Source organism: Nuphar pumila, chromosome 4, assembly GCF_984573655.1.
Source record: "Nuphar pumila chromosome 4, dmNupPumi1.hap1.1, whole genome shotgun sequence".
In the NCBI taxonomy this organism is placed as follows: Eukaryota; Viridiplantae; Streptophyta; class Magnoliopsida; order Nymphaeales; family Nymphaeaceae; genus Nuphar; species Nuphar pumila.
Genome location: NC_143252.1, coordinates 31,158,935 through 31,222,525, shown reverse-complemented (window position 1 = coordinate 31,222,525; position 63,591 = coordinate 31,158,935). Strand labels below are relative to the sequence as shown.

At 36.5% G+C, this 63,591-nt stretch overlaps 1 protein-coding gene across 1 annotated transcript; it reads left to right on the top strand.

Moving 5' to 3' along the window:
- The first annotated feature begins 13,292 nt into the window (after nt 1-13,292).
- Nucleotides 13,293-37,396, top strand: LOC149839831 (uncharacterized). The gene is made up of 4 exons (XM_090002836.1): nt 13,293-13,334; nt 14,354-15,476; nt 36,278-36,394; nt 36,560-37,396. The coding sequence occupies exons 2-4, from the start codon at nt 14,430-14,432 to the stop codon at nt 37,148-37,150; spliced, it is 1,755 nt and encodes a 584-aa protein (XP_089858962.1). The 5' UTR covers nt 13,293-13,334; nt 14,354-14,429; the 3' UTR covers nt 37,151-37,396.
- The last annotated feature ends 26,195 nt before the right edge of the window (nt 37,397-63,591 follow it).

Sequence of the window (63,591 nt, the reverse complement as noted above, 5' to 3'; positions counted from 1 at the left end):
TGCCTTAATTCGTGACTTGTGTTGCCTGCATGGTGTTTTTCATTAATAGCTTTTTTATTTGAAATTGCTTAACATTTTTTTTTATATTTACACGGAGAAACCACCCCAAAGATCAGAGACATAGCCACGCTGATTCTATCTGCTGTACTTACGATCACTGTCCTGGCAGCATAAAACTATGTGGGCTTACCCCCTTGCCCACAGGGAGTTGTCACGCTTTGGCTTGCACAAGAGGCGAAGGTCATGGAATTTGAACCTAGACCGCCTGTCTAGCGGCCTAGGGCCCATCTCACTATGCCAACCCCCCCTTTAGTTTAAAATCACTGAACATACCAACATTTTTTTAGACATTGACTAGATGCGAGGCATGATCAGATCCAGAATTCCAAAAGCAAGAACACGCCTGAAAATGTTCCAAGTTTTACATATTTTACTTTTAAGCATTTTGGATGTGAATCAGATATCTGTTGGGGTAGGGTCTGGTTTATAAAGTTTCAAACCAAACCCAATTATATACTACTCGTTCATGTGGAACTGACCCAAGTAGCAAATTAGACCCATCTTAGCAGGTCCAGCCGGGAATGAAAACTAATTTTCTTCGTAGTGGAATACCAATAGTGGGTGCTGAATATGATAAGTAGAGTTTCACTATCTTAATTGTTATGTGGGTGTCTTGAATTCTCGACCCTCTATGATCTATGACCCAATTCGAAAATAGGTTGGAGTTCGTACATTTATAATGGGAATTTTTAACTAGTTTTGTAATTTTTTATTTTGTATCAGCTAGGGTTTTCTGGGTTTTGTTATGTATATTGTAGCCTCCTTTGGGAATTGGGTATGAGAGTTTCCAGTGTATTGAAGATTAGAGTTTTGAGAACTTTGTATCCTGCCATTGTATTTCTCAGATCTTGCTAGTGGATTTTTTGCTCCTTCTTTGCTTGTGGATTTAAGCTCGAGCAACAAACCAAGTAAATCTTGTATCTTATTTAGTTTTTTACTTTTCTTTATCTTGTGGTTTACTTTATGTTTATTCATGGCTTGCATAACATTAATTGAGTATCATATTGTAACTTTATCCACCACAATCATAACTTGCTATGAGAAACTAAAAAACACTTCATCGACAATGAGATCTTATGGTATGGGTGAGATGCAAAACCAAAAGTCCACGAGTTGTTCATGAATGTTGCACATTCACATCATAGAGAACGTGAAAGATGTTGTTGCTGAAGGCATCCACTCTAACGAACTGAAAAGATGTGTTGAACGATAATGATGTAGAGTTGGCATATCTCATATGAGAAATGCCTCTAAATTACAATTATCCGGATAATACAAAAATTGAGAAAAATATTGAATATTATAGAAGATTGAAGACCTGCTAGTACACAGGTGTGTCCATAGCTTTCAGAGGTGAGCCACATAAGGCATGGTGGTCATGGGGCCCCAACAGGACTTTTCCATTGCTTCGACGATGATTCCTCATCATATTTTGACAATCAATGCTTTTATCAAAAAATATCATCGTCGATAAAGTATCACTAATCTTTTCATCGATGATGCTTTCATTGAAAAAACTTGTCATCGATGAAGTATCATTCATGCTTTTATCAAAAAAATTTATCGTCAATGAAGTGTCATTCATGCTTTCAGGATTTATCACCGCCAGTAAACCACTATTGATGGGGCTTTTTGCAAAGCCTGAATGTCATCGAAATATCGTTGGAATGTCGTCACAAGATCGTCGAAAGGATCGGGGACCAAAAGAACCCTAGGGTTGCAAAAATAGGAAATCTGGATGTAAATAAGGGGTAGAGAAATAATGTGTCATTTATATAGAACAGAATTTCGCAAGAAATATTTTTTTTATACTCGTAAAATTTTTAATAATTATTTAAATAAACAAAAATAATTTATTATCTTAAATATGACTTTTATTTATTTAAATATGCATGTAAATTATAATTTATGTAGTACATTGATTTGAAATGAAATTCCAAGTGAATTTGAATTTTATCCAAAGTTAAAATGAAATTCGAATTTAATGCAAAGTTAAAATCGTGTAAATTGGGATTTAAATAGAATTTAAATTTTAATTGGGTTTGGAATTAATTTCATTTAAATTTGGATTTGGTATGTGTGTTTAGATCTAAATTAGGTTTGAATTTAATTTGAGTGAAATTAGGATTTTATTTAATGTCAATTTGAAATTGAATTTACATGTTAAATTGAATCATAATTGTAGGGCTAAAGTTCGAGTTAGATTCAAAGTTAAATTGGGCTTAATATACATTTAGAATTTAAATACAATGTAATGTAAATTCGAGTTTTTTATTTGGATATGGATTTTTGTAATTGGGTTAGGATATGCTCATGGGTTTGATTTGGGTTTCTTAATAGGGTTTGGATCCTAATTGGATTTGAAATCCAAAAGAAGAACCTATCTTAGAAATTAATGTTAATTAAATTTTATGGAATAAAATCAAAGATTTAATCAAGTTTAATAAGAGTGTAGGAGTCTATGGGATGGATGTCCACCATAGTGGGCCTTCCTTATGTGGAATTGGACGTCCACCTTTCAAAACATAAAACAATAAAAAAATAAATAAAATAGGCTTAGATAATTATGTAGCCTAGGATATTTTGTAAGCTAGATTTGGACTTCTTTGCATAGATATGGCAATATAGCCAAAGAGGTAGGACGTTTCCCCCTTCCCCACCTTGCTATATTAAATAAATAACAACAAAAAACTTTTCAACTAGTTTCCTAATTTAAAATAAAGGCTTGATGGTTAGTATATTTTAAAGGTTTTATAATTTATAAAATAAGCATGTTAGCTGATAGACATAGAAACTTATGAAAATTCCAGAAGGGAACACATGGTATATGGGGCCCACATTCCAGCCAAGGTAGGACGTCCCCACCTTTCTTTAAAGAAGGTTATACAAAAAAATAAACAAAGATAAAGAAAGAATTCAAAAAGAAAATATAAAATAGAAAGGAAAAAACAACTTTCCTTATACTATGGAGAGGCCCAAGAGAGGCCATTTAAGTTCCTCTCACGCACCCCCCTCCCTCTCTCTCTTTTAATATAAAATGTTTTTCAGATCTGTAAATTGGAGATGTGATTTGAACACATATGGGTGTCGCCCAAAAATTTTGATTGACAGCCCGTAACAACAACATGATTTTTGCTAATTACTATTTTTAAGTAATGTTTGTGAACCGATGTGATTCAATACCTATCATGCTCACATGCACATAGTCAATGTATGCATATGTTTAGAGGCTATGAAATGTGTAAAATTGATATGTGACAACATGATAAGTGTATGCATGATGATTATGATGAATGCCATGTTATTTGATGAGATAAACCATATATGATGATAAATTGCATAAATGGTTTACGTATAGGCTTGGGCATCATGCATTGTATTGAAAGATGTATGTAAAGCATGTGGGATGGGACATGGGTCATGAAGGACCCTATGAGCACGTGGCTCGAGAGTGAGCTTGGGTTCGGTGGAACCATTGTGGTGTTTGTGTATACCCGATAATGAATAATTGTAATACACATATACTCTTAAACCTCAAGGGAGGTCTGGCATAAGGGTACTTTCAAGAAAAGTATGTTACTACGAGTCTCGTTCGAGGGTATCCTGGAATGAAGATATGTTACCGAGGGTTTGGTTCGAATGGGTTGATGTTTTTCTTGTGTTGTTGTAAGAGCATCAAGAGGAAGGCATGGGTTGGAGGCCCTTGGTGCTGAGGCACTTGAGTTGACTTGTGAGTTTAATTAATCAACACTAAGTACTCATTCAAACGAGTGTCTATCTTAGAGAGGGTAGGTGGTACACATGATTGAGAAAAGAAATGATTAATTTGGAGAGCGAGGTGTATCTTGGATTCTCCATCATCGGTGTAGAAAACCAAGACTACCTGATAAGGTCTAGGTTGGTAGATCCATGACTCTTTAGAGTAATAATCGATTCTCTGAACCACTTGAGTGTCTCTTGTATGTTGGCCGATTCAATGGGTGTTTGTAGATCTTTCTGAGTCCATAGAGTTAATAAAATACATGTCATAGTGAACCCTCTATCAAACTGGTTACATCGAAGTTAAGTCCCTGAGAGTGTACTCTTACAGGGCGAGAAAAGAGAAACAATGCATTAGAGATGAGGTTCACCTGTTTCACATGCTAAGATGTATGAAATAATTATATGCTATAGTGCATGATCTTGATTATTGACAAGTTTGAATGCTGGTATTGTGCTAAAGAGTAAGTTAATATTGTTTATTTACCTGTATGCTCAAATGTGTGTATGTAATCTGGATCAGTGATATGTGCTTGATTGATATATTAATTGCATGCTTTGTGTATTTAGAATTTATTTTCTTATTTATATGGTAGAGTGTTACCTAATGGGGCACGGTTTGACCCCTAGCTTTTACCAGTTTTTAGGCAATGAGTAAGTTGGTGATGCGATATGCTTATGGTGGTACCAGGATGGATGTCATCACTCTCTTCCTAAATACTTGGCTTATGTTTTGGCTCTTGGGTATTTTAGATATTTTAGTAGTATATTAAGGCTCTAATTTAATTATAATTGAATGTTTTAAATTAATGAATAGCTTCTTTAAAACTCTATTTTAATCATGCGTGTGTTGTGGTTTTGATTGTAATTATAATACCTGTAAATCTTTTGTAATATAAATAAATAAAGAGATTAGCTTTATTGTCGAGTTAGAAATATGTTTCTATCTTTTAAATGTCAATTATAGGTATTTTACATGTTGAATTATTTTTTTCTTACTAATAAGGGTAAAATAGTTATTTCAAAAATTATTTTAGATAAATTATTATTTTAAATATCTAATTTATCATTAAAACTATTCATTTTGGTGAGTTTTGAGTTATTAAGTGTCTTAAGCCTAACTAAATGCATTTTGGTGATTTTTGAAAGAAATTTCAATAAAGGGTATTTTGGTTATAAGATTAATTTACAAGGTATAATTTAATCAATTCTTTGATATTTTTAAAAGTATCAAAATTATAACTATTTAGTATTAGGCTAACATTAATTAGTTTTAGTTTTGGTGTTTTTGGTTTTAGAAATCGATTTATAGGGTTTTGGGTCATTTGGATCCAAAATAGATCCAAATGAGCCCCATTTTGGATGTGTGCATTTTGGGCTTCTTTATGAGGATTGGAGGGACCCACTAGGCCACCCTCTTTTTTCTTATTTTCTTTCTCATTGAGCCAACACCCTCCCTTCTTCCTTTTATTTTTATTTTTATTTTTGAGAAAAGCCTCTTCTCCCTCTTTCTACATTCTTCTCCTTTTTCTTTGGGAACTGAGCAATATTCCTTGGGATCTGCACTTGTTGTTGCATGGGGAATTGGCGCCATCCTCCTCCATCCTGCATGAAGGTGTTTTCCCCATTTTTTATCCTTCTTTTTCTCTTCTTTATCACCCGTTTTAAGAGTTTGGCTTAGCCGATTCACTCTAATTAGTGTTTCTCTCAATTTTATGCCATTACAGCCTTGAGAATCATGTCTCAGGCGATTTTGAACCCTCTCGCAACCTCATTGTCATGGGTAGGTATGCACTTAACCTTTTCCCTCATATTCCCCATCATTTTTCATCACTTTTGAGATTTTCATTCTAGTTGATTGGCTTAATTAGGTTTTTATATTTTTTTCCTTCATTGGGATTCATGCCTAGCAAATTGGGATCTTTTTCACACCTATTAGCATGTTGAGGTATGCATTCTTCATTGTTTTCATTTGTATTTATCGATTCTCCATTATTTTATTGCTTTTCTAGCAGATTTACTCGATTTGGTGTTTCCTCATATTGCATGCTTAATTCCTGGCATTGGTAATTGTGCCCTACAACTTGACACATTATTTTCATCATCAGTAGCAACGTTATTTACATATGCTTCATCCTTTTTTTCTTTGATTTCCTCACTTTCAGGTTGTTTTTTCAAGAGAATTTGTCATTCTCTTGGATTTGGGTGCCCCAATTTTCATGCAACCGTGTTGGTGTGACCTTGGACTACGTCCAGAACAGTGGAGATGCCCAGCATAGTAGTTCAATTCAGCATTCACCATTTTTTATTTTATTTGTTTTGTTTCTTGTGGAATCGGTTTACCCAATTTTCAATTGTTATTGGGTTTTGGCATGGAATGAGATTTTGACATTTTATCATGTTTTGTGCAGCGTTGTAGTGCTCTCCAACAGCGAAAGGATGCCCAACTGAGTTTTTTTGTTGTATTTTGTTTGGTGTTGTGTGCCTCACACCAAGTGTTAAGAGATTTGCTTGTTAGTCGATTTGCGTAGAGTTTCGTGAAACCTCTTAGTTTTTTGGGTTTCCCCACTTACCTATTTTCATTTTACGAATGTAGGATCCCTAAACTAAATTTGCAAAATATATAATCTTAGCGTTTGGTATTAATCTAGTGTGTTTTAGCATTATGTTATTTAGATATTGAAACATAGTGCCATAATTAGCGGATTTGATTTAGAAATGTTTAATTCGATGTGCATGCATGAAATCGTTCATTGAATGTATTGATTATGTCATTAGCATGATTAGATTAGCTTATTAATGTTGTTAAGCATATTTTATCATTTTGAAAATTTAGATTATGCCTTGGGAATTGTCTCACACATTAATTGTTTGGTAAAATACCTAAGTGAGACTAAATTTCATATTTGAATGTGGTTTTGAACAAGGCTTCAAGAATATTTTCAAATGTCGTATATGCATGTTTGAAACTCTATTTTGATGTATTTATTTACATCTCACAATCATGTTTTTTGATATATTGTTTTGCGTCATAAACATATACTTGATTGTGTGCGAATGTGTGTAGTTAATCATGTTAACACGCACATCACTAGTGTGATCTTTCTACATGCACATGCTTAGTTTGTGTTCGCAAACAAAAAGTGTTTAGAAGCACTTATTCATTCATTTCTATTAGTAAGAATGCTTAGAATTATATATTTTGCGACATGCAAATTTATTTGCTTGCTTGCGGCTAGAAAACCCACTCGCATTAAATGCAATATAAAATACAAATCGGGTAAACGCTTGTGGTAAGTGCATATGGTGCAAATGGATCACACAAAGGGTTATATTATTGTATGCAACATGTGTGTATACACACCACTTGGTCCTAGATATATAGGATTGTTATGATTATAGTTCAGAGATCGTGCTCAGCATGATTTAAATGAATGAAAATAGAAGTGCTGTTTTTTTTGTAGTTTGGAGACAATGCTTGACATGGTTGTTATAGTGGAGATATGAAGTGTGTGGGCTGTATAGGTTGTCTGCGATGTTTGTTTTAATTGAATCATGCATAAATGAATGTTATGATGAGTGCCTTGCAAAACCATGTTTGTATTACAATGTTTTGTATGAACATGTGCTATGATTGATGTGCTGCATAAATGTTATATTGAAAGTGATACATATGAATATGTTATGATTGTCATGCATAAGGGCATGCGATATTTGATTCACACTTGAGAATATATTGATTATCTTGCATAGATGCATGTTATATCTAATTCATATATGAGATATATTGATTATCATGCATAAAGGTATATTATATATGATTCATATATGAGAGCATGTTGATTATCATACATTAGGGCATGTTATATCTGATTCATATATTAGAGTATATTGATTATCATGCATAAGGGCTTGTTATATCTGATTTATACATGAGAGTATATTGATTATCATGCATAAGGGCATTTTATATTTAATTCATACATGAGAGTATGTTGATTATCATATATGGGTTCATGAGAGAGTTATTCTGTGAGATTATGATACTGAAATGTTACCTATGACCTAATAATAATGATAACCTTAAGACCATGAGTCTATTTGAGGAGCTAGTGAAGTCGGGCTCTCTGAGATGGTCGGGTCTATCCCAATATCTTTGTCTTTTCAGGCGAAGGAAGGGCAGTACAAGCCTTGTGAGATATATCAAGTTTTTTTAGGGTTGGAGGTACCTCTTGTCTCTGTCCCAAGGAGGTTAAGGGACATGTCTACTAATGAGTCTTAGGTGGCAGTATCACAATTCTACAGAGTTAGGGATGCATGCGCAATTTTAGCCTGACGATATTGGTTTGACGCAACCCAAAACCCAAGACTACGGGTTCGTTCTTTAAATCGTTGTATTACAGAGTTGAATCACTTGAGATAAACTCAATTAAGCCATATGAGGGTAAATAAAATACATAGAATAATAGATACTCCCATGGTTGTTTTTAAGGCCTGTACCCTTATTTGAATCAGATGAGTCTAACAAACTAAGAGAAACAATACATTAGATTTTTTGAATCACTGATATCATGTGCATAGACATATAAATGTGAATATGTATAGATTGTTAATGTTGCATGTGTCATTGCACATGAATTATTACATGTGAATGAAAAAGACATTTATGGTCGTGTGATTAACCTGTGGATGCAAGTCGTGGACTTGTTGGTGGCACGTTAGGTGCTTATGTATGTGAGACACATGAAAATAGTCGAGTTAAGGCATGTTCTTTAAAGACTTGTAATGCAAGAGTGCATTGATGTCCTAAGAAAAAACCTAATAATTTGATAATTATAAGAATGTATATGTTAGTTATGAGTTGGACATGTGTATGCTCTTTTGAGAAAATGAATGTAAATGCTTACATTTTTAGATTGTTATGTCTTATTTCACTTGAAAGCATGCACATATCAAGTACGCTATAATGGTCGAATGAGACTTCAACTTATTTATCATGTGCATTCTTTTTAAAAGCATATGATATGTTTGTGAGGGACTTTGATGTCCTAAATTATTTAAGAAGCATGTACATGTGTTTCACGTTGGACAAAGTTAAATGAGATTTGACCTAATTATATATGTGCAATTATATGTTAATTGCTTATTGTTATTCATTTATGTGAATGGATGTTATGGATATGGATGAATGCAATTATGAATGTCATGGATGCAAATGAATGCAATTATAAATGCTATTGATGTAAATTAATGTTATATGAATGCTTAGTTGTGGATTCCCTTGACCTTCAATTTATAAATGATGGGAATCACGCTTTGGTTATACCATTACAAACTTGATACGTATTCTTTAAGTTTATTTTTGAATTTTCTATAGGCATGTAGTTGATGTCCTATAATATTATAGAAACCCTCCTAGAGGACTGAGGCGAAGGAAGGATTGCTTGCTCCATTCTTACTTATTAGTATTCCAGGGGGATCCAAACATTTTTTACTTTTATAAACTTATAAACAATTAAACTTTGTTATTTCAGGATCTTTACATTTGAGGACTTGTAGTATTTTTGAATGAGAATCCTTATAAATGTTGTCTTCCTTTTTTTGCCATGTTTGAGCATATGATTTCAAAATCTCAAATCTTGATGTAACTCCTCAATGGTCTTAAACTTTAAATGAATTTTGTCTTTCATATTTTTTTTAATGTGTGAGTACCCTTAGAGTAATAACCTCAATCGAGTTGTGTCTAAGGTTGATTTCATATTGGATCTAATATTGGGAGTTTAATATATGCCCATGCTTATGCTCTGGCGGGCCGTCCAATATTTGAAACAATTGAAATATGGTCATAGGTGAACCCGTTGAGACATTACTCACGAGAATCATATAAAATTTTATAACAAATGAAAAGTTTTAAATTTTCTCAAAATTTTGAGTTTAGGAAAAAGTTTTAAAAATGTTGAATCTTTTAGGCACATTATAGTTGGTATCAAAGTAAGGGTAAGTGTAACCTCAAGTGCGAGTAAAATCGCCTTGACAAGTATGTATCTGTGTTATAACTGCTATTGATGCTTATGATTGCAATGTATTAGCATAAATTTATGAAAAACATGATATGATATGTGATGATTGCTTTAAAACCTATAAATATGCTAGGACTCACAATTATTTGTGTGTTGTCACTTTTCATGTCTAGATGATGTGGGCATGAAGGGTGGACAACCTTCTCGACATGTTAACCACGATGGTTGGAGCGGTCTAGCAATAGTCGACTATCATTAAAACCATAGGGGCCAACCTGCGAGACCTTGCAGCGTGCCGTCAGAATATAGAGGGGGACTTAGGTTATAAGAAGTTCATGGATATAGACCACCCCGTATTCATGGGCAAGGTGGACCCGATCATGGCAGAGAAATGGATTAAAGAGATAGAACATATATTATGTGTTCTTCAACTTTTTGAGGATCGAGAGATTTATTTTGTCACTTATCGATTGAAGGAACAAGCTCTATGATGGTGGGAGACAGTCCACCAGGTTAGATTCGAGGACCAGACGATTTCATGGGTGTTGTTCATGGATGTATTTTTTTAGGCCTATTTTCTGAAGCTTGAGAAGGCCAAGAAGATGTAACAATTTTTAGAGATCCAGCAAAGAGCTATGCCTTTGCGAGATTATATCGCCAAGTTTAGGAAACTCGAGTACTTTTGTCCACATGTGTACGCTACTAACGAAGAGAGAGCGATGAAGTTTACTCATGGTTTGAAGTTTGTGTTTCAAACTAAGGTATTGATTCAAGGACTTGAGACACTCACTAAGGCCATTAAGGTGACCAATGTGCTTAATGGAGATTGAGCTTTGTACTCAAATATTTAGGAGAAATTGCAGGGGCAATCGTTTGGTGGAGGTCAGCAGTATCAGAGGAGGAAATTTTACGGGAAGCAAAGATTCACCCTGCCTACAAAGAAGCCTTTTGTTCAGACTAAGGGTAGGCACCCACAACAACAACTTCAGAGGCAGGATGATGGAGAGGAGCAATGCAGGAAGTGCTTGTGTGTCCATGGTGGCAAGCCTTGCCCCACCGCGTTGGCCACTTGTCATTATTGTGGCAAGGGTGGTCATTTTGTTCATCCCTACTATAAGAAGCATAATGATGAAAGAAAAAGAACATGAACTAATACATGTGTAGCATTCTCATGCATGCTAACATACTTATACATTTCAACACAAATCGAATCTTTCTTGGACCAACTAACTCAAACTAGTGCATCACATCAAAAAATATAACACACACATGTCTTTCAACCTGTTCTAGAGGTGATTCATTTGAATCCTTGGCTTAATAGCCTTTACCTGAACTCAAAACACCTATATATCATATTCTGGTGCACAAAAGTTGACTCTTCTGAGCGTAAGAATTGATTCACAGGCTAAACATAACATAAACAATACTTAGAAGTCAACTCTTTGAGTGAAACTGCTATTAAACAACAACCAAGAGTGGGCTCTCTTGGTCAAGAGTCAACAAAAAGATATAAGGGTCAACTTTCTATAGAAGAAACATGGGTCAACTCTCATAAAGAAAGAGAGTTGACAAACCTGATCAACTCTAGGTTAGACAACTATGTTCTCTAAGACAAAAATACCCCCCAAAACAACCCAAAATTAACCAAAATGCTCCCAAAACTTGTCTAGCGCTCTGAACTCATTACAACTCTAATTTTGACGAAATAAAGATCATTTTCTCAAAAATTCTGTAAGAACCTAACTAGGCACGTTAATTGCACAAAAAATCCATCTATATTGCCATTTTTTTATAAATTATAAAATAAAAAATATCAAATATTTCAGTAAAAGCTTCTAAAAAAAGTGACATGTGAAATTATCCATTTGACGAATTTGGTAAATTGTGCGACATTTTTTTTAAACACATCATTTTTGTAGTACTGTATGGTCATTTTTCCTTTGAACACATTCTTGGATGGTGAAAAACTCGTACCAGATCCACTTTTTCACATGCAGACATATTCAAATATCGGTCAAATTCCTATATTTGTTGTTTTTATAGCAAAAATTCAAAACCATATATGCATCCGATTATAGTCGGATAAGGTTTTGTCTTGCAAATGCAACTAAACAGAATCAAATTCGGTTGGATATTAGATCAAATCTGATTGATTGACATCCCTGCACACAGAAGTGTGACAAGGGCTTATGAAACTGGATTGTGAGTAAACTGGCTTCAAGTTTGAGCCTAAAATGGTTTGGTTCCGGGTCAAGTATGAAAACAAGTTTGTATACGAATCATGTTCAGTTTTTGTGTGGAAATAAGTTTTGGTACAGATTGGATAAAAGTGTTTGGATGAGTATAAAAAACGAGTTGTGCAAAAGGATTCAGGTACAAACCAATTCAAGTTTATGTTCTTACTCAAGAACTGAGACGTTCTTGAAGCCAGTCTAATATTTCAGGCCTGACTCGAATCCACTAGTCTATCAAGAACGGGTTGGCCAAGTGTATGTAACCGACCTTTTTTTGTTTTTGTTTTATTATACTGAGAAACCTAGGCCCCAGTAGTAGTTAGATCTTAGATCAACCCTCCAAGAGGTAAACACTCAATGAGTCAGATTTGGTTCGGACTTAGGTGAGTCCAAATCCATATCTCTATTTGAGGTGATGGTACGGGTTTGGACTTTTGGGTCGGCTAAAAAAAATACTTGGGTCCTATAAAGATTACATGAACCAGACCCAATCAAACTGGTAAGATAATTATTTTTACCTTTTTTATATTGAAAAATTACTGTTCTTAAGCGGAACACAGGTCGGGTGTGAAATTTTACAAACCATACCGAGCTTCATATACTAGTCGGATTGTTTGGGTCTCACCAAGTTTCTAATCGGGCTTCCTTTTTTTATCACCAAACCTATAGGGTTTGGTAAGGGTCAAAACCTGACTCATTGACACTAGGGATGTCAACGGGTTGGGTTTACCTGGATCCAACCCATACCAAACCCTATAGGATCTGGGTATGGTGATAAATAAGAAGACCCGATTAAAATCTGAGTCTGGACCCGAAGGTCTGATTAATACATGGAGCAAGGTTTAGTTTGTGAAATTTTATACCAGACTCGGGCTCGACTCAAGTTTCGATTAAGGCCAATAAATTTTTAATATAAAAATGATAAAAAATATTATTTTACTGGATATGACCCGAGTTTGGTTCATGTAGTTCTTATCAGGACCAGGTATTGTTTATCTTATGGTGAGTCCGATTAGACTCGGGTCCGAACTTGATACCATACCCGAAAATGGGGCCAGGTTTGGTTTCACCTGGGTCCGAACCAAACCTGAGCGTCGACAACCCTAAACAGTCTGAATAAGATGGATCCCCGTCATATGCCGTATGATGGCATCCATTATCCCTATCGGTCTGACGTAAGATAAATTTGCGACTTGTGGCCATTTTAGGGTTATCTCTCTCTCGCTCACGCTTGTTCGCTCCGAGGGCGCCTTTTGCGAAGGTAAGTCTCCCGTTAGGGTTTTATCTTCCCCTTCCTGTCGTTGTATTGTCTTCCTGAAATACATCGATTCTGTGTATGATTTCCTCCTTTCTTTTGTCTATTTGGTTCTGTCTTTTTTTTTTCGGTTTAAACGACCAGGAATGAAGGATTTAGGGTTAGGGTTTGATTCTTGGTTAATATTTGTGGTCTACCACCCTCAGATGAGGGATTGGGGTTTCTGTTCGTTTATGTTTTTGTGTTTGAGTTGGTTCGAAGGAGTTTGGGCAAGGATATCCGTGTTTTCGGCCTTTATGAACGTGAATCTTGGGGGGTTTAGGGTTTAGGGTTTCTTGTATGAATGTTGATTATAGGGGTCCGCTGGGAGGGCGAGGACTTTCTCCATTTGGGTTTTATGATTCTGTTAAGTTTGGTGGCTTTGATGCGCTTTGTCACTCTAGATTTGTGACAGTGGTGGTGATTTCGGCGTAACTCCTATCTGTTTCGGTTGTTGTTATCTTTGTGCTGAATGATTATTTGGAAGAGTTCTGGTTTTCTGAAACATTGGGATTGAACTAACTTGGTGATAATGGTATTGGGTGATGATTTTGGGAGTTGGATGTTGAATCTCAGATTGACCTTTCGTGGGCTTTCCTATTTCCTTGTCAAGTTGGTGTTGGTTTTGGTGGCACCCTATATGCAAAAGGGTATCTGCAAAGGTCCTTCTCTTCCATGTTCATTCTCTGACCCAGAGATTTCCGGATCGAGCGTGACTTTCTGATCTGTTCATGAGTTTTAAGGTTCTTCTCTGGCAGGCACTTTTCATCTTAGCCTGAGAGATTAGTTTCTCAATCCGAAGTATATATTGGGTCGATTATTTGTTATTGCTTAAACACAAAGATATTCCTCTTTTTTTTTTAAATATAAATTTGTTTGATGCAATTGCTATCACTGTTTTTGTGTTGAGATTAGCAAGGTGGTTATGTAGTTTCTTCTTAATATTGGACTTGCAATTTCATTTTTTGCCTTTTGTCTTACCACAGCTATTTGTTAGATTTTGTTAGTGTTTATCTTACCCCTCCAAAGAATGAAAGTGTTGTTGTTTGCCTTGTGGAAGACATGGTAAAAGCGAAGGGTAAGGCAAACATTGCTACTGGTGTAAGCCGCATAGCAGAGGTTGGACCTAAGGAGACGAAGGCTGAGGTTGCTGCTTCAGAGAAGAGGGAGGAAATGTTGGAAGAGTCTAGTGCAGATGAAAAAGAGGAGAGAGAGGTCTGTGAAGATGCTGAAGATGCTGAAGATGTGAAAGATGAGAATAAAGAAGTTAAGGAAGACAAAGAGAAGGAAGATGTTAAAGCAGATGAGACGAACAAAGAAGCGAGTATAGATGATGGAAAAGAGGAAGAAGTAGATGTTAAAGAAGTGGGTAAGAAGGAAGATGTGGAGATGGTTGAGGAAAAGAAGGAAGAAATAATGAATAAAGGGGGAAAAACGAAGAGGACAAAGAAGGTAGGCCAATTAACACCAAAATCTCAGAAAGCTATTAGATTGAGTAACAAGAAAAAAGTAGCGGATGAGAATGGTGACAAGGGCACTGCAGATGTTAAAGAAGGTGAGGTGAAGAACGATGTCATGGAAGATGAGGAGAAGGAAGACGTGAGGGTGGAAGAAGGAAAGACCGAAGTAGAGATGGGTGATGTGAACAAAGATGTTGAGGAAGAAGAAAAGAAGGGAGAAGTGAGAGTGGATGAGGGAAAGAAGGAAGAGCTAGAGAACAATGGAAATAAGAAGAGGCCGAACAAGGTGGAAGATTCAACTGAAGCTCAAAAAACTGACAGATTGACGAAGAAGAAAAAAGTAGTGGCTGAAAATAATGATAAGGTTGCCACAGGTGCAGGAGTTGCTGGTAAGCCATCTGGTTCTTCGCAAAAAGAAAGCATGGGTCTTATATTTATGTGCAACACAAACACAAAGAAAGATTGCTTCAAGTACAAGGTTCTGGGGCTGCCTGCTAACAAAAAGGAGCTGGTTGCAAAAGTTTATAAGGGCATGCGGCTATTCTTGTTTGACTTTGATCACAGGATGATGTATGGGATTTACAAAGCAGCTGGACCTGGAGGGTACAATATTGAACCCAAGGCTTTTAAATCTGCTTTCCCATCACAGGTTGGTTATACTGAACATTACCTTTATATAGTTATTTGTGACAATGGAGGTTTTGTGATTATCATTAACTTTGTGTTATGCTCTCCCATTTCTAATATTTGCATAGCATCACTAGGTTCAATAAAAATGAGCAATAATATCCACATGCAAAGCTTAGCTAATCTGATTGCATTTTGCATACATTTAGATATCTCAATCATGCATATGCATATATTATCTTTTCAACATTTTTCTTTTATTTGCCATACTAAACAAGTAAATAGCATCTCACATTTAAATGTTGAACAAGGAATGATTCAATATTACTACCTTATCTAAATACTTGATTACCTTGTTTAAGGTTCTTTTTCATGCCAAGCACCTGGTAGCGGCTGCATTTCTCCATGTATACCTCAGACTTTATGTATTTGGCAACTACTTAAAGTTGTGAAAACATTATGTCTGTATATATGTACATATGTTTTTTATGTGTGACTGTGTGTGCACAAAGTATGTATGTATGTGTGTGTATTTTTGCACCATAGTTGCCAGAGCAGGAATTGGAACAGAATCTGGAAGCAGCCATTGAGCAAGCAGGAAACATGTATAGGGAATCATTTCGAAAGCGATGTGTAAAATTGTATGAGCATAAAAATCGGGATTCTTAAAGGAATCAAGATTCTTGAGGGAATTGCGATTTCTAGATGTGGAAATTATGATTCTTGATGTCATTAGGATTTCTAGTCATGGGAATCAGAATTCCTCGTTATCGGTACTAGGATTTCGGTGTAAAAGGATTGGTATAATCATCTCATGAGCTATTGTAGTCAAAGGCGCCGACTAGGTGACTAGGTGCCTAGTCGGGCTAGTCCAAAGGAAAACTAGGAATCAGTTTGATTCCTTGTTTACCCCAATAGGGGTACTGATGCCTAATCTGTCCTCGCCATGGCGTGGGGGCAGTTATGATTTTTTTATGATAACTGGGGTTTTTATAAACACTTTTCTCTCTCTCTCTCTCTCTCTCGCAGGCTCGACTCGAGCACCCTCCGCCCTTTGTCCTCTCCCTCCATCGTCGCTCCAGCCTCTAGGTACGACTCTTCTTCTTATTCTCTCCCAGTCCCCTTTCCCTGTCCCTTCTCTCCCTATGTCTCTCTTTCTCTCTCCCCCTTCTTCCTCTTCTTCTCTCCCCCTTCCTTCGGCTGTGCTTCTTCTTCTCTCTCCCTTCATCCGCTACTTTCTCTCTCTCTCTCTCTCCCTTGCTCTGCCTCTTCTTCTTCTTCACTCCCCTTCCTCCGCGACTCCACGTTTTCTTCTTCTCTCTGTTTCTCTTTCTCTCTCCCCTTCCTTTGCCTCTTCTTCTTTTTCTCTCTCCCTTCTTCTGCGTCTTGTCATCTCTGTCTCTCTTTCTCTATCCCCCTTCCCCGCCTCTTCTTCTTCTTCCTTTTCTACCTGTCTCTGTCTCCCCCTTATTCTTCAATCAATTTTTTGATTTGCTGAAAAGGTTAATATGCGAGGCTGTATTGAAGAGTGGTGATTAATCATTTTTTCTGTTCCTGATTATTTACTATGCTTGACGATAGCAACATCTTATGCTTCATGCATTTATTATTGATTAATTTTTATTGGATACATGTTTTAGATTATTTTTAAATTATGGATAAAAGATAAGATTCGGAACGAAGAGATACGTAAGAAGGTAGATGTTGCACCCATTGAAAATAAGATGCGAGAGAATCATTTACGGTGGTTTGGACATATTCAGCGAAGGCCTAATGATGCTCCAGTTAGAAGGTTGGAGAAATGGGAAAATATATTAGTTAAAAGAGGTCGGGGTAGGCCTAGGAAGACTTGGATGGAGATGATAGGAAAGGATATGAATGCTTTGAACCTCACCGAGGACATGGCGTTGGATAGAAATGATTGGAGGAAAAGGATTCATGTGGAAGACCCAAAATGAATTTCTTTTTTGGTTCATATCGCTGACCCCAATTGTTTTGGGATGAAGGCGTAGTTGTTGTTGTTGTTGTTGTGCAAATTGTTGATAGTTTGCTTTGCTTATTCATTTTTTTAATATTTGGGAATCTTTTGTAATGCTCGACGTGTTTTTTGGTCTATTTCTTATTGTTGATTGATTTTATGTTGCATAAATGTTTTTTACTAATTTTAGCAGTTCATTTGCTTATTTTTTATATTTTTTAATATTTTTAATTAAGGTACCGACCAGTGATATAAAAAACATGCCTTGGGGCACAAAATTTTTTTTACAACAAGATGTCTGAGACATGATCAACAAGATTTTTGTAGGTTAATCTCATCCAGTTATTTCAGTTATGTAATCAGTTTCTTAGTATATTACCATATTTTAACTTTTGTTGGTTAATCTCGTATATTTTTCAGTTATTTAAGTTATGTAATTAGTTTCTTAATATATTTTAACTTTTGTAGGTTAATCTCATATATTTTCCAGTTATGTAATCAGTTTTTTAGTTACTTTTATATGTTAATCTCATATTTTTTAGAATAATCTCATATATTTTAATTTTTGTAGGTCAATCTCATATATTTTCCAGTTATTTCAGTTATGTAATCAGTTTCTTAGTATATTTTAACTTTTGTTGGTTAATCTCATACATTTTCCAGTTATGTAATCAGTTTTTAGTTACTTTTATATGTTAATCTCATATTTTTAGAATAATCTCATATATTTTAACTTTTGGAGGTTAATCTCATATATTTTCCAGTTATTTCAGTTATGTTATCAGTTTCTTAGTATATTTTAACTTTTGTTGGTTAATCTCATATATTTTCCAGTTATGTAATCAGTTTTTTAGTTACTTTTATATGTTAATCTCATATTTTTTAGAATAATCTCATATATTTTAACTTTTGTTGGTTAATCTCATATATTTTCCAGTTATGTAATCATTTTTTTAGTTATTGTTCTATGTTAATCTCATATTTTATAGAATAATCTCCTATATTTTAACTTTTGTAGGTTAATCTCATGCATTTTCCAGTTATTTCAGTTATGTAATTAGTTTCCTAGTATATTTTAACTTTTTTTGGTTAATCTCATATATTTTCCAGTCATGTAATGAGTTTTTAGTTACTTTTATATGTTAATCTCATATTTTTTAGTACTTATTTGAGATTTTATATTTCTTATTGGTTGTTATTTCATCAATAAAGCATTTCTTTATTTATTTATATTTTTAGATATTTTTTATAATTTTTTTAAAGTTTTCAACAAAAATATTTGACGCTTACGCTTTACTACGCCTCGCCTCGATTTTTGGTGGAGCACCTTGCTACACCTCAACGCTTTTCACAACACTGATTCTGACTAGTTTGCCTAGTCTCCGACTAGTCTTTTAGTGGTGCACGACTGCATAGGTCATGGGCTTAGTTGTCAAAAGTGGCGCCTAGGCGCAGGGCCATCGCCTAGGCTTATGGGTCTATGCGGTAGGGCCCTGTATTTTCACCTAGCCTGCCTAGGGGGTGCCTAGGTTCTCCCCGCCTAGGCCATAGGGATATGGTTGTCATTTTTTGTAATTGTTTTGTCTCGCTTTGTTTTTATTCTTCTTCCTCCCGCCCAAAAAACCTTTTTTATTCTCTCATTTTCTTCTTTTGCTTTTCTTTTTTGCCTTATTTTTTAGTTTTCCTCTTCTTTCACCCCTCCACCTTTTCTTTTTCTCCTTCCTCTTCTTCTTATTCCTTTTCCCCTTTTTTCCCCTTGTTTTTTCTTTCTCCTCTCGCCTCTGCACTCTCTTCTTTTTTGTCTTCCTTTTTCTCCTTTTTTTTCCTTTTTATTTTTATTTACATGTATGCATGCTTTTGGACAGACACATAAAATCTGTTTTTTCAGTTATATATATGTATATATATGATAACATGGTTCATCCTGTGACCTTTCCCCTTTTTCCTTACATCACTGTTAAGACCCTCTAAATATCAAAGTTTTAGGTGTTTTACGCTCAATTTGAAATTTTGAACCATTAAATGCTACTTATTTATTGAGAAACAAGCTTTGTTTCAAATTGACTTGATGTAAAAATGTGAACATTTTATCATGAAATTTTAGTATGATATCAACTTATGATTTTTGTTACCTATTTAAAATACACATCTGACCATAAAGATGCATTAACTTATGATTTTTGTTACCTATTTAAAATACACATCTGACCATAAAGATGCTTAATCAATTACATGTTCTCTATTCAGTAACAACCATAATAAACACGTCTAACAGTTCAAATCGAGCATAAAACATCTAAAAAATATGTTTTTTGGAGGGTCCTAATAGTGACCTAACGAAATATGGGCAGGATAGTCCTCATTCTCTTTATATATATATATTAATCAGACAGTGTGCCCCAAATTTTGGTGTATGTTAATATTATGCAATTTCATGAATTTTGTGACATGTTGTATGTACTACATATTTCATCCATAATTACAATCATATGTTTGTTACTAAATTTAATTATTTATTGTAATAGTTTTATATTTTTTGATCCTGCCTAGGCTTGACTAGCCCCGACTAGTCCTTTTAGGGGTCTTCCGCCTAAAATCCGACTCACAACTAAGCTCATGAGAATCAGGTTTCTTGAAGGAATTGGGATTCCCATCACCGGGTATCACAATTCCTGATTGATTCAGATTCTGCTTCCTAGGAATCGTGATTCTGAGGTAGCACAAGCGATTCTGATAATTATGGTTTGTACATATGTGTGCATGGAGTAGCTTGTCCCCATAACCAAGCTATAATGGATGGACTGGTTCAAAAAGTCATATTTACAAGTGATGTTTTGCAAATTAAATGCTATAATTGTGTCTGCCCTAGGCCGATCTTTCGGAATAGGACATGTGCAGTGCAGAGCTTTACTGAGTGAAAAATGCATCAAGAGTAGGAACGCGTGGTATGCGTTTGCTTGATCGGTGACTTGCGGTGGTAGCACGACATGCGATAGGCATCAATATCGTCGTTAGTGCATCGTTGTAGGGCGGCATAGATGTGGAGCGTTGTTTGGTTAAGCAGTGCCAGCGGATCAGAGGATGTTGCCTTTGGGGATTTGGTTTAGGACCTCTCGGCTTGTATAAGTTTTCACGCATAGCGGTTGGACGCACGGTGGTGCATGTGGGTTAGGGCTAATTTCCCCAGGAATCACCTTAGGTGGTTCCAACCAAGTATGGTGACTCGGGGCTGGGTGAGTGAATGCCTAGGCGCCGGCGAATGAGTTTGGGTGATTCTCTTCGCTATGGTGTTCAATCATCAACTAGTCTTCGGACTGGTGGTTGCAAGGTCTTGTTCTTTCGGTGGCGAGGTTTTGCTATGTCATGTGCATGGAGCTGCAATACGCTTCATGACATGCAAGGCTAAGGCAAAGTTTGTGCCTCTTTCGGTATGGGATGACTATGCACCAAGCGGCACAGATTACATAGAATACACATTTGAAAATGCGTTTGATCAGCTTTTGTTAGGCAGCTGCGCCGTTAGGCTGGGCAGCTTGGGGCGTCGCAGGTTTGCGAAACATTCTATGTCCGTGGCAGAGCGATAGAAAGGCTTGCAGCAGTAAGGAAAGACCATTGTGCCGCACTGGCTTATTGAAAAAGTAAGTCCGTGAGAGTGACCTATATAGTTTATTTAGTGGAGAACATGGGTATTATATAAAAAATCAAGTTCTTTTGTTGAAATAGTTTGATCAAACACGTTTTCTTGTAAGCAAGCATTTGTAAATGCATTTGCAGATTTGAATAAGGAAAGCTGTGTGTAGTAACTTGTACAATCAATCACATGTAGTAGGGTTAAGATGGGATGATGATTGATAAAAAACACATGCAAACATGCACACACACATATAGAGTAAGGTTGTGAGTATCGTATCGGTTGGGCCCAAAATAAGATACGTATCGTAAAAAATCATAAATTTTGAAGAAAATTAAAATTCTAAAAAATCGTAAAAAATAAAAAAAGTAGCAAAAATTCTGAAAAATCATTACACACAAAACAATGATGAAATGCAAAAAATGCAACCATAAAATCACGTGTGAAGCATTTATGTCTCTATGAGCTACATAACACATCATCAATAATCAAATCTCACAAGAACAATGCAAAATAGTAATATCTTCAATTAAGAATATGCCACGAGATTCATAAAAAAAACAAGTTTATAAATACTTAATAGTTACAAATTACAATACATAACCAAGTTTTTAAGAAGTATACCGTCAACCATCATCATTATATTCTTGTTCTTCATCTTCTTCTCCTCCTCTTTCAACATTTAAATCATCTCCAATATCCGTGGGGTCTTCATCATCTACGTCCTGAGCCCCCTCCACGTTTATCCATTGAATTTACTCTTTATTCAAGAGGTCTATTTCTTGAACTCATTTATCCAATACATCAAAGTTCTCTAAACTAACGAGATCAAATTGTTCTTTGTGCCTCCTTGATCATAGTTTTTGAATTTGCCTAAAAAGATAACATAAAAATTTAAAATTAGTTGGGTTTTATATACATAAAATAACACATCAATATGACAAATAAACTTTATAAATTTAAAATTGGCTTTGCCTCAGTCGTAGGTTGTAGCGATCGTACATGAGGTCATTGAGCCTTTTGTGCTTTAATATGTTTCTTCGCTTTGTATGAATATGCTCAAAGACACTCCAATTTTTTCCGCATCCACTTCTGCGGAATGTTTGACTTAAGACGTGAATAGCAAAAGCTCTTAGGTTTGAAACATCACTTCCAAACCGAGTCTACCACAAGTCAAGAAATCAACATGACAATAATTGATACAAATCATACAATCATGCAAAGCATCATAATTAAATACTGATATGAAATTAAAATTGAAAAATGATGCAAAGATCTTATGATTGGAAATTCACTCTTGATGAAGTCATGAAAGCCCTCTCCCCGACGCAAAGATCGCCCCCCAAAACGGTCTCACAACTCCTAGGGTGTGTGGGAAGCTCTCTAGTATGTTGTATATGAATGAGGGTTTAGGTCTTCAAAAGCCCTTTAAAACCTAAAAACTTTAAACCCCGGTTTTGCCCTTCAAATGTTAGAAGAAGTTTTTTAATATGAAAAGAATAAGAAAGATGTACTTGAAATATAAAAATAAGAAAAGTAAAAAATTGTTTAAAGATAACATTCTCGAAAACAATGTTTTTAATATGTGACATTTAAAAAATATCTTGATAGATTCTTTTTATTCATTTTCTTTGGGGAGAACCTTAAATCATGATATCTTAAAAAATATGGCAGATGTTGGCGTTGCTTTTTTTGTGCGTACATTCTGAATATGGAACAAATAGTTATATATTATATATCAGACTAGAATATTGAATCTTACATGTATTTGGTGGGCAGATTCACTTGAAGAAGCTCCTACTTTTCCAGTATGGCTTGAAATATGTCAAGCAAGTGAAACTAGTGTAGGAGCATCCCTCCAAACTTATCCCACCATTGATTTGAAAAAAAATTAGATCGTTATATTTAAGTAGTAGGATGTAATAATATTCTATTCACATGATAAAATGTATGTGAAACATCAAAATTGCAAACAATAAATACCCAATCACATCAACTGATGCAATTGCAAACTTATACCATCTCTAGTAGAAATGTGTTTTTATTGCATCATAAATGAGTATCAAACTCTTCTATCATCTCTACATACAAACAATAGTGTCATTTTATAAAAACACTTTTTCACTATGTCACACGGACTCGGCTAAGGAGGTGCCGCACCCGAGTCGACACGCCCCGACACGGGTGCGGCTTCGGACTCGGCCCGGACTCGGTCAACGCCGAGTCGGACTCGGTCAACGAGTCCAGGCCGAGTCCGTCTACATTTTAGACTCGGTCAACTTTGACCGAGTCCAAAAATGTCCCTAAAAAATCAAATTTTTATATTTTTTATTTAAAAAAATATATATAAAAAAAGGCACAGACTGTGACTGTGCTGCAGTCACAGACTGTGACTGTGCACAATCACAGGCTGTGCAGTGTGCACAGTCACAGACTGTGCACAGTCGCACAGTCTGTGACTGTGCACAGTCGCACAGTCTGTGACTGTGCCTGTGCACAGTCACACTGTGGCATTTTAAAAATAAAATAAAATAAATACATTTTGTGCATCCATGCGACTATTGAAGAAATCCAATACCTAAAGAAAAGAATGTTTCAGTTAATAAAAAGGCTTCCATCTCCATGATATTTTAAACTAGAAATTATTTAACACACTTAGTAAATTTTGAGAAGATGAATCACAAAAATCTCACATAACAGGAAAAGTCAATACCGTATAAATGTTTTCAACAAGCTCAATAAAATTATATATATATATATATATATATATATATATATATATATATATATATATATATATATATTTGCCGAGTCCCTGTGTCCAAAATTTTTAAAATTGTGCCGCACCCGCACCCGCACCCATGTGACATAGCTTTTTCATTAAGGCTTTTAAATATTATGACTTGTAAAGAAATTATAATGCAATAATGATTGATTAAATATGTATGCTTAATTATTTTAATTCATAGGCAGATTTCTGAAAATATATACTACGTATTAATTTTTAGAAAGTCATACCAATTCTTATAGAAATCATATCAATGTTCATTAGAAACTTGTATCAATATTATGTCTTTCAAGTAATAGCATACCTAAAACTTTTTAAATCTCATGTACCCGTGTTGTTAACTCGTACCCATTCTGGCAAATATGGGTCCTTTGCAATATTGATTTGAGATACATTACCCTTACATGAGACCAAAAGGATGAATAAAGGTTCTTGATATAGTTCCACTCTCATTCGGCATAATTGTGCAACTTGTAGTCTTCCAGGACTTGAGCTTACTATGTCATTGACTGACTCCTGCAACATGGTAAAAGGATATTAGTGGTGTTCAAATTGCACAATGAAATAGCCTAATGGCTAAATCTGTTTGGTCAATTGCATCTCCTTTATGTCATCATAGGAAGCTGGGTTATAGGGTGGTTCCAACTTCAGAATGGCAATACCTGAGAACTTCCAATCTAAAGATCATGTACCTTCTCCTTGGTGCACCTCTTCTCCTACTGGCGGATGCATGTGCTTCAGTTTAGCTAATATTGCTAACCAGGGTTGGACAATGGGCGGGCCGAGCTAGTTCAGCCCGTTTAGTGGATGGGACCTAGGCTTGGTTCGGGGGACTCAAGTTAGCAAACCCACGGGCTGCCCATTTTGCCCATGAACTTAATCTGATCCGGGCCAGGCCTAGTTGCAAGTTATCTTATGTTCACAACATTCTCAATTTGTTCCATTCTATGCATAATTTCAGTATGGTACTATTCCTATAAAATCAAATGTAGAGTAGACTATCCCATATATATATGGGTAAATATTGGCTACTAATCAAGGTAAGCAACCAATGAGTAGAAATCATTTTTTTTCTTCAAAAATTTCCATTTTTTGTAGATCAAATGTTACGGATGTGATCTACATGCTTTGTATAGTAGGGAACTTGTTTCGAATCATCTGATTATGACAAGTAATTAGGTTTTTAAAGTGGTTCAAAAATTGACGACCCACAATGTGCCAAAATTTCTTAACTCAGAAGATCACATTTCTACATCAGAAAAGCATGATTCAAGGCCTGATCCTTAGCAAGCAAACCATGCTGAACACATCTATGTGGTTAGATTGAGTCAATACAACTTGCACCTATGATTTCTAGCTCATTAGTTCCTTACGTTCATTAGTAGCAAATAGTTTTCCTATATATATATAGGGCAAGGGTTGTATGTTTCTTATCATAACCCGTTTAAGCTCAAAATAAGATAAGTATCGTATCGTAAATTCTGAAAAAATGTAAAATTTTTTGTAAAAAATCAGAAAAAATTCTAAAAAATCATAACACCCAAAACAATAATGAAATGCACAAAATGCAACCATAAAATCACATGTGAAGCATTTATGTATCTATGAGCTACATATGATATCATCAAATCTCACAAGAACAATAGTAATATATTCAATTAATAAGTGAGAACATGCCACAAGATTCATCAAAAAAACAAAAAAACCAAGTTTATGAATACTTAACAGTTATAAATTATAATACATAACCAAGTTTGAAGTATACCATCAATCATCATCATCATCATTATCTTCTTCTCCTTCTCATCCTTCAACATTAAAATCATCTCCAATATATGTTGGGTTTTCATCATCTACTTTTTGAGCTCCCTCCACGCTTATCCATTGAATGTCTTCTTCATTCAGGAGGTTTGATTCTTCTTGAACCCATTCAGCCAATGCATCGAAGTTCTATAAACTGATGAGATCAAACTGTTCTTTGTGCCTCCTCAATGGTAGTTTTTGTATTTGCCTAAAAATAACATGAAAATTTAAAATTGGTTGAGTTTTATATGCATAAAAAACATTAAATAACACATGAATATGACGAATAAACTTTATAACTTGAAAATTACCTTTGCCTCATTTGTAGGTTGTAGCGAACATACACGAGGTCATTGAGCATTTTATGCTCTAATTTGTTTCTTGGCTTTGTATGAATATGCTAAAAGAGTTCTAATTTCTTACGCATCCACTTTCACTTCATATTTGACTTAGGATGTGAATAGCAAAAGCTCTTAGGTTTGAAACATCATTTCCAAACCTAGTCCACTACATGTATAAAAAACAAGAAAATGAGAAATCAATAGGACAATACAACAACAACAACAACTACGCCTTCATCCCAAAATAATTGGGGTCGGCGATATGAACCAAAAAAGAAAATCATTATGGGTCTTCCACATGAATCCTTCTCCTCCAATCATTTCTATCCAATGCCATGTCCTTGGTGAGGTTCTAAGCATTCATATCCTTTCCTATCACCTCCATCCATGTCTTCCTAGGCCTACCCCGACCTCTTTTAACTAATATATTTTCCCATTTCTCCATCCTTCTAACTGGAGCATCATTAGGCCTTCGCCGAATATGTCCAAACCACCGTAAACGATTCTCTCATCTTATTTTCAATGGGTGCAACGCCTACCTTCTTACGTATCTCCTTGTTCCGAATCTTATCTTTTATTGTATTTCCACACATCCATCTCAGCATACGCATCTCAGCTACACTCATTGATACAAATCATAAAATCATGCAAAACATCATAATTACATACCAATATAAAATTAAAATTGAAATAGACAAATAAATTGCTTGAGCGTGTCGTGGTACTGTTTCACATTGCTTTAGGTTCACCAATATCATACAATGCATTGTCATAAATTTCCAATTCCTTATGAATCTGATCTTGAATTCCATAATCAAGGTTCAACCTTTCAATGCAATCCAAGCGACCTTTGTTGATTTTCCTGTCCATCTTAAATTTAGGAGTATATAAATGCATGATTCAAATAATATGTTACAATACAAAGAGGTTGATGAAGTTGCCCAATCCATATGGTCAATGATGTTCCATATAGGCAAATACAAGTTTTTATTTTCATTTAAAGGATCTCTGATGACCTCTTTTGCCTTATCAATGTCTTCATAGAGATAACCTATAAGTGGCTTGGCTTTATTGTTAACCAATCAAAACACCTTTACCAAAGGTATATTTATTCTCAACAACTTAAACATATAATCACAAAATTCACTTTTAAGTACAATATCTATAATTTCTCTTGGCTTTCTTTTTTGTGAATGGGGACACACATTCCACTCATCTGAATAAAACATCTTTTTAAGTACACTTCTCTTATTTACAAGACTCTGTATTGTCAAAAAATTCGTGGCAAATCTAGTAACTGCTCTATGAATCAACTCAACGCCACTAGTATACTTCCTTATTAAGCTCAAAACCCTTGCATGATTATAAATAAATTTTGTATTTTCTTGGCAACATTCAATTGTATGTAGTATCTCATCCATGCTGCCAATGTCCTCAAACATGCCAATGTCCTCAAACATGAAGTTTATGCAATGAGAAGCACGCGAGGTCCAAAATAATGACTCATAATTTTCTGACAGTTCTTTACCTGCTGCCCTATAATTCACTTTATTATTAGTAATGAACTGTACAATGTTTTGAGGTTGAACCTCTTCCACAACCGGTTCAAAAACCCTCATCAATACATCTGCCATCTTAGGTGTATCAGACAAATCAATTGATTTTAAAAACATGATTTTTTTGGGCAATAGACAAGAAAATTTATCAAAGTCCTCAACTTTTTGTCTGCCCACCCATCTGTCATGATGCTACACCTAATATCTCTCCATGACTGCCTCATCTCATCACAATAATCATTCACTTCATTCATATTAACATCTAAAATCTTTTCTCTCAAAGCATGATATGAAGACATCTTGTATCCAGGCTCAATATTGGTTGACATTCGTCAAGGCCAAAAAATGAAATGAAATTGCCACATTGAAATGATTACAGGCATCATAAAACCATCTCTCAACAACGATATTCGCCTGCTTGACTAAATGGTGAGGGGTTATAACAGTACGAATGTCAGGTTGCACCCTAAGGGCAGCCTTAATAGAGAAAAAGCTCTTAATAGAGCCTCTAGCTCTACCTCTCGAAGAACTCCCTTTTTTTATCCTCTTCTTTATGTGTCCGTGACACTACTAGCACCAACCACATCCTTTCCCTTCGCTGCAAAATTTTTAACTTTTGATGCTACGCTAGAGGTTGTAGGATCAGAAGTAGGGAGATCATCTTCATACTCTTAAGACTGCACATACCCCATTTCTGCCTTACTCATCTCTTTTTCATGTTTTTTTCTCTTAAACCGCTTAGTAATTGTTGACATTGCCATTTCACGACATCCGGTAAAGTCCTTGACATGCATGTCACAACATTTAGATGTGTCATAACTAAATGATGCTTCAGCCGAAAGATACCACCCGAAACAACAATATGACCATAGTTGCATTCAATTTTCAACCGGTCTTCACTCATTATTTGAGTGGCCCATTTTCATGATGGATCATTTGAAGCCATATTTTCTTAAAAAAGCTTAATAAGAAGCAAAGAATATAATTTTTTTACTTTAACCCACTTTCTTGAGTGAAAAATGGTGAAAATGCACTCTTAATGAAATCACAAAAGCCCTCTACCTTGCGCACGGATCAGCTCCCTAAATCGCTCTTACGAGTCATAGGGTGCATGGATACCTCTCTAATGGCCTTTACACAAATGAGGGAGTCAGCCCTCAAGAGGTTTTTAAAACCTAAAAATGAAAAAAATTACGTTTCTTCTTTTTTTAAGTGCACCACACTTGTATTGTACGATACATACAATACAGATACTTGTATGTATCATATAAATTTTTTCATAGTAATGATACATATTGTACTGTATTGTACAATACGTACAATGCAAACAACCTTGATATAGGATAATACATCCGTGCTAAATGGGCATCATGCTATTAGTTTTTGTTTTTTTATTTGTTGAAATTCTGACCATACAAATGTGATCCATATGTTTGTGTTTATAGAAATCATTTCTCATTTGATTCCGATGCATGGATAGGTTTTTATAAGGTTTTAAAAATCAATGTCCTACAATTTTCATAAAATTTTGAGGCTCCAAATACCATTTTTTCATCCAAAATGCATGATGCAAGTGTTGATTTCTAGTGAATCAATCATGTTGAACACATTTATGGGATTGGAATTGTAAAAAAAATGGAAAATTCTATAACATGTTTTATTTAGCATCGTGCCCATTTAACTTGGATGTATTACCCTATATATATATATATGGGTTAATATTTGATGCTGTTGAAGGCACTTCATAGGTTTTAAATTATTTTTGTAAATTAAATTTTGTGATCTACAATGTTTGTTTAGTGGGAAATGAGTTTTAAATCATATGATTGTGACACCGTGGACCAGTGTTATAAAAAATACGCCTTGAAGCGCAAAAGGTGAGCCTCGCCTTGAGGCGAGGCCCTCTGTGCCTCAAGGTGCAATTTTTTCTTTTTTACATTAAGATGTTTGAGACATGATCAACAAGATTTTTGTAGGTTAATCTCATATATTTTCCAGTTATTTCAGTTATGTAATCCGTTTTTTAGTATATTACTATATTTTAACTTTTGTTGGTTAATCTCGTATATTTTTCAGTTATTTAAGTTATGTAATTAGTTTCTTAATATATTTTAACTTTTGTTGGTTAATCTCATATATTTTCCAGTTATGTAATCAGTTTTTTAGTTACTTTTATATGTTAATCTCATATGTTTTAGAATAATCTCATATATTTTAATTTTTGTAGGTTAATCTCATATATTTTAAGTTTTGTAGGTTAATCTCATATATTTTCCAGTTATTTCAGTTATGTAATCAGTTTCTTAGTATATTTTAACTTTTTTGGGTTAATCTCATATATTTTCCTGTTATGTAATCAGTTTTTAGTTTTATATGTTAATCTCATATTTTTTAGTACTTATTTGAGATTTTCTATTTCTTATTTGTTGTTATTTCATCAATAAAGCATTTATTTATTTATTTATTTATATTTTAGATATTTTTATATTTTTTTTTAAGTTTTCAAAAAAAATATTTGAGGCTTACGCCTCGGTTTTTGGTGGAGTGCCTCGCTACGCCTCTACGCTTTTCACAACATTGCCGCGAACCATTAATCTTTGAAGCCTTTCAAAAACCTGTTTATGTGACTCAAAAAAATCATATTTTTGGATTGAAATAACATGATCCAAGGTTGATCCTTAGAAAACAAACCTTTTTGAACACATCTATTTTGTCAGATTGAGTTGATAAAGCTTGAGCCTATGATTTTCAGCTCAATAGTTCCTTATAATTTGTTGCCTTCAATAGCACCAAATATTGATCCTATGTGTGTGTGTGTGTGTGTGTGTGTGTGTGTGTGTGTGTGTGTGTGTGTGTGTGTGTGTGATGCCCCCGCGCTAGCCCGACTTTACCCAAGATTTTTGTTGGATTGGGCTTAAGCCCAGGCTCGACCCTTTCAAGCAAAGCTATGGACCACTTGTGGGCCGCCCAACCTTTTGTCCAGTCCTATTAGTAACCAGCCTATGGGTCACCATCAGGTTTGGTTTGGCCGGCTTGATTCGAAGCCCATTATGGCCCAACATGCCCGACAACATTCAAGGTTGTCGAGAGCTCGAACTGATTTTTTGTCAGGCTGAGGCTCGGGAAACAAAGCTCAACTGATAACCCGCCAATAGATTCTTATTGGTAGGTCGGGCGGGCCACACTAGTTGCAATGGAGCCCATAGAGAAAGATGCCGGAAAAAGAAACTAGCTCCTGTTTTGGCCAAGCACAAACAGGATTTAGAAACGATGGTCCCTGAGAGAGAGAGAGAGAGAGAGAGAGAGAGAGAGAGAGAGAGAGAGAGAGAGAGAGAGAGAGAGAGAGAGAGAGAGAGAGAGAGATGTCTCTCTCCCATGGAAGGAAAGGAGATCTCTCTCTCCTTTTGCATCACAACTTCTAAGATTTGACAGTTAGTTTTACTTTACACCTTTGTCACTTCACAGTTGGCTCCAAAAGTTGTTTTTTTCTGTAAAACGAGAAGAAAGGTTTATTACAACAGCTGTATGCACATTTTCAACAAAAAAATAAAGTAATAAATAGTAAGAGCCCGACTCGAGCTCATGTTGATGCTGGAGCCTGGCTCGATAAGTTATCAGGCCAGGGCTTCAAACATTGACCTGAGACTGACTCTTTACTGGGTCAGGTACCCGACAACCCATTGGGTACCTGGCCCATTGGCCACCCACCCCTAACGACACACCTTTACCCTTTTTCACTCTAATGCACTCTTCAGATGGTTTACTAATGGTTGAAGTCATATTAGAATAAATGATTATGTTGGGCCTTTGAGATTGTCTAAGTAGGAAGGACTCATTTATCTTTCTCTGATCCTATTAGTTAGTTCATTTGCTCATATGTAACTACTACTGGTAACCGCACCTTTATTCTTTTGTATTGGAATATAAGCTATTCACACAAATTCTACCACTCAGCAAACCCTGATTTTGACTGCATTTTGTTGTTTCATCTATTTTTTCTATTTTGAGTAAGCAAATTATTCCGTCTTTTACTTACCTCTGATTGGCTCTTAGATCTGCATGTGTCTGTCTGTCTTCATGTTTTGCTCAAATAAAACTTTAGCAGGTATTTTGCTCCATGCAATCCTTATTTCAACAACATTGGTTTATTATCAAGTTATTTTCTCATATGAGAACAACTGTCTCAAGCTAGTCATTTGATCTCTTTCTTTAGAAGAGTAGTTTTTTAGATAGACCCTTGTTAACAGCTGTAGGTCAAGTTTTTAATCTCATAAGCCTCTAAATTTATAGATCTAGCTTCCTCTTGCATGAATCAAGCTTTCCAAAAGTTGGATTGTAAACATAACTCTTGAAAAATTCACATATGAAGCAATTGCCCAAAATCTCAAAAATTCTATGTTTTTGATGAATAAAAGAAAACCTATAATGGGTGACTGGGTGAGAAATTTTCTTTTGGCTTCTTAAATAGAGTAACACAACTGTATTAGATCTTAATAGTTATGTGAGAATGGCCAAAAAATATTGGTTAGCTCTTAGTTTTTGTCTAGTTTCAACTAGTGAGATATTGCCTTCGTAATGTATACAATGGCCCACAAGGACTTCGTTCATCTAGTAATGGTGACTTGTGAATGTCACCAAGTTGACGGGATGTCACAAGTTTGAAGCCCATGGGTGGCGTCCCTTACCACAAGGTCGAAACTAGGTGTATTCCTCAGTGGGCAGGGGGGTGGGGGAGTGCTCAAGGGTTTTACCAACTGGGGGCCAGCCAATGTGTGGTGCATGATGCGTTTTTTTTTCCTTGGACTATCTAAAAAAAATTGTTATACACTATAATGCCAACATAATCAGATGCATGTAACTTTTCAATGGAATAAGGTGTATCACATTGTTTCATGGTACAATATGATGATACATTTTATCTTATAATACAATACATTACAATACCATAGTTATAATATTGCCTGGCTTATGTGAAAGATGGAGGACCTGGCGACCAGCTATGACAAATTTAAACCTGTCCTTTAGTGTAGGCCATTCCACCAGTTGTATATGTATCTTTCATGTGAATGCATCAAGGATTGATTTAAAAGTGAAGCCCGATAAGTATCTAAATTGGTTTCATTTATTCTAACCTAAGTCATATTTGTCGTAGTATATCGTATGATATGCTATGATACATATGAGAACTATCAGCTAACTTGACACACATGCATCTTAATTCGGGCATGTATGTTATCTGTACCAGGACTTTTGTATCATATGATATACGCTTGTATCTTGTGAAATATTCATGCCATACATGACATTATCTTGATTATTGGATGTTTGATGTTTTATATAGTTCATACCTCATGATTGTTTGATATGTGATATTATAGTTTTAGTTTGTAGCTATATCATTGTTTCTTGCATCATGTATTTTTTAGATTTTTCTGATTTTATTAAAAATAAGTGTTTTTTTTTACAATATGTTGCGATACATATTTTATTTTATGTGTGGCCTACATGTTCATCGATGCATTTTTTTTGCTACCTTGGTTCTAACTGCATTCACTTGAAGAAATTATAGCATTACAATGTTTGCACTACTCCCAAATAAAGAACTAGTTTACCAAAAAAAAGCATTGCATACAAAACATGATTAAAACATTTGGGAAAAAATCCTTAAGCATTTATGGTAGCAGGTTCCAAACAATTAGCACAGGTTTAAGCTTGTTGAATATCCTACCCAGCCTTTGCATCTTAGCATGTTACACCCATACACTTTGCTAATGACTGAAAAGCTAATGAGGAAATTTTGGCCTGTGGGATACCAAATCATATCAACAATCTTATTTCAACGTGTATGTTAGCACTGAGCACATGCCTTTGTATATGTGCAACTTTGTGAATTTGTTTCAAGAATAAATGTGCGAAAATTATTTACAGAAAAAAAGGAAAAAGTAGAAGAAAACCAACATTCATTAATGTCTAACTATTATGAGTTTCATTAATGAAACACCAATTGATTTGACCAACCTGCCATGATAAGAATAGAGCAAAACTTACCAGGCGGGCCTGATAGGATTTCTAGGTTTAATTGGATTTGAACTTCAATTTGAAATAGGATTTTGCAGTGTACATATAATCTATGTTTTGGTAGAGGTAGACATTGGATCAGGCACAGGCCGGTCTCAGTAAGTTAGTTTGATGCAACCTGGCCATTTAGTGGGTCGGATATGGGCTGCCTGCAGCCTATAATCGGCAGCCTGCAACTATATGATATAAAAAATTTATATAAATTAGCATTGTTTTAAAAGGAAACAAGTGACTGGCTAGGGTTTTCCTTTCCCCAATTTTGGCAAGCATCGTCAATCATGAATCATCATCGCCTCTTGTTCTCACTCCTATCCATATTTTGGTGGTAGGTTGCTGAATATTTTGGTATAGCCTTAGGCACAGGCAGTTAGGCTCCAGGCCTTCAAGCATTAAACACCACCCTTCTCTCTGTCAGTGGGATGACTAGCTGGTGACTGCTGACTGGTTGCTGAACGTGTTGTCTTGTATATTTGGTGAAGGATTTTGACTATTCAGGCTGCCTTACCCATTTTAGGCCCATTGGCCAACGGGTGGGCTGTGGGCTGAACGTTCAGCTGCAGCCCTGCTTGTCCTTTTCATTGGCTGGGTTTGACCAGGCCACGGCCCATCATTGTCTAGGTTACTCAGCCCTAATATTTGGAACTGGGAAACATAGGACATTTCTGTTAGAAACTTCTGCAATTCCAAATGTGAGATAATTTCATGTTGAAAATTGTCTATATGATTTGCCCAGTTATGTGGGTGAAAATTTTGCTTGCAGCAAGTGGAGAGATTTTTCCTAGACAAAATTTCAGAGCTTTGCTTTCTTTTCAGCTGTACATTTGAAACTTTTTGTATGAGTATTCTAGATATGATACAAACATTTTTTATTTTTTATCACTTCCAAACATGGCAACAGGGATTGACACAGTGTCTTGAACCTTAGTTGTCAAAGGTGGTGCCTAGGCGCAGCCCCCACTGCCTGGGCTTTTGGGTTTGGGAGGTGGAGCCCTATTTTACCTCCTAGGCGTCACCTAGCTCAGGTTGTTACTGCCTAAGCTTAGGGATGGGAGTGATCCAAGGCGGGTGCGGGGGACAAGGTCTCCATCCCTGCCCCGTCTCAAAATAGTGACCTCCATCCCCGCCTAGTCTCAAATTTACTGGTCATGTCTCCACCCTTGCCCCTTGTCTCCCCCCCCCCCCCCCCCCACCCCCCTGTCCTCATTTAGTATTAAGAATATATATATATAGGAATATATATATAGGAATTATATATACTTTTATAGCGTAAGTCCATCCTCTTCTCCATTCCCGCATGGGGTGATGTTTTTAGTTATCATGAACTATCAGTAGTTTAGTTATGACTTATGCCATTTTGGTATGACTTGGATGTGAGTTTAATATTGTTAAGGCTTTAATTGTGTTTAAATTATGTAGTTGCCTTTTATTTACATTGTCAGTTCTTAGTTGCATGGTTTGTTTATTCTATTGTTCATTTCTTCTTATTTGTCTATTGCTTATTTTATGTTTATTGTTGCTTTTTTTTATACATGATTTTACTTTTTGTATATTGTTCATTCACATTGTTAGTTATATGGTTTGTTTATTCAATTTTTCATTTATTCTTAATTTTTTTGAGCAGGTTATTTAATATAATTACTTTACAGTGTTTGACTACATGTGTTTTGTCTATTGCTTATTGTTGATTGATTATATGTTTTATACATGTTTGTTATTAATTTTAGCAGTTTGTTTACATATTTTATGTTTTTTTATTTTTTTTAATCGGGGTACCGACTAGTCTGCCTAGGCCCCATCTAGTCTTTTATGGGCTCACCGCCTAGGCTCCGCTCACTGCCTTTGACAACTAAGCCATGTACAGCCTTGTGGGTTAGCCCTCAGAAGAGTCCTGTGTGAGTATGATAGTTGTAGTTATTGGATGGTGCATTTGCAGTGAAGCTAGGGATCATTTCTTGAGAACAGTGGCTAATTGTCCATGTCATGTAACTGTATAAACTATGAAGCTATGTCATATGGATATAGCTGAAGATACGAGGATATGGCCATTTTTATGAAGCTTTCAATGTAACTAATATACAAGGGGATACAGAATGTGAGTCAAAATGAAGTATCCGTGTGACATAGCTATGAAGTATAAGGAAGCCCACTTCCCATTTAGGGGAAGCTCGCTTTCCCTTCGCTTCTACTCCTTTTTCATTTTTTTTGTATTTTTATTTTTATTTTGTTTTCTTTTTTCGCTTTCGGTTCGCTTCCTAGGTGGCTTCCGGTTTGCTTCCTAGGTCGCTTCCGAGACGAATCCTGGTTCTCTTCTAAGTCGTCCCACGGTTTTCGCTTCCTAAAATTTTGAAAGTGCCTCGCTTCCAGCTTCCGCATCTCGTATCGCTTCCTGCTCTCGCTTCCTCAACTGGCAACTTTGGTATACACTGTAAGATTCGAAGTATATGCTTGTAGGCTTGTGGAGCAACGACAACCATCAATTTCAGTTTGGTGGGTTAGTGCAGCTGGGAGGTCTTCAGATTTTGTTGTATCATGAATTATTTTGGATAGAGCGTATGCTTTATTACTGCACAAATTTTCTTGATCATCCACATTAAGTAGAGGTTGAAGGATGAGGGAAGTGGTCTAATCTGGTTCATTGTTATGAGCAGGTTCGCTTCAAAGTTCTTAGCGAATGTGCACCTTTACCAGAGGAAAAATTCAAGGCTGCAATTAAAGATAATTATGTTGGGAGGAACAAGTTCAAGATTGAGTTGACAGGTGAACAGGTTAGTATATTTTTAATTTCGGGAATGATTTGAAAGTTGTGGACAGATTTCTTGATGTCAAGAATCTTGGTGGTAGCTTGGTCTCCTTGCTTGGCAATATTTTGGTTACAATTACAAGGTATGCGTGCCTCTGGTTGTTGACTACCTGTTTGTTTTGCTCATCAGGTGAATAAGCTCTGCAAACTTTTCCATTCTAAGGCTGAATCCGGCAAAGCAACCAGAAGTGATAAGCTTCATGCTCCTAGTGATGTGACTGATGGGAGACGTAGGCCAGTGAGAGAGGACCGGAAACACCCAGGAAGGGTAAGAGATAGACGACCAGCAACAGAAAGATTCATTCATGGAGTCCGGATGGAAATTGCATCTAGGGTTCCTGGACTCCCAAGGGGAGGTGAATCAATTAGTACTATTGGCGGACTTCCAAGGGAGAGGGCACTAATCAGTGGAGTTCATGGATTTCCAAGGGAGAGTGCACTAGTTAGTGGGGTTCGTGTGAGGGAGAGTGACATCTATGACACAGAAGTTTATGCATTACCACCACCACGTCCATCTTATGAGCATGAAGACTCTCTACATGCTGATCTTCGTCGTAGAGAATTGGAACTGGAAATACGTGAGCGCAGGCTTTTGGATTTGGAGCGGAGGCAGCAAGAGATGATCCAGTACAGGGAACCTTACCAGTATAGTGACCCTGCAGCATACCATGATCGGCTGTTACCATCTGGAAGGGATTATACTTCTCTGCGTCGATATTGAGTTGGAGGGATCTAACTGAAAGTTGGTTGTTAGTACTATTGGGACATGGCTTTTTGTATGCTGTTCTTGATTCGATGTGTGGATGCCCCAAGCAACCCAAACAATGGTCTTGCCTTCTTTGGTTTGTTTTTCCTTTTCTTTTTCCCTAACTCTTCAAGCATTTGCAGAGTAGGCCAAGGAATATAATGTTTAACTAAGGATCACTCGAATTCATTTGAGATTTAACTTGCTCTTCTTTGTTGTGCCCTTGATTTGTGGTTGATGAATATGGTTAATTGTTATAATGTGCTATTTGATTCTGCCATTGAATTAGCCGTTGAAGTCTTGAGGACCTCTCTGCTTCTAGATCTGCAGGTTAACTGTCTTACTTTCCAAGTATACTTGTGCTTAGCTCAATGATACCGTATTTGATCCAAGTTTGGATAACCAGGTGACGGTGACTGACTGCAGATTTATCTGTAGGTGTTTGGCTCTTCCTTTTATTCCTGTGTCTTGAAGCATTTGCCAAAAATATTTTTATGTGCAATGGCTATGACTTTTTTTTTTTGCATATTTAAATTTAGGCCATGCTTAATAAACTTTAGCCGACTGTTATTTAGTGGCACAGAACCATTCATTTGAGATTTAACTTGCTCTTTTTTGTTGTGCCCTTGATTTGTGGTTGATGAATATGGTTAATTGTTATAATGTGCTATTTGATTCTGCCATTGAATTAGCCGTTGAAGTCTTGAGGACCTCTCTGCTTCTAGATCTGCAGGTTAACTGTCTTACTTTCCAAGTATACTTGTGCTTAGCTCAATGATACCGTATTTGATCCAAGTTTGGATAACCAGGTGACGGTGACTGACTGCAGATTTATCTGTAGGTGTTTGGCTCTTCCTTTTATTCCTGTGTCTTGAAGCATTTGCCAAAAATATTTTTATGTGCAATGGCTATGACTTTTTTTTTGCATATTTAAATTTAGGCCATGCTTAATAAACTTTAGCCGACTGTTATTTAGTGGCACAGAACCATTCATTTGAGATTTAACTTGCTCTTTTTTGTTGTGCCCTTGATTTGTGGTTGATGAATATGGTTAATTGTTATAATGTGCTATTTGATTCTGCCATTGAATTAGCCGTTGAAGTCTTGAGGACCTCTCTGCTTCTAGATCTGCAGGTTAACTGTCTTACTTTCCAAGTATACTTGTGCTTAGCTCAATGATACCGTATTTGATCCAAGTTTGGATAACCAGGTGACGGTGACTGACTGCAGATTTATCTGTAGGTGTTTGGCTCTTCCTTTTATTCCTGTGTCTTGAAGCATTTGCCAAAAATATTTTTATGTGCAATGGCTAGGCCTTTTTTTTTTGCATATTTAAATTTAGGCCATGCTTAATAAACTTTAGCCGACTGTTATTTAGTGGCACAGAACCATTCTCTTTGGGGATTTTTTATCAGTTAAGTTTCATTCTATCCAGTAGCTGATTCATTCAAGTCTGCCTATCCAAGCATTCGTTAGGTCATCATCATATTCTGTTGGGGAATTCTATTACGTTGATGCATCCGACTCGAGAGGCTTAGGTTTTCCCCTTTCTTTGATGAATTTCTTCCTTGATCGAGTTTTGATTTGGAATTTAACTATACATTTACGGTAGCTGGCCATTTTCAGGCTTTATTGCATATATGAGAGATTGTGTATGCTTAGTTATTTAAGCGCTCATGCACTGTGCGTGTGCGTGTGTGTGTGCCGCAGACTTGCACAGCATGGTGATGATCTTTCATGTTTGTATGGAGAAGGTTGATTATTGCAGGGAAGATGATGTTTCTTTCAGAAGTGGGCTTGTTTACGCTTTCGCCATGTTGAGAAGTGTGAATTCTGTTAGTAAAGTTCTGGGCCCGAAGTTTATGTTGAACAGGGCTCTGAGTACACTGTTAAGCTTGGTTTCTCTTTAGGTTCGACTTGTCTCTATGTTGAACAGGGCTCTGAGTACATTGTAGGTCTCAGCTTCTGCTTGGTATATGCCGTTGTTATTACTCCCACCTAAGTGCAGTTAATCTACTAATTTTTAGGCACATTGCTAGATGATTGCCTGCTCATCTGTATTTACCTCAACGTGGGAGAGTTGCCCAATAGCAAGGTGTTTACTGCTGTTGATTGAGCAAAAACAATGGGCCTACGTGCAAGTCCTAACCTGCTTGCCTGAGTGCTACATTATTCCCTTGAAAGCTGATCTATTTTCTCTGAAAACCAGAGAAAACCACTCCTGGAGTAAGAGACCTGGCTGTGGTGGACAACCATGCAAACATGCGGTTGTTTTTCTGGCTATGTAAAACCTGGGTTCACCCCTTGCCCCCAGGGAGTTGCCTTTGCTTCGGCAATATGCAAGGGAAGTGATGCTCATGAGAATGGAACCCTGACCATCCGTTTAGCGGCCAAGGCCCAAACTGTCTGTGCCAGACCCCTAGCTACCTAAAGAGTATATGCACGGGGCTGGATCCCTCGCATTGCCAAAAAACTATGTACAGTAGGCAAAATTTTGCAGGCCTAGTTACAAAGGATCTCAGTCGGTGGGTTTGTCCTTCCAATGAACGGATTTCCCCACCCTAATCTCGGAAGACCTGATATTCGAAATCTTGAGGTGCCGGAGGCCCCGAAGACTGATTGAAAGCTGATGTTTGGATCATTTTTAAGGTAACTTTTTTTATTTTAATTTCCAAATGGGCTTCAATTCTTATGTACCTTGTTGAGGATGGTAATAGTCCAGCTATGCCTAAACTATGTGCGGATTCCAGTGCCCTGGCCGTGCTGAACTGATTTATATCCTTTTGAGCTTCGGGTGTAAAAAACACTTTGATTTTACACAGTGATTGGTATAGGGCCACTGTTCATAATTCTTAGCTATGGCTACTCATTATGCTTGGTACAATGTGAGTCGTTTCTGGCACTATGTTACATACGGTTGTACACTCTTGTTTTCATAGATCTAGCCACCAAATGGTAAATCTAACCGTACAAATGTGTTTGACATCATTAATTTACTGTATTAGAAAGTTTTAACATATTTAATACACCATACGATTCTATTTTTGAGGCGCTGAAAATCAATGGCTCACAATTCATGAAAATAAAGGTAGTTTGAAAATGGCATAAAAAATCATATTTGAGTCAAATTTAACACATGCAAATAATAAATTGAATATTCTAAGCATGATCCAAGGGTTGGATTTTCCTTTTGGAGCTTAGGTCTACCTAAATAAAGTGTACCACTACCACTATAAAATGACCCATATGTATTAGTCTCTAAACTTACATGCTAAACTCAAAATAATAAGATAGTCTCAACTTTGTTTTTGAAAGGCTCTAAACTTACATGGTTTGATTAACTCTATCAAAGATCTAGTCTTGATGCTAACGAAGATTTTTTTTAGTTCTTATGTAGGGTTTACACATTAATGCCTTCTTGGTTTGCGTACCTCAGAGGCTTAATCCTCTTTGGTTGGTACAGATCAGTGCACCTCTTATGGAGACTTAGGGCTTGTAGGTTTAAGGTTCCATGAAAAGCCTTCACAAGTGTCTGTTGACTAGCATTTTAGACCTTATTTTAACTGTGAGTTTGATGGGGATGCCGTTGAAACTGCAATTGGACTGTTTCCATTGCCTTGTGACTAGGGATGGCAGTGAACGGGGAAATGGGGCTCCGTCCCGCCTCACCCCATTTGGATTGGGGATGAAGGACATGAAACAGAGATGGAGGTTAAAATCAAAACCCGTGCAAGGATGGAGGCCGGGATGAAATTATGCTTTCACCTGCCCCGTCCTGATCCCCGCCCTGTCCCATCTCCAATCCTTCTTTAGGATGGCAATGGACCGAGAGGAAATGGAGCCCCGCCCCGCCTCACCCCGTTTGAACAAGGGCTGGAGGACATGAAACGGTGATGGAGGTTAAAATCAAGCGGGTATGAAGGCGGGGATGGAGGGTAGGTTTTTGAGACAGGGCAGGGGTGGAGACCTTGTCCCCCGCCCCGGTCCACAGCCATCCCTACCATTGACTGCTTGAAGTAGAAAGATCCTGACTCCACATTGAGGTTTTAAGCAGGGCCTGTGAATATAGTGTTTACATGGTAACCAAGAATTTGAATTTGTAGATTAGAAGAGTCATCCACGAATTTCTGTTAAAAGTGTGATACAATCAACTTACTTGGCTATACTTATTTCATCAGGGGGCGCCAACAATTTTTGGATTTGGAGTCCGACCAATCTTCCGCAAGCAGTCCGCTCATCTAATAGGGTCGACTTGTGAATGTCACCAAATTGATGATAGAACATCACAAGTTCGAAATCACCGGGAGCATCCCTTTCTCAAGTGTTACTCCCTGGCAGACTGGCAGTTAAGGGGAACTTCAAGGGTTTTACCCAATGTTGTCAGTATCAGAATGGAATCCCGATATAGATTCTCAAGTGAATCATTTTGAATCTGCCAAAATATAATTAAAAAATATTATGTGCTAATCAGAACGTGACACATGTTAAAGTGATTAAAATAATATTAAAAAAAAATAAAGTAAGTTATTTTTATATTTATTAATTTCAGGTCCGTATCGTATCGATTTTCTGGCGAAAAGATACTGACAACGCTGGTTTTATCGGAGGCATGACAATATGCAGTCAGTGATGGGGTTTTCCTTTGGTCAAAAAAAGAAAGAAAGAAAGAGAAAAAAACAAATATTTAAAAAGGAAATGTTTCAAACATAGCTCTTTGACAATAGTTACTTCAATGGGGCATCAAGGAATTTATACTGTGAATACTCTAATGCACCCACTGTCAAATACATGTAACTAATGCACTGGGAAAGCATTTGGCTTGGTGCATGGTCCAGTCTAATGGTCAGCCGTGCTCAACTAGTAAGACTTTGTCTTGGTTAACCAGACCCAGAATCACATTAACCCATCCCCGAGTGTCTGGATCTCTAATTTAAATCCAGCATATTATTTCCGGATCTGAACTTTTAAGATAAGATGCAAATGTGATTTGCTTTCTCAGATTATTTTCAGATTTGTATCGGACTTAGGTCAGACCTGATTTGTATGTGGATCAAATTCCGATCCAATTGCACTTAATTGTAAAAACTTTAGTTTCAAGTTTTTTATCTGATCCAATATAATGCATATTTTGGATCTTGATTCAAACCTACCTGACCAAATACGTTTCGGACTGGATTCGGATTTAGATATACTCTTTACATTTTTGGATTCAGATTTGGATCTGGCATCCCTATACACCAGTTGCATAATCAGAGGTCCACCAACATTGTGATGATTGACCCGTTGCCTTCTCATGGTAAAATTGCTGCACTCTTGTGGTGGTCCATTTGGCCGTCCTTATGATTGCTTGGTGCCTTTTGTTGCTCATTCTCTGATCTCTAAGTTATGTCCTCTCTCTTTATAAAATTGAGTGCTGCACTCATGTTCAAGGAATAGATCTCTTGTTAGAGATGCTCCCCCTTCTTGCTTGTATTTGAACATTTTTTTTTTGCCTTACAGAAAAGCAAATGATATGCAACCAACAAACAGGCCAAAGTAGTCAAGACAAATAGGAAAATCATACTTTTTTTTGTTCATTTATTAGACTGGGAACCGATACCGGATCAATAGAGTTACCATGCTGGAAAGTCCTGCTGAACCGATACCGGATCAATTGAGGGAATCATAATATCTTTTTTTTATAGATAATCCAAGGAAAAAAAACCCCCATTATTGACCACACATTGGCTGGCCTCCTGCTGTTGGTAAAACCCTTGAGTCCCTCCTGCCTACTAGGGAGTACACCCAGCTTTGACCCTGCGGCAAGGGATGCCACCTGTGGGTTTCGAACTTGTGATGTCCAGTCAACTTTGTGACATTCACATGTTTCCACGAAGCCCTAGTGGCATCTTTTCTAAAGTACAGTGACTGAGTGGCTAGCTACCAAAGTGTGTGTAAAGTGTCGAGCCATTTAACTAAGCTCATGGTTCCTATAAATGCCTGGTCTTGTAGAACAGATCCCTCAGACAAGAAATAAATTGGCCTGCTTTTCTTGACTAGTACTAGCCGGCTTGAATTGTGGATCATGTAGACTTGACCTGACCAACAAGGGGTCAGTGTGAACCCGTACAGCTCACCCAGCCGAGTAAATCACAAAAGGAATAAAAACGCTAAGTCTGGTCGGCTGGTAGGTCCAGATCTATAAATATGGTTGACATCAAAGTAGTAGACAGCCCTAAAATTATGGGTGTGATTTGCCCAATTAGAAACCAGTTTTCTTAGGTACCTTTAATCCTCTTCAAGGAAAAACTGCTGCATTCGGGGATGGTAAACCAGTTGAATGAGCAGAGCTTTAGGTGTTCAAGTGTGCATGTGTATCAAGGCATGCCAAGCTCGAGCTCATGACCAACAAGATCTAAATGAGCCAACCTTGAGCCGGTTCATTTACTCGAAGTAAGATTCACACTCTAGACCTACTGAACTGAGCTCAAGCTAGTAACTTGCTTTTATTAAAAAAATAAGAAGAAAAGTTCATTTCAAAGCTTGAAGCAAATTGGATTTAAACCTCTAAACCTATTGATTGCAAGCCAAACACTTTCAACGATTTGTTCTACACTGTACTATGCATTGCAAAATATATCCAAATATATTTGTTACTACTTATAAACAAGGCTATAGTGAAGCTGAAATTAACATTTGTCTTCCAGATAGGCTCACCGACTTTTTTTTTTTTTGGATTTATAACCCGAAGAAACCACACCCGACACGAAGACCTGGTCGCACTGGCTCAGCCTGCCATACCTACGGTCCGACAGCATAAAACTCTGAGGCTAGGACCTCTGCCCCCGGGGCCTATGCTACACATTGGCTTGCACGGAGGGGCGACGCCCATGGGAATCAAACCTTGACTGCCTATCTAACAGCCAAGGTCCCACCCCATTGCGCCAACAAAATAGTAGGAATGGATGATTTTTTTGATATTTACATGAAAAAACCAACCCAGTATCAGAGACCTAGAGCGCTGAATCTGCCTACTGTCTTGGCAACATGGCAGCATAAAACTTCGTGGGATTACTCCTTGCCCCCAGGGATTATCCTCCTTCCATTTGGAAGAGTGATCACACACCCTGAATTGAGTTATGTACTTTTTGTATGATTTAGTGGAGGATAATTGATTAGGGTTTAGCTTAGAAAGGATTGCATCAGGTATGGATTCATAATGCATGTTGGATGTGGGTCACATGATTCGGCTGAGAGTGCAATTATTTAAGTCGGTTGGCTTGGCATCATGGACTAAACATCCCATGTGATAATCTGATCCTGATGACCCATGAGTGGTAGATATGTAGGGTGAGGAATTTGACACGGATAAAGAGTATAAGGCAAGGGAAGGGCAGTTTAATATTTGCAATTATCAAAGGTGGCCCTCTGATTATCTCAGGTGGATGCCAAATTTTACAACTAACCAAAGAAATAAGCTATCAGAACTTTTCCTTGGAGAGAGAGAGAGAGAGAGAGAGAGAGAGAGAGAGAGAGAGAGAGAGAGAGAGAGGCTGGAACATCACTATGGTTATTGTTAAAGAAGATCTTGGAATACAGACATGAATATCTAATTGGTGTAGGCCATTATGTGCTTCAACAATCTAAGAAATCCAAAGTATGACAAAAGATAGATTTGGATTGTGGGTTGGGGCTATCTAGATTTTGTTGTATTCTTTCATGTCTTCAACAACTTTGTGTTTGTTTCAAATCCATTAAGATTTTAAATGTATAAAATGGACCTTAACTTTTCCTTTTTCCTTTTAATAAATGGGAAAGCCACGTCACTCATTCGCTAGCTCATTAGTGTAAAAATTAATTCTAAGTCTTCCTTGCCTACAAGGGAGCATACCAAGCTTCCACTTGCGCCAAGGGATGCACACCACCCATGGGTTTTGAACTCATGACATACTTTAAACTTGGTGACATTCACAATATGGCTCTACCAGATGAAAGAAGCCTTTATGGGTAAAATGGATCTTTTTTTTCCTTCTTGTTTTCTCATCATATTTAAAGGTGGGGTATAAGGTGGGGATGGTGTTGGTTCATATTTCAAAATTTCCTCATACTTTAGGGTATTTTCTTCTCTTCTAGAGAGTCAAGTTTTCACATTGCTGTGCTTTTCACACTCTACCACATGTTGAACAACAATGCCTAGCAATTCTCTTCTTCTGACCAAGAGCTGCTATACTGAATTCCAAAGGCTATTATTTTCACAATGTGAAGGGTGCACTCTAGTTGCAATTGAGGAAGAGGCTTTATGATTTAATAGGAGGGCCCAAAATCAAGATTTTTTTCTCTTTTCAAAACATAAAGCTTTTAATAATCTAATTTGCATCTCATTTGCACAACCAATTTTTGTTTATATTTTTAAAGACAGTTGGCTTTACCACCCATGCCTCCATAGCAATTATTGTTGGAGCCTGTGTTTCCCTGCTTGCTGTGCCACTCTGTTTTTATCTATCATGTATTTATTACCAACCAATGGATGCAGTCAATGAGCCGAAGCCTGCATCCATGACTGTGATTAGAGGCGGAGCCAGAAATCCAAATTAGGGTGAGCACAAATGTGTGTGCGTGTGCGCATGTGTTTATAAATAAATAAATAATGTGTATATATATATATAGAGAGAGATAGAGAGAGTGGGTTTAGGGGAGGCACAACATTCAGGTCAGGGTGAGCACTTGCCCATCCTCGCCAGTATGTGGCTCCATCACTGGCTGAGAACAGAACAAATGATATGCTACAGGAAATTCAATAATTTTGGCTTTTCAAATAGTAGAATTCTTAATCTTTTGACCCAAAAAGTTATAATTTCTACTATATATATATACTCTTCAATTCCTTACTAATAAACAGAAAAAATGAAAAGAAAAAACCATAAAAAAGTTAACCCTATCAAAATAACAAAGTATAGACACATGCACATAAAAGTAATGGAGCTAACCTCGGTATTTTACCAGTCATATTTTTTCATCTTATCTAGAGACATAACTTCAGTTACTTCGCAATCCTTCGACTGCTTCCAAGTCTTTAACGGCCAAGTTCTTTTTTTACTTTTTGTTCACTCGCATCATGCCAACCTTTCTCACTGGTTCCATGATAGGTTTCTGCAATATGTCCAAACCATCTTAATCGATATTACGAAAGTGTCTTATAGAGAATTTTAGTATAGTCAGAGGTGTGCCCAATTCATAAACATTTTCGGGCATGCCTCATTCCATGTGGTTTTGAACGTGCCCATTAATGTGATTGATAGAGATGCATGAACTAAGTATGTACAGTCATAAAAATCTGAATGGAACGCCGGGGCTCTGCGCGGTTGGTAGGAGCTGTCAGTGCATGTTTCCTTGTGCTGGGACGTTGTAGGTTCAAACCCCAGTGGTAGGTTGAATAATAACTGGTAGGGGTCTGCTAATCCCAGCTTGCCTTTAAAAAAAAACTCTGAATGAAACCATCTTTTTTACTCTCATATATATATATATATATATATATATATATATATATATATATATATATATATATATATATATATATATATATATAGAGAGAGAGAGAGAGAGAGAGAGAGAGAGAGAGAGAGAGAGAGAGAGAGAGAGAGAGAGACTGTTCAACAACTGCTGAATTAATAAGAAGGTTGGCAAAAACAATTCCTCTAGAAAGCTCTTTATTCTTTGTTGAGCAGTTTAGGTCACAAGACAAAAATTACAAAAACAATCTCTATAATGCTAAGTTGAATTACTATATCCAAAATGGTAAGGAAACTTTGTTCTAGTTTGTTGGAGTCCCTAAACAAGTATAGGAGGCCAATTAGCAGAGTAATAAGGGATAAGTGACTTCTAAGAAAGGTTCATGAGTTGGTCTTTTTTGCTTTTTCCTTTTCCCCCTTTTCCTTCTCATTCAAAGGCTCACTGGTTTGGTTGTTATTAGTAACTAAACTTAAAATAGAATCAAGTTACCATTTATTGTTTCAAACTGTACTAACACAAAAAGAAAACCAACCACCAGCGGAGTTATTGGAATGAACTTGCACTCAACAAAAAAGCTTGCATTATGAAAAGCAATTTCTAGTGAAGAATCATCTGATGTAAAAGGTTCTATTTTGTTTCATAAAGTAATGTGCATTATCAGTTATTGCTGGCCATTAATAACTGAACTAGCCCAATGTTATTTGAATTAAACAAAAATATTCTTTCCAAGTATAATGTTAAAAAAGGTATTAACAACCCACCGAAAGAGCTTCACGATGTTCGCTTTCTCAACTTTTAAAATATCAAAAAATAAACTAATATATATACTTGGAAACTCATATCAAAAAAATAAGCTAGGTCTCTCTGATCCTGGGGGTTTGGTTTTTCCGAGTACATATCAAAAAATAAAAAAGTAAACTCATATATAGGTCATTAGGTAGCAATCTTGTAATTTTCTTAAGAGAATGTGAAGAACCACCGTATGAAAAATGACAAAAACATGCTTCACTTTTGGCCTATTTACAAACACACGCCTATCTTTTAAAATATCACAAATACACACTTAACTTTTGAGATTTTTTTGTTAACTGAGTGTGTATTTGCAATATTTCAAAAGATAGGCGTGTGTTTGTAAATAGACCAAAAGTAAATCATGTTTTTTATAATTTTTTCTTTATTGTTTGGACGTCCTGTCATGGGGTCCAAAGACACCACATTGACCGTGGCCATGCTTGGGTGTTTGTTGTGTAAAATTTAACAAGTACTTCTCTTCATACGGAAAGCGGCATATCTCAGGTATCGAACTCACGACATCCTTCAATTTAAACACTTTAAGCGGACCCACCTAATTAGGTGCACGGAGCCCTTGTGGGCTAGAACTTTTGTAGTTGGTCCAAGTGGAATGCAATGTGGGTCCTGTAAACGGGGCATAGGATTTCGACAAAAGGGCTGGCCTCGGATTCCAATCAGGGGAAATGTGAATTGGATCCTAATAAAGCTCTCTCTCTTCTTTTTGTCTTTTCCCCCTCTGTATAACAATCTTTATGCAGCTAGAATGAGAGCTCTAACTTGTATTTACCGTATCTAATTCTATACAGCCCCAGGAATCTGGATCAGGATCACATTGAAAATCATACTTAATTCATTCCATGAACCAAATCCTTCATTTTGACTGTATCTACCTGGACTGAACCAAAATCCTGCAGTTTGACTGTCCTGACCTTCGTGCTCAAAAACTGCCAAATGGCAGAGGGATCAAACTCACATGGTGTCCTTCCACCTGAGAATCATATGAGAGAGAGAGAGAGAGAAAGAGAGAGTTTGGATTATTTGGTAGGATTTACATTGTGTTAGGATCTCCAGAACCAGGTCCAATTCCAACCTGGCATTCTCCATTATGAACAGGTACAACCCAGTTGGATCCAAACTTTTGTGGGAAGGCACCCCAGTACTTGTCTCTTCCTAACCAACTTGGGAATGGACTGGAATGGACCATTCAAAAGGATACAGTTGCAAGTTTTTTGTTTATTTTGAATCTTCAGAAGTGTTTTCAATTGGTTGTTTATTAGAGAACATAACTTTAGAAGGAATTATTTGAGAAAAAAAAACTTTTTTTTTGGGTTAAACACAATAAATTCCTAATCCAATACATGATTTCTACAAAATAAATAGTAATGATTACATTTATAGTGTGATTTTCTTTTTTGTTTATTACATGAGAAAACCAATGTCAAATAAGGAGACCTACCTTTAGGGATGCAATGGGTTGGATCCTGGATAGAGATTTTGCAATTTTGGCTATTCCTGATCCAACTGAATCCAATGTATTTAGTTGTTTTCCATGTAGGGATGTAAACTGTTCGGATTAAGATTGGATGTGGCCAATACCAGATTTCTACGAATGTTGCCTAGATAGATACGGACTCAGATAGTGAAAAGCTCTTACCAAGTCCACTTTTGTACAAGTAATTGGATTCAGATTTCCATCAAATCTGCATATTCTTCGGATTTGGTAGCAAAAAAACCAAAACCATATCAACATCTGATTATAATATGATTTCGGCTTACAAAATATGACTAAATAAAATAAGATTCAGTTAGATATCAGATAAAATATGATCCATTAACATCCTTATCTTCAACCAAACTATTCGCATCCTTACTCATCATGCTGGATAGTCCGACCGAGCTATGGCTGATACGCCCAATGGCATAAAACCTAGAGGCAGCTCATTGCCTATTGTTGATATTTTTTTATGAATGGAAAATGACTAAACTTAATTACCCATATTTGATGAAATCCTTTTGAAATTGTGAGGGACACTGTATACGAGTCTAGACCATCCTTTGTTCAAAGAAAATGTAAAGCCGAGACAAGTTTCTCTATCTCTGTAGCTCAAATCGCACCACCACGAATTTCAATATGCAAATAAAAATAAGAAACGTGCATAAGCACTTGATCCAAAGAATAAATAAAATTAAAATAAATAAATTAGAGATTGGGAAAATACCCTTTTTGGACTCGAGGGTCCATTTTATCGTTTAAGCTCCTTTTTGTCCGTTAGCACTTTTATGTAGGTATGAGTATTCTTCAATGACGTAGAGATAGCGTGTCAGCAAAGATGAAATAGGCTTGATCTTGCAGAGCTAGTACTTGGGTATCTAATTTTCAAATAATCAAGGTATAGGTGTGAACCCCTATTTATAGAGTTCATAACAAGATATGAATCACCAAATTTTTGGGTCCAGATATGATCCTAGATGGATCTTGGTCTATGTCATTTAGCTTATCCACACGTTTGGTGCAATAGACGACGAAATGATTGTGCCATATTCTAGTGGACGATGCTTTGTTCTGCTGTCCAATAATAGACCGTGTTCCCGTTTTGCCATCTCGTAGTAGACGACAGACCATTCTACTGTCCATTAATGAATGACAATTCAGAGAGTTGTCCTATGGATGGAAGGGTGCCTGATTCTTGCTTAACACCTACAAACACTTGTGAAAGATATTAGCATTTGTGCATCATGAATTTTTGAAGTCTACACATACCAAGGAGCCTGCTGCTTCAACCTATCAGCAAAATTAAAGACACACCTTAGGCATCAAACTCATGACATCCAATTTGAATGTCTTAAGGTGACCTACCTAAGCTTGGTGTGTGGAGCCTTTTGTGCTAGCATTTGAAAATTAAATCATTTTGTCTCACAACTTGGTTAGGATGGATCAATTAGTTTGTCATAACCAATTCCAACATTGACTTATATGTTGGGATTGGAAACATTGCAACTCAAGTTTCTTAAGTCATTGTGAAAACCTAATTTTAGTAGGTGCCTATGTCCATGTGAAGACCTAATTATAGTAGATATCCTTTTGTAAGGTACTTTTCAAAATATTTTTCCTTGTATCCTCGTTTTACTTTTTCTTTATATTGAGAAAGGAGTCTTTATACGGCAATCATATGTATGGGGTGAGTGAGAGTTGTAATGAGACTTGGTTATCTCGGGTATAAAAGGCGACCTCTAGTAGAGACATGGTATCTCTCAAGGGTTTTGGGTGCTAGGGATTGAAATATCTTGGGTTCTTCTTGTATTTTCTTTGACATAGTAAAGAAGTTCACATTATTGCTGCCCCAGGGATGAAAGTATACATGTTGAACCACATCAAAATTCAGTGTGATTTTTTTTGCCTTGTGTAATCGATCTTGACGTGTACTCACTCATATTCAATTCCAACATTTGGTATTAGAGCCTCAAGTTTTGTGAAGAGCTTTCAAGGTTCGTGATCATTGAGTTTGTTATTTGTGGAATATGTCTTCCACTAAGTTCGAAGTGCTAAAGTTCAATGGAACCAATTATGTCATGTGATAGTTGAAGATGAATGCAGTGCTCGTGAAGGATGATTATACCATGACAGTCGAAAGCATTGCAAAAAAACCAATAGAAATGATAAATGTTGATTTTAATAAGAAAAATCAAATAGCAATGATAGATTTACTCTTCCACTTGATGATTTTATGTTATTCAATATATTTGATCAAACTATTGCTAAGACTTTGTGGGATAAATTGAGAAACATCTATGAGGAAAAGTCTATCCAACAAGAATTTTCTTGGTTGCCAACTCTACAACTTGAGGATAAAATAGGGCTCCTCAATGCAAGAACACCTCAATGACTTCAATAACTTGATTAGTGATCATTTGATCACCGTAGAGGTCAAGATTGAAAAGAGAAAAATATTTCATTATTGTGTTCAATGCCTGATTTGTGGGATTAATTGATTATGAATATCAGAAAAACTAAGGATTTCAACATGGAGTCAGCCATCTCCACTTTGCTTGCGAAGAAAATCACCATAAATCAGGTATGAATTCATCTTCTATTGCAATGGTGGCAAGAGACATATCTATAGAATGAGCAAACAATAGGAGAGATCAATACATATCCAAATCGAATGACTACAAAACTGTGAGGTGTTGAAAGTTTAAAAAGAAGGGAAATCTAAGTAGAGATTGAAAAACCCAAAAGAGAATGCACTCAAATCAAGGAAATCTCAAACCTAATTCCAAAGAAGCATAGTCAAGTTTAAAGGATTTTCAAGAAAATATAGCAGAGGAGAATGCTTCATCTGAAGATGGAGAGGTACTCTCTGTCATCATCGATAATAGCCTAGAGCAACAGTAGATGATGGATTCCAGTGTGTCCTTCCATATGACTTCATGCATAGACTACTATACATATCCATCACGCAACAAAAACACTCTTTATATGAAAAATCATAACTCATGTATAATAATTGGAATTGCAAATGTCAGAATCAAGATGTTCAATGGCATCATAAGGACTCTTTCTAATGTGAGGCACGTTCCAAATTTACGAAAAAGTTTGTTGCCTTTAGGAAGGCTTGATGAATGTAATAGCCATAATTTTTAATGCGAATTTTTGGGATTATTTATGTAAGATTTGCATAAGTTCAGATCAGGTAGTGATCCAAACCTAGGAAATTCGGTCTAAACCAGGAGACAAAGCGATGCAGGCTCCAAAGTACTGATCCAAACGAGATTTTAATCGACAGAAACTCCAGAAAACCCGTTTAATGAAAAATAGGTCGTGTACATGGTTGATTGGATAGAGATCCTGAGAACTCAAAGTCCAAAGGAGCAACCACGAAAGAATGTTTGAGAACAAGGGCAAAACAGAAAAAAGAAAGGAGGGGTATTTTAAGAACTCCTCATAGAAGGGACCTCTCACTCTATTGGGAGCAGCCACATGGCAGCCCCCTTTCTTCTTTCTCTCTCCTCACTTAAATCTCGCTTCTCTCTCCTCTCACTCAACCGCCCTTTTCTCTTATCTCTCTCTCTCTCTTCTTTCTCGCATCTCTCTCTTTCTCTCTATCATTCTCCCCCCTCTCTCTCTAGTTCCTCTCTACCCCTCTTTGTCTTTCCCTGTTTCACGAGGTCGGCCACCATCGCCAGCCTTCTCTCATCGGACTACCACCATCCATGTTCGTCAACCCTACCCATAGACTGCATCCCTTGTCATCCAGTCAACCATTGCCTATTGAGGCTACCCCTGCCAGCCAAGCCCCACCGTCGAGGCTTCTTCTTAGCCTAGTCCACCGACCATCATTGGGGCCTCCTTCCAGCTGGGGCCACCATCTGTCGGCTGCCGACCACCAACTACTACTCTCTCTCTCTCTCTTCCTTTAGTTCAATCGTGAAGGGGAAGAAGAAGAGAAGAAAAGGAAGACAGAAAGTAGAAAAGAGGAAGGAGAAGAAGAGGGAAGAACGAGTGGCAGCGCCATTGCTGCCCCCCGCGTGCATAGATGTCATTTCAACACTATCAGAGTTGTAGCCACTGTCCATAGCCTGCATCACTACTGCACCACCCGTGCTGCTGCTGTGCTTTTCTCGCTTGTTGTGGTGTACCACATCATAAATATCCCATTGTCGTTATCGTGCTCCCCACACATGGTCAATACTACCCCTGGAGTGCATGTTAAGTTTGAGAACTTTGGAAGTCCCCGAACGAAGGACACAATTATAGAGGTATGGTTCCTTATGCCCTTATTGCATTTCTAAGATAATCACATACGAAGATAGGGCAAACTCTGCCTTGACCATCAATGATATATGTAGAACCTGAAAAAGACTTTTTGAGGTTGGTAAATATTTAATATATGTTATTGAACTAACTAGAGTTAGGAATTGGTGGATGAGAGATTAAAATTGTAGATCCGGGTGATCTAGAACATTTAAAGAATTTTGTTTCATATGATGAAAATTAAACATTAAAATATAAAAATTGATATATAAAACTGCGTATTTTATAGGTTAGACTATTAAGTATATATTCAATATGTGTGTATGTGTGCGTGTGTCGAAATGACATATATACGAGTGTATAATTATGCACGTATGCGATTAAGGCATACACATAGTAGTATGAGATGTGATGCATGCATATGCATTTGTGACATACATATGAGAAATATATTGTAATGTGTGTGCATGTGTCGAAACATACAAATGAATGTTTATTTGTGCGCACATGCAATATAGGCATATGCATGATTGCGTGTATTATGATGCAAACATATAAAATTACTGTTTAGTACGAGAATTATGTTGTGTGCATGTGCCTGTGGTATATATTTATGTTGCAATCATTTTCAGGAGTCAAGTTCTTGTTTGGTGTGTTTTTTTCTCTAACTTGTTTCTAGCAAGCTAATATATGCTTGCACTTGGGCTCAGGTGGGCTTCCTAGTGCTTAGTTTTGTTAGAGCATCACCATTGATCAAACCTCATATCATTGAGAAAGTAGAGTGAATGGTAATCTTCATTATATACATGTGCTTGGGTAATTTTTATAATACCAGATGCTGATATGCGACATGCGTTAATGATGAATATTGACCTTGTGAGGTATCTATGCAAGCTTAACATATGCATTACTGGGTAGGAGATGCTATTAAGTGAACTTGTGATCCTGAACTATCCTGAAACACATTTGAAATGAGATAAAATAAATGGGTGCATGCATTGAAATTTAACTACATAGGATACATTGCACACATTAGAAAATATCTTATTATGATAGGTCACATGGAGATTGGTGGATGTATACCTGTAAACACATTGTATTTGTTTCGTTGTGAACTCAGGGATATTTACATCATATGATCTCTACAAAAGCGAGGTTTTATCGTATGTGTTTAACATTTGCGAATGTGGCAAATGGTAGGTTAAAAACATGATACATGTATCTATATATACTTTTGAATGTGAAAGTGAGGTGCATGAACCTAAATGAGTTCTTGAATATGAAGGTTCATAATTTGTGTTTGATATTTGCAAGTTTGGCAAATAGTCTCTGATATATATGAGATGCTTGATTAGATAGTATAAAAATTATATGTATTGACCCGAGTGCAACTATGAACATGATTTTGTCTTTGCATGTTTATTCTTTATAAAATGACATGCATCTTGAATAAAAGTTTTTGTAAGATAAGATAAGTTGTACAAACTATGATCATGTTCAAGTCTTGTGATATCGTAACCATGGCTCATACAATTGAGAACAAGCAAGTGGGTTAAATGTAAACTTGCACTGCACCGACCTTATGGAAATGAGTGAACATAGAAGAAAGTTGTTCCCATCATGTCAGATGTGAACCTTTTTTCCACCTTGGTAGTCTAAGGAAATTTGTACTCTAATACACTTGGCGGAGTTTGAGCTATAGCTGTATACCTTCATAGTGTTGAGAGGTTTTCAGTTGAGGGTTGATGTAACTGACATATCCTAGACTTTGGTATAAGTTCTCTTATGCTCTTTAAGGTTAAAATATAAAAAAATACAAATATGTTGAATTAACACACTCTTGTGAGGAATGAGTTCTCATAAATTCACCGAGAGTGGTGCCCTAAAGTAACAAAATAAAATAAATGTGTATAATAGTATGCATAGGTTTCTAGGCAAGCAATATTGCTTACTGGCATGACTTATACGTGCAATTGTACGCATGAGTTGCTTGAGACTCTAGTGATAGACTCGAGTGAAATGACTGTATAACTATATGAATGAATTGCATGAGAGTATATGTATATGCTTGAATGACCTGTATGCATAAGTGAATTGTTTGAGAGACCTAGTAAGGCTCTGAGGTATCATGTTGAGATATGATGTGTCCCACACTTCGTACTTTATATTTTTCAGATTTGCACATATAGACGAATGACAGTCGAGGTACACGAGAACTTTGAGTTTGAGAATGGACTTAGCTTTTTTGTTGTTTTTGTTTTTGTTTTTGTTTTTTAGACTGTAAATGTTGAATTTTATTTATGAAATTAGTTTGGTTTTAATTGAATTACAATGATTTGATTCTAAATTGTGACGCGCTTGAATTTTTGGGGTAGTTTCAAAAAGTCTTTTGCTGTGTTAAAAAAAATCCTGTTAGATTTGAAAAGCAGGTTGTTACAACGAATGTGATTTTAGATTTTTTAGAGAAAATGGCCAATTAAATATTCTCAAAGGAGAACTTGTGATTTCAAAAGAAGAGTTACAAGGCAATATGTATAGGTTGATTGATGATACTTTAATCAATGACACTATTGTTGACAACATAATGACAAATTTAGTGATGACATGGCATAAACATTTGAATTAGATGAACGATTCTTGATCAGAATCTTGGTGAAAAAAATTATATGGGCCAATCTGAATGCTTCATCGAATGAAGAAAAATGTGATTTATAAGTTGACCAAATCACTATACTATTTAAAGTAGGCACCAATGTGTTTGTATAAGCGGTTTGATTCTTTCATTATGAACTTTTGATTTCGTAGAAGTAATGCATATTGATATGCAACATGTGTTAATGATGAATATTGACATTGTGAGGTATCTATGCAAGCTTAACATATGCATTACTAGGTAGGAGATGCTATTAAGTGAACCTGTGATCCTGAACTATCCTGAAACACATTTGGAATGAGATGAAATAAATGGGTGCATGCATTGAAATTTAACTACATAGGATACATTGCACACATTAGAAAATATCTTATTATGATAGGTCACATGGAGATTGGTAGATGTATACATGTAAACACATTGTATTTGTTTCATTGTGAACTTAGGGATATTTACCTCATCTGATCTCTACAAAAGTATGGTTTTATCGTTTGTGTTTAACATTTGCGAATGTGGCAAATTGTGGGTCATAAACATGATATATATATCTATATATACTTTCGAATGTGAAAGTGAGGTGCATGAACCTAAATGAGTTCTTGAATATGAAGGTTCATAATCTCTGTTTGATGTTTGCAAGTTTGACAAATAGTCTGTGATATATATCATATGCATGATTAGATAGTATAAAAATTATAGGTATTGACCCGAGTGCAACTACGAACATGATTTTGTCTTTGCATGTTTATTCTTTGTAAAATGACATGCATCTTGAATAAAAGTTCTCGTAAGATAAGATAAGTTGTACAAACTATGATCATGTTCAAGTCTTGTGATACCGTAACTTTGAATCATACTATTGAGAACGAGCAAGTGGGTTAAATGTAAACTTGCACTGCACCAACCTCATGAAAATGAGTGAACGTAGAAGAAAGTCGTTCCTATCATGTCAGATGTGAACCTTTTTTCCACCTCGGTAGTCTAAGGAAATTTGTACTCTAATACACTTGGCGGAGTTTGAGCTATAGCTGTATACCTTTATTGTGTTGAGAGGTTTTCAGTCAAGGGTTGATGTAACGACATATTCTAGACTTTGGTATAAGTTCTCTTATGCTCTTTGAGGTTAAAATATAAAAAACTACATATATATTGAATGAACACACTCTTATGAAGAATGAGTTCTCCTAGATTCGCCGAGAGTGGTGCCCTAAAGTAACAATATAAAATAAATGTGTATAGTAGTATGCCCAGGTTTCTAGTCAAGCAATATTGCTTATCGACATGACTTATACGTGGAATTATGTGCCTGAGTTGCTTGAGACTCTAGTGATAGACTCGAGTGAAATGACTGTATAACTGTATGAATGAATTGCATGAGAGTATATGTGTACGCTTGAATGACCTGTACGCATAAGTGAATTGTTTGAGAGACCTAGTAAGGGTTTGAGGTATCATGCTGATATATGATGTGTCCCACACTTCGTACTTTATATTTTTCAGATTTGCACATATTGACGAATGACTGTCGAGGTACACGAGGACTTCGAGTTTTGAGAATGGACTTAGCTTTTTTGTTGTTTTTGTTTTTGTTTTTGTTTTTAAGATTGTAAATGTTAAATTTTATTTATGAAATTATTTTGGTTTTAATTGAATTACAATGATTTGATTCTAAATTGTGACGCGCTTGAGTTTTTTGGGTAGTTTCGAAAAGTCTTTTGCTGTGTTAAAAAAAATGCTCTTAGATTTGAAAAGCAGGTTGTTACAACAAATGTGATTTTAGATTTTTTAGAGAAAATGGCCAATTGAATATTGTCAAAGGAGAACTTATGATTACGAAATGAGAGTTACAAGGCAATATATATAGGTTGATTGATGATACTTTAATCAGTGACACTATTGTTGACAACACAAGTGATGACATGGCATACACATTTGAATCATATGAACGATTCTTGATTAGAATCTTGGTGAAGAAATTTATATGGGTCAATCTGAATGCTTCATCTAATGAAGAAAAATATGATTTATAAATTGACCAAATCACTATACTATTTAAAGTAGGCACCAATGTTTTGGTATAAGCGGTTTGATTCTTTCATTATGAACTTTGGATTTCATAGAAGTAATGCATATTACCGTTCCTCATGCAATGGGAGTTTTATGATTTTGTTACTCTATGTTGATGATATATTGAAAACTAAATTGGCTAGGGAGTTTGACATGAAGGATTTGAGAGCAGCAAATCATATATTTGAGATTACAGTATATAGCAACATAAATAACTAAAAAGTTTGCATAACTCAAAAGAGTTATGTTGACAGGTTTTTGAAGCATTTTAATATGCAAGATGCCAAACTTGTCTGTACTCCGTTTTATGTTGGTAAGTTATGTTCTAAGTAGTCCCCAAGCACAAGCGCGAAAAAGGAAGACATATCTCTGGTACCATATTTTATGTCCAGTAGAAAGCCTTATGTTTGCCATGATTTGTATTAGACCAAACATTCAAAAAGCAATGGTAGTGGTAAATGATCAGGACAAACAAAAGTCTACAACAGGTTGTGTTTGCTTTAGCCAGTGGTGCCATTAGGTGGAGATGTGAAGGCTACAATCTTCATCAAATGATGGTCTTATTGCATTTGATTGGCGCCAAAGACAATGGAGCAGATGTATTAACTAAGTGTGTTATGAAAGAGAAATTTGAATGGTGTAGAGTGAGTTTCTCATGAGCTAGAAGATAGGGTCATAAGTTTGGAGAGGTTTGGGTACGTAGGGTTGAAATATTTAGGGTTATTGTATTCTCTTTGACAGTAAAAAATGATCATTGTTGTTGCCCTGTGGACGTAAGCATACAAGCAGATCTCGACGTGTGAATGCTTGTATTCAATTCCAACATTATATCCAATAAAATGGTTTTCAACCTCCATTTAAATCCAACCATTGTTGTTGAGAGAGAGAGAGAGAGAGAGAGAGAGAGAGAGAGAGAGAGAGAGAGAGAGAGAGAGAGAGAGAGAGAGAGAGACTGGTGCTGTATTCCAAGACAATCCCTACTTTTCTAATTGGGACCCGATTCCTTAATATATGATATGGAGACTTTGATTTCTTATCCCCAATCTCTTCCCTTTGTTTTCTTCAACCGAACAACCTAATCACTCCTCAACGACCTAACTAGGACAGCCATTTTCCCTAAAAAAAAGAAACTAGAACAGTCATTTCACACTTCTACCATGTATTTTTCTTATTCTTTATGCTTAATTATGGATAATGGACATCCTTTATTCGGTTCATAAATGATTTCTTCACTTCCCTCCTTCCTCGTACCAAGAATCCATTTTTATTAATTTCATATTCAATTATTAACTACCTGCTACGTAGACTTCCACAATATTATCCCAATTACAAAAAAGATAATTAAATAAACCAAGACATAGTCAACGATACTGATGGTACAGAAGGTCATTTGGGCTATAATAAAACCCCCTTTCATCTGGCCCATTTCCTATTCTGAATTTTTGGCTTCGTGATGTGCAGTATTTGATTCCTTTAAGCATAATTTAATTAGAATACTTTACAGAAAACTACCTAGCATCTCATCTATTTATAAAAAGCTGCATAAATTTTAGGTTATTACATTTAACTGCTCACTGTATTCGACTGCATGCCAAATATCCCCACGTGCCTTATTTTATGTCATCTTATGGATAGGGATGACAGTGGATGGGTGCGGGGATGGGAGAAAAGGTCTTCACCCCCGCCCCATCTCAAAATTTTGCCCTTCATCCCTGTCTTCATCCCCACACAGATTTTGACTTTAACCTCCATTCCTGGTCTATTCTCTGTTACATGTCTTTCATTCCCTATCCAAACGGGGTTAGGTAGGGCGGAGCCTCATTTTGCCGGTCCTTCCGCTGCTGTATTGTTAGAAAAAGAGAAGAAAAAGAGGAGACAAATAAGAACTTGCATGTCTCGTTAGAGGAAGGAGAAGTAAGAGATTCGAGAAAGGATTTTACATTAGGGCTATATATATATATATATATGTAATTTTTTCAACGGGAATCGAGGATGGGGCGAGGCGGGGCAGGAGCAAGAGTAAGTCCATCCTCGTTGATTTTAACCTTTATCCTAAGTTCATTCTTCGTTTCATGTCTTCCATTCCCGGTCTACTGCCATCTCTACTTATGGACTTTTTTTTTTCTTATTAGGCCAAGAGAAAACTCTGCATCATTGACTGCATATTGGCAGGCTTCTTATTGATAAAATCCTTGAGGTCTTCCCTACTTAGTCTTGAGTATACCCACGCTCATAAATTTCAAACCAGATCATTCCATGTTAAGTGACAAAAACAATCTCCCTTAACCAAGAAGGCAAATAATTCATGGGCAATCAGCTAAATTCACTTTAAGAACAAGCTTATCTTTGAAACATGACTAATAAAAGCAGGCACTTAAATGTAATAACTCAAAAGTTACTGTCTTTTGTAAATAGCTGATAAATCAGGCAGCTTTTATGTAAAAAATGACCCGTTTAATTATCATAGGGATGTGTACGGTTAGCCACGAAGCCCATGCCTTTGGTATCTTCTTTTGAAGTTTGGGGCTCGATGAAGAAATGATAATAAGAACCATCCAAATCTCTAGCGTGGCTCTATAAGATTTGTCCCTAGATATCACATGCAAGTGATAATTTTTATATAATTTTTTACCAAAACAGTATAATTGATGAATAGTTTTCTAAGGGCATGTTTGGAATGAGAGTGATTCTCACATGACTCAAGTCTCATGCTCAACCAACAAAAACAAAACGTGGATGGTGTGAGAAACCAAATCAATTATGATTAGGTTTTTTTCCAACCGTGAGATTTGAAATCTCACATTAAATTTGTGATTTCAAATCAAATCACACCATCACATCAAAAATGTGAACGTTGGGGTTAAAATGTGAACCTCAACATCTTTCTATGTTTTATGAGATTTCATTCCTCACGTTAAACAAACATGAGAATTAGAATCACATGAGAGAATTGGAATCACATGAGATTCAAAATCACATTTCCAAATTTCATTGGATTTATTTTTGCTTTTGAAAACCACAACCAAACATACACTAAGTATCAACATTGGTGACCCCATTTATTATACCCAACATCTTGGGCACCCAACCCTTATTATCACCCTCGGGAAATGAACATACTCTCCCCAAAGCCTAAAGCACCAAGCAGAAGCATGAATAAAGCATAACAACTCCTGCACACCAACAATTGTACAAGGACTCCATGTACAAAAACCCTAAACCCTAGGGTTAGGAATAGTGGATGGGGGAGGACTCGGAGGAAACCCTAACCCTAAATGTATGTCAATGTAATCATTAATGCAGGGCTCAGCGTGCATGTTCACATGTCCCTCTCTCATTCACATGACTACATGTACTCGTACATGTTGCAACCATGGAACTCTTTCTTCAGGTCACGAGGACAGCGTAGCGTAGCAGTCAGGTCTGTCAGGATTGACTTGTTTTTATTTTTTGGATTTATAACCCGAAGAAGTCGCACCCGGCACGAAGACCAGGTTGCGCGTTGGCTCAGCCTGCCATACTTACGGTTGTCGTGCCGACAGTGTAAAACTCCAAAGTTAGGACATCTATCACCGAAACCTATGCTAGGTGTTGGCTTGCCCACAAGGTCGACACCCATGAGAATTGAACCTTGACTGCCTGTCTAGCGGCCAAGGCCCCACCCCACTAAGCCAACCCCCTCTTTGGGCCTGTCAAGATTGGCTTAAAAAAGCTCTTTTATTGCACCCACATCAAAAACAACCCTAAGCAGCTGTATCACAAGGACACGGGTATTACTCAACTCATGACACAAGTTTGAGAGGCGAGTTCACACATTTTTTAAAAAACTCTAAGCAAAGACACACAAAGATGTACATAAAGGTGGGCAGGTAGGGTTTGAAGTGGGCCCGACCTAAACCAAACCCTATAGAGTCTGGGTTTGATGATAAAGAAGGAGGTCCAATTAGTAAACTAGTAAACGGGTCGAACACAAAGTGTCAGATTAGTTTATGGAGCCGGGTATACTTTTTGAAATTTCATTCCTGGCCTGAGTCCGACACGAGTTTCGATTAAGACACCTGGTTTTTCAATATAAAAATAAAAAAAATATTATTTTACCAAGTATGTACAGGGTTTGGTTTATGTAAGCTTTATAGGACCCGCATATGGTTTTTCTTATAGCAAACCTCATAGGACCTGATACCAGTACCTCAAAGTAAGATCTGGGTTTGGACTCACCGGAGTCATAACCAGGTCCAACCAGTTGACACCCCTAAAAATACACATATTTTAGTTTTTTTTCAAAAATAAAAAACCATTTTTTATTACTTAATTTGTTGATATTAAAATGGTTTCCCTACATATTCTGATCATGTTAACGTGTCAGCGTGTCTGGCTTGTGACACCAGGGATACAAAGCATGTCCCTATGACATAGCCAATGAGGTGTAAATAAAAAAGCGATCCCTGGTGTGAGTGTGGAACATTCTTTCTAGCCGCCAAAAGATGATGCGGTATGTGTGTTGGGAACAATGTTCTCAGTATCGGTATCGGCCCAGAATCGGTTTGAATTGGCCAACGATTCAGCTGTATCGGTGCGATACTGATACTCAAGTGGAGTGTTCTGTACAACAACAACAACAACAACTACGCCTTCATCCCAAAACAATTGGGGTCGGCGATATGAATCAACAAAGAAAATCATTCTGGGTCTTCCACATGAATCCTTCTCCTCCATTCATTTCTATCCAATGCCATGTCCTCGGTGAGGTTCAAAGCATTCATATCCTTTCCTATCACCTCCATCCATGTCTTCCTAGGCCTACCTCGACCTCTTTTAACTAATATATTTTCCCATTTCTCCATCCTTTTAACTGGAGCATGATTAGGCCTTCGTCGAATATGTCCAAACCACCGTAAACGATTCTCTCTCATCTTATTTTCAATGAGTGCAACGCCTACCTTCTTAAGTATCTCCTCGTTCCGAATCTTATCTTATATTGTATTTCCACACATCCATCTCAGCATATAAGTGGAGTGTTCTGTATGGGCCAAAAAATAATAAAAAACATTATGTGTCAATCAAAACGTGACACATGTGAAAACCATTAAAATAATAATGAAAAATATTAAAACATATATATTTTTATATTGATTAAAAAAAATCCATTCAGGGGTGAATAATATCGAATTTCCACCGATACTATAAGTATCGGCCGCACCTATACTGATACCATTGGTTGGGGGGGAGTTTGTAAAAGGGAAAAAGCAGGCAAAGGATAATTAATAAATTAGAACCAATGGTTGGAATGAGCTTAACTCAAAGGAGGGGGAAAGAATAAAGAAAAGAAGGGTGCTAAGAAAAAACAGAACACATATCCCTTTTTAAAGGAGGAAGATAGGCCATTGTGTCAAACTATCAACCAATAGTGCTTCAAACACATTATTAAACTTTAGGTTTTTGTGCTCCTTAAATTATGAGTATTTTTCAAAATTGGGTATTCTAAATTAGTTAGAAGACATACTCACAGTATAATAATTTATAATTCATTATGACAGTCAAAATACCTTGTGTTTGACTCTCTTTCTTTCTCTCACTAGGATGTAAACAGTTTGGTTTCGGGTCAGATGTAGCTAATACTAGATCCGACTAATTGAATATTGGCTAATCTAAGTCGGATTGAGG

What these genes read in the sequence shown, in the direction of transcription:
- LOC149839831 (XM_090002836.1), top strand. Translation starts at nt 14,430, where the DNA reads ATGGTAAAAGCGAAGGGTAAGGCAAACATTGCTACTGGTGTAAGCCGC. An exon ending in AATCTGCTTTCCCATCACAG is followed by an intron (nt 15,477 to 36,277) that starts GTTGGTTATACT and finishes TGTTATGAGCAG; the next exon opens with GTTCGCTTCAAAGTTCTTAG. An exon ending in TTGAGTTGACAGGTGAACAG is followed by an intron (nt 36,395 to 36,559) that starts GTTAGTATATTT and finishes TTTGCTCATCAG; the next exon opens with GTGAATAAGCTCTGCAAACT.